The following is a 69,302-nucleotide window of genomic DNA, read 5'->3' on the forward strand; positions in this document are numbered from 1 at the left end:
TTCATGGAAAATTGGCACCTATATTAGGGAAGGAAGTGTTCAGAGGATAGGTCTGTGTGGTGATACACCACTAGCCTACTGCAGGGGGCGATCTCTGTACCTGCAAGAAGATGACCAGAGGACAGACCACACCTGGCTGGCTGTCAATCAGCCAACCTGAATAGACCTAACTCCACCCGGCCAGCTGTCAATCAACCACTCAAGATATAATCCTGAGCTGGCCCCTCCCGAGCAGTTACCCTGGAGTTACCAGTACAGCTACCCCCGTAGCTGGCATAATGTATAACTAGGACTGTTGGCAGGCCTTTAAACTAAATAGTAGGGGCATGGATTCAACAGATTGGAGAAGGATGAATGAAGTAAAAGAGAAGAGGGTGGAAAAAGTAAAAGGAAAAGTTAAAAAAGAGAAAAACTAAAGGCAAAAGAGGTAAAGATGACCAGTATTTAAAAGCACTGTGAGTACAAGGGCACATTATCTGAATGCCAGGAGTATTCAAAACAAGGCCAGTGAACTTGTGGCACAAATAGAACAAAGGGGTATGATTTAGTGGCCATTATAGAAATGTGGCTGCAGGGTAAAGAGGATTGGGAATCAAATATCCAAGGTAATAAGGAAGGACAGGCAAAAAGATAAAGGAGATGGTGTAGTGCTCTTAGTTAAGGATGAGAGCAGAGCAATAGTGAGAGATGATATAAGATCTCAGGAGTAAAATATTGAGTCCATTTGGGTAGAGATTAGAAATGGTAAAGGGAGACTCACCTAATAATAAGATTTCAGTGACATAGGCAATAAACCAAGAAATGTCAGAGGCAGGTAAGGATGGAACAGCAGTTAGTTTGGGGGACTTTAACATACATATAGATTTGGCAATTCAGGTTGATCGAGGCAACCTTGAGGAGGACTTCGTAGAATGCATATGGGATGGCTTTCTTGAACAGCATGTTACTGAACCTGTAGGGAACATGCTATCTTGGATCTGGTCCTGTGGAATGAGACAGGTAAAATTAGTTCGGCATCCTCTTGGAAAGAGTGATCATCGTATGATTGAGTTTATTGTACAAATGGAGGGTGCAATAGTTTGGTCTAAAACAAGCGTGTTATGTCTAAACAAGGGAAAATACAAGGGGATGAGGGGGGAGTTGGCCACGGTAGGCTGGGAATGCAGACTATATGGACAGACGGTTGAGGAACAATGGAAGACTTTCAAAGAGATTTTTCAGTTGCCAACAAAAGCATATTCCAGTTAAAAGCAAGGATGGGGGAAGCAGCCTTAGATAATTAAGGAGATCAAGGAGGGCATCAAAATGAAAGCTCATGCATTCAAAGTTGCAAAGAGTAGTGAGAAGCCAGAAGATCTGGAAACCTTTAAGAAACAACAAAGAACCACGAAGTAAGCAATAAAGAAAAGGAATGTAGTCTATGATAAAAGATTAGCACAAAATATAAAAATAGATAATAAATACTTTTATAATTATATAAAGTGCAAAAGGGTTCCTAAAGTGAAGGTTGGACCTTTGGAGAAGAGAGAATTGATATTGGGTAATGAGGAAATGGCTGAGGCTTTGAATGACTGTTTTGTGTCGTTTTTGACAGTGGAGGATACTTCGAACATGCCAAGTACAGATGTTATGGATGTGATGGGTGGTGAGCACCTGGATGTAATAGCTATTGGTAAAGAGGTCATACTCAGAAAATGAGAGTCTAAAGATAGATAAATTGCCTGGTCCTGATGGAATGCATCCCATGGTACTGAAAGAAATGACAAAAGTTATAGTCAAGGCATTTGTGATAATTTACCAAAATTCTCTAGACTCTGTGCAGGTCTTGGAGGATTGTAAGACAGTGAATGTACCCCCTATTTGAAAAAGGATATAGGCAAAGGCAGGGAACTATAAGCCAGTTAGTTTAACATCTGTAGTTGGGAAAATGCTTAAAGAAGAAATAGCAAGGCATCTGGAGCAAAATGGATTGATCATGAATCCTTCTGGAGAAATGGATTCTGCAAAGGCAGGTCCTGTTGGACAAATTCACTGGAGCTCTCGAGTATATATGGAGTTTGATAGATAGAGGGAAGCAGGTGGACATCATTTACCTGGATTTCCAGAAGGTGTTTGATCAGGTGCAGCATAGAAGATAAGGATGCATGGAATTAGCATGAATAGAGGGTTGGTTAACAGGGAGTTGGGGTACAGGGATGTTTTTCTGGTTGGCAATGGGTGGTTAATGGGGTGCTGCAGGGATCAGTGCTGGGCCCATAACTGTTCATGATATGCATAAATGATCTGGAAGAGGGGACCGAGTATAGTGTGCCTAGGTTTGCTAAAGATGCTAAATTGAGTGGAAATGCAAATCGTGCAGAGGATATGGTGAGTCTGCAGAGATATATGGATAGGTTAAGTGAATGAGCAAGGGTCTGGCAGATGAAGTACAATGTTGGCAAATGAGGTTATCCAGTTTGGAAGGAAAAATGGAAGATCAGAATATAATTTAAATGGCAAGCGATTGTAGCATGCTGGTGTGCAGAAGGACTTGGTGTGCTTGTGTGTGAATCACAAAAGGTTGGTTTACAGGTGCAGCAGGCTATTAAAAAGGCAAATGGAATGTTGGCCTTCATTGCCAGAAGGATTGAATTAAAGAGCAGGGAGGTTATGGTGCAACTGTACAGGGGACTGGTGAGACCGCATCTGAAGTACTGCGTGCAGTTCTGGTCTCCCTTCTTGGGGAAAAATGCACTGGCTTTGGAGGTTCACCAGGTTGATCCAGGGCTGAAGAGGTTGGCCTATGAGAAGAGATTGAGTTATCTCGGACTGTTCTCACTGGAGTTTAGAAGAATGAGAGGGAATCTTATAAAAACATGTAAAGTCATGAGGTAGGCAAGTTATCTCCATTGGCAGCAGAGACTAGAACTAGGGGATAGAGCTGAAGTAGATTTAGGACAGAGATGAGGAGGAACTGCTTTTCCGAAAGGGTGGTGAACCTATGGAATTCACTGTCCATTGAAACAGTGGAGGCTACCTTTTCTAAGACAGGTTGAATAGATTTTGACATAGCAAGGGAATTAAGGGATCTGGGGAAAAGGCAGGTAGATGGAGCAGATCAGCCATGGAAAGGCAGAGCAGGTTCAATGAGCCAAATGGCCTACTCTTGCTCCTATTTCTTGTGTTCTTAATTGGGCACTGTAAATTACCCCAAGTGTGTAGGTTTGTGGTTGAATCTGTGGGGAGTTGATGGACATATAGAGAGATTTAAAAATGGGATTAATCTAGGATTATTAGAAATTAGTGCTTTGTTGTCAGTATGGACTCACTGGGCTAAAGGAACTGACTCTTATGTTGTCAGATATGTTGTTGTGGTGCATTTTGAAGATGGCATACACTCTTGCCCTGATGAGTCAGTGGAGGAGGGAATGAACGTTTATGAGGGTAAGTGGGCAAAACCCACCATTTGATTTTTAGACAAAGTAGCATTCTTGAGTCCTCACCTAAGCAATTTTAAAGTATCCTATCAAGTTCATGACTCGTACTGCGGGTGGAGGAGGGGGGTGGGGGTACTTTGATGCATGTACTGGGCCATGCATCACAGTTCAAATTTATTGGCATGTTGTATGAGGCAAGATTAGCAGAGCTGGGATTTTTTTCTCTTTGGAGCATAAAAGGACGAGAGGAGGTTTGATAGAGGTCTACAAGATTATGAGAGGCATAGATTGGGTAGACAGCCAGCACTTATTTCCCAGGGCAGGATCAGCAAACACCAGAAGACATATGTACAAATTTAAGGGAGGGAAGTTTAGGGGAGACATCAGAGGTAAGTTTTTTTTTACACAGAGTTGTGGGTTCCTCTAATGCATTGCCAGGGATGGTGGTGGAAACTGAAACACTGGGGCCATTTAAGAGACTCTTAGACAGATACATGAATGAAAGAAAAAATAGAGGTTATGGGGTAGGGAGGTTTTAGTACCTTTTTTAAGAAGGAATATGTGGGTTGGCACAACCCACATATTGTTTTATGTTAATATATACTGTTCATGACCTCACATACAATCCTGTAAACTGTAAACAAACTTTGCAAATGTGAATGTAGATATACAGTAATAAACATTGAGCATATGAATCCTTGTATGAATCTCTAAATGAGTATAGTCATCCCCTATTGCTCACGAGTATGATAGTTGAAGCGTTGTAGCTTTTCCTGATATGGTATGAGTTCTGTGGCACTTGAACCTCTTCTGATGGCTGTGAGAATAGAATATAACCTGAGTGATCCAGATCCTTAATAATTGATGCTGCTTTGTGACGACAACATTCCATATAGATATGCTTAATGGTGGGGAGAGTTTTGACTGTGATGTACTGGGCAGAGTCCACTACCTTTTGCAGGATTCTCCACTCAGGGGTATTGATGCACCCATACCAGGCAGTGATGCAGCCAGTGAGCGCACTTTTCACCACACATCTGCAGAAGTTTGCCAAGGTTTCCAATGGCATACCAAACCTCCACCGATTCTGGAGGAAGTAAAGGGGCTGTCGTGCTTTCTTTGCTATAACATTTATATGATGGGTCCAGAACAGGTCCTCCAAGATAATGACACCCAAGAATGATAAACCTAGCCTCTGTTTTGCTCTTGAGCCCATGCAACCTTTGTTGTCAGCTCATTTCTCCACAATAGTGTTCCTCACAATAGAGAATCTGGAGAATGGCTGCGAACCTTGTGAAGGAGCTGTACAGTGGGAGTATTAGTTGTCACTTATTTATCCAAGCAAGCTTATTCTCCAGATCTTGGTGCATGTAGGCTTGGGGTCTGTGTTTTACAAGCACAGAGTGTACCTTAGCAACATTTTAAGTGGGAAGTACTGGCACAGCATAGTTATTGGCACTGCTAGTCAGTGTCATGCAGCAAGGAAGCAGGATCTTTTGTCTTAGGAAAACGCAAGAGACTGCAGCTGCTGGAATCTAGAGCCATATCAATCCACTGGAGGAGCTCAGCAGATCAAGCAATATCAGAGGAAGAAAAAGAACTGTCGACGTTTCAAGTCGGAACTCTTCATTTGGACTTTAATCTACCAGCTCCATGGTGACCACCATTCACCCACTGACACTAATTCCATTTTATTCCCCTCACATTCCCATCGCACTCGGAGCAACTTAAAATTGTCACATCGTTGATCATTTTTTAATATAAACTGCAAGCACTAGAAACATGACCACCAAGAGGAACCCCATATACTATTCAGCTGTTTTGACAGTGTAATTTAGATAGAAGTATATGACCAAATTTTCACAGAAATGACAGGGAAGTTCCCAGAACCTTTCCATTAAGAAGGAAATTCAATCAAGAGGGTCGAATCTTCCACTTACGGCCCACAGATTCAAATGGCTTCTGCTCCAGGAAGCACCACTCACAGGTCAACTGTACTGTGCCAGGGTTTCCTCAAGGAATTCCAGGGGCTGAAAGAGCTAATCAATTTCTTCACCTTTCAGGAAATTTAATGCAAAGAACCAGCTACCCACACATAGCTTTCATTCAGAGATTTGTGGAACTCCTTGCCACACTAGGTTATTGAGGCCAGTTCATTAGATGTATTCAAAGGGATTTGGAGGTGGCCCTTCTGGCTAATGGGATCAAGGGGTATGGAGAGAAAGCAGGAATAGTGTACTAAGGTCACATGATCAGTCCTGATCATTTTGAATGGTGGAGCAGGCATGAAGGAGGCCTTCTCCACTTATTTTCTACATTAAATTTAAACATACAGCACGGTAACAGACCATTTCAGCCCACGAGTCCATGCTGCCCAATTTACACCCCGGTACGTTTTTGAACAGTGGGAGGAAACCAGAGAATCTGTGGGAAACCCACACAAACACAGAGAGAATGTACAGACTCTTTACAGACAGCGCAGGATTCAAACCCTGGTCCTGATCGCTGATGCTGTAAGAGCATTGCGCTAATCACTATGTCAACCGTGTCTCTAGAAGAAGACTACCTGATTTGATCTCATTCAGCCAATTTAAATTCACTTATTGACATATCTTTGAGTGTGTTTTAATATCACAATTTTCAAATGAGGAACTTATTTTGTTTTTTAAAATGTATTTCTGTGGTGCATTGTTAGCCAGAATCAGACACACACGAGGTAAAGACTGTATAACAGGCTTTAATCCACAAAGACTTCCACAGAGCCAGGCTGGCTGTAGCTGCAGCAACTCTGAGTGAGGCCTCGGGAGGCCGGCACAAGCTTATAGCCCAGAGGGTAATTGACACCTGACTGGGTGGGGCTTGATCCATTCAGGCTGACTGATTGACAGCCAGCCAGGTGTTGACCTGTCCCCTTACACTCCTGCAGGTACAGAGGTTTCCCCCTGCAGTAGGCTGGTGGTGTACCATCACAATTTCTTTATCAATAATTCCCTAGCATTGTTGGATGTTTGTAAAGACTCTATCTCATTGACAGATTTGACAACAGTGAACCCAGGGTGAGGGCCAAATGCATCCTGGGCCTTGTCTGCTCCAATTATTCTTGCTAAAATACCAAACACTTACAGCAATAACCAACAGTCCCATTCTGCTGTTCCTTATTGCAGGCAGTTTCTTCTGCTGCCCCAAATAATTTCATGTATTCCTTACCAGTGGTTAATGTAACTTGTAACTGATAAAGCATTCAATCTTCCAAGTCGAGCAATCTTTTGCTCTTTCTGTTTGCTATCCCCACAACTGTGGTATGGACCTACTGAGGTGATTTAAAAAGGTAGAAAAGTTCATTCATTCACACCACCTAATAGACAGCCACAGAAGACCTTGTGAAGTCTGTCACCCATAGCAAGCTTCCATAAACTGCAATCCATTTCTAAGAGTTAATGTTAGAAAAATCATTGACCAATGCATATGGGAGATTTCATTTAACTTTCTCTTTTATTTAAAAAAAATGCAGAGCATCTTTTATATTAATTTGAAAGGCATAGCTTCTGAAGGAATGCAATGCTCCCTCATTTCTGCACTGAAAATAAACCTGGATTATCTGCTGAATTGGGACTAGAACCCATAATCTGCAAAATTCAGATTTATGACTTCACATACAACCCTGAGATTCTTCTTCCTGTTGACCAGGCAGAATTTCTACTTACTGGTAATACAATAGAAACTGTACTCCAGAAAAGATATATATACAAAACCAAGAATTGTAAACAAAATGTGGAATGGAGAAAATAAATATTCAATAATAAATAAAGAGCAAAGTTAGAGTCATTAAATGAGTCTCTGATTGAGTTTGTTTAGAAGTCTAATGGTGGAGGGGTAGCAAATGTTCCTGAACCTTGAGGTGCAAGTCGTGTGGCACCCATACCTTTCCTGATGGCACGGAGCTTTCTGACTGAGAAGTGGAAGTATCACAACTGAAATCAAAAAGGCATTTAGACAATTGCTTTGTAACTTTCTACCCGCCAAGGGAGATTGAGTTAAGTGCTCTGTAAAATATTGAACCGGTATAATTGCTATTCTGCTACTCATTCACTGTTAATGTATAACCTAGTTCTACAGCTTATGGCTGAGGTTGCAGGGTCATGGAGTGAGGCTATTTGGAAATCACAGGCTGAAGGTTGTAACAATGGCTTCTTTTTGAGCTCTTGAGAATTACATAAAATCTGATGGGCTTGTGAGCAAAAACCCTTTGAAATGTTGAGCATCAGGATAAAAATAGAAATTAAACAGAAACCATATCAAAAACATTGGATCAGAAATGGGATGCCTGACATGCCAACATGGATAGAATGGTAGACTCGAATTTCTCTTATTTTTCAACTTCAGAACATTCAAAGTTCAACATTCAAGGTTCCTTTGTAGTCACGTATTAGTACAGGATATGTAATCTGACATTGAATTGCCTTCTGCCTACTGTGAAGCAGACAGAGAGTTGCCATTAGTGCCCCTTACAGTAAGGGAGAAAGAAAAGCAAAAGAGGGTTCCTTCAGAGTCATTGAGTGTCTGTGGATTTTCCTCCAGCACTCCTGCAGCCTCTGTAACCACACACACCCCATCTGATCCATCGGCAACCGGAGCACCAGATTCAAATCTCCAACACGATTAGGAAGCCTTCAGCACTCTGATACCTGGGTCTCATGCACCAGTCTCCAGCAGCCCACAGCCCAGAAGTCATCTGCAGCCTTTGTGGATCCCTCAGCCACTGAGCTCCTTGCTGGTACATTGCCATGGTCACCATCCTGTAGAATTGTCTCCTCCTCTTTTCCTTCACAATGGATGGGGGGGGGGGGGTGGCAATGGGATGTTCTCCCTGCTTTTGGTTTCGTGTGCCAGTCCTCTGCTCCTCCGGAACCTGCAACCCCTTGAGGTTGTTGCCGAGCACAGGAACCCCCTTCTTGTGCATAGACCTCTGCAATTTCAGGATTTCAATTAAAAACATAATTGGCTCCTTTAACAGGCCGTTTGAAACTTGTACAGGGGCGTCAGCATTAGGACCACACTTGAACCCTTCAGAATAGCGCTGTGTTTCCGCTTTCTGGTCATCTGGGTCTGCACCAATGGCATTGCTGCTGTTACAGCAGCTCTGGCAGTGCCACCATTTTTGAGTTTTGTCTGGGCACTCTACAACCTGATGGCATTAACGATGTTCCAGTTGCTTTGTTTTGCAGCCAATAAAATTCCTTTCCAAATGTAACAAATTTTGTATTACAACATGTGAGCCAAAGGGCCCCTGCTGTGCTATACTGTTCCATCTTCCATGCATGTGAGGGATTTCAGCAGATTAAACACACTGCCATCAGCAGTGCGATAATGGCCAGCAAACCTGTTCCTATGGAGTTGACTCAGGGCTAAATATTATCTAGGCTACCAACAAAAATTTCCTGGGTCTCATTAGGCAGGTACATGAGTCACAACTTCAATGGTTTGTTTGACCAAATATAATTCAGAGGTAGAAAAGATACTCTTTTACATATATATATATATATATATATATATATATAAAAACCACAGCTTGGGATAGTTTTTAATTCAAATTTGTCCTTTGACTTTTTGTAGATTGATGCAATCTATAGTAAAGCCTCTCGTATCCAGCACCTACGGCGATTGATAGATTCCGGATAAGTGAATTTTCCAGCTACTTGAGATTGTGTGATTGGGGCACCAATTCTCAACTTTTGTATTTTTTACCCATTTATTTTCCGCAAAAATTTGAATTCCATATTAAGAACATTTTACCTTAACAAGTTTTGACTGTCTACTTGTATATCTCCAAGATACTTTTGAAGTAGAATGTGAAGGTTCCATTCTTGTCACTTAATACTACATTGAGAACATAATATGGATGAAATTCTTTAACTTTTGTCTACCGTAAGGCTGACAGAGAGTCACCACTTTGTCCAGTGCCCCTCACAGAAACCTACAGCCCCTGTACTGACCAGGCCTGAGCCTACTTAGCTTCTAAGATCAGACAATCTCAGGCATATTCAGGCTATTAGGCTTTATCATCTCATTTTCAAGTCTGATGATTACCTCCCTTTACTAGCACGAATTACGTCCAATTTGCCTGGTTAATAAAATCAAGGCTCACAACCAGCTGACTAAGTGTATCCTGTACCTATTAAGTATCCTTAGATTTTGGAATATGTTTCCCCCCGCCCCCATCCCCCCATAAAGCTGAGGGAGATTAGTACTTCTGATAATATGAGGTCAAAAGAGAAAGCAGGATTGAAAATCCCAGTGAGAATCCTGCTTTTCATTCCAATGTATAGCAGCATCTATCTGAAGAAAGCATCTGTCCTGTGTTAATTTTAGCCTCAAGTGTGTTTTTGTTCATGAAATTATAAATTATGCTCGGATACATTCATCCGTATGTGTTTGTGTGCAAGAGCTATCCCATTAGTTCCATCATCCTGGTCTATCACCATCACTCTGAAAACCCCCTTCCTTTGAAAATTAATTATAGAATCTGCTTCCTAGCAAACATCAGGAGACCATTTGATCCATTGGGTACACACTAGCTCCCTGCAGAACAAATCCATCAATTCCACTTCCCCTCATCAAATTCCTTTGTAGTCTTGCAATTCATTCCCTTGCACATGCCCACCAACTTTCCCATGTGACTCTTTTGCCACTGCAAAGTAATTTGCAGTAGACAATCAATCTTCCAGCATGGTAGTGGAGGAAACCAGAATAGCTGTGTCACAGCGATAATATACAAACTTTACACAGGCAAATCCTGAGATCAGGATTTAGCTGGGGCCTTGAAGCTGTGAGACAATAACACTAACCAATATTTCTGGTAAACCACTGTTATGCCATGAATCACATACCATCCTCACTTAGAAACTTATTTCCATTCCTTGATTATTTGGGCCAACATTGTACAACTTCCTGCCTGACAGTATTGTGGTAGTAACTTCACAACAAAGAGTGCCCAGCTGAGAAGATAGCTCACTTTCACCTATAGTTAGGAATGGGCACTAGAAGTTTGTATCAATGTCTCTGAGATAAGTGTCATGAGCTGCAAGGCAGTGATACATTAACTAATTGAATATTCAGGCTCATGTTCAATTTCACTGGATTGTTTATTGTTCATGAGAGTTCTTAGTTAACCTTTAGATTCAAGATTCAATTTATTGTTATTATAATAAAACAGGGTCATATTACATAAATACTTTTGCCTGCTGTAAGGCAGACAGATTTTCCATTGGCAGAAATTACAATCAGAGAAAGAGAAGCAAAAGAGTGTCTCTTCCCACCCCCCACCCTCCCCCGAGTCACTGAGTGTCCATATATTCACCTCCAGCGCTTCCATAACCTCCATAGCCACACAGTCCAGTCCAAACCATTGGCAACCTGAGCCTCCAGATCTGAACCTCCGACACGGTCAGGAACCCTTCTGCACCCCCTCTCAACCCAGTTCCAATACCTGGTACCCCTTCGGCAGGTTTCCAGCAGTCTGCAGCAGCCCACAGACTCCATAGGTTCCTCGCCTCAAGTCGCCAGCAGCCCGCCGCGTGTGTAGTCTTCCAGCCATAGAGTTCCATTACTGGTCTGCCGCCGTGGTCACCATCCCATGGGTTGTCTATCCTGCTTCTCCTTCTCAGACAGTGGATAGTCTCCCTATTTTCTGATGCCCTGATCCAGTCCTCCACTCCCCTGGAGTCTGAAACCACTCGTGAGTGTTGCTGATCAAAGGAACCACCATCTTGGGTGCAGGCCTAGCGGTCGCAGGATTTTAAATAAAACTGCCATGGTAGAATAATAAAATTTGCATAGTACAGCAAATAGTACAAAAATAAAAATGTTGAGTTGTAATAAAACAAAAGTACAGAGCACAGTGTCACATAAGGTACAAGTGCAGGTACAGTATTAAAGAGAAAATTACAATTAAACAGTGCAAGGCAAATCATCTTGCACTAATGGAAGGTCTTTCAAGAATCTGATAACAGCAGGAAAGAAATTGTCCTTGTATTTTCAGGTTCTTGTTTTCAAACTCTTGCATCTTCTAACCAACAGGAGGGGGTAGATGAGACTGTGACCTTCATTCTGTTGACTCCTTTCCTGAGGTAGCATGAGGTGAAGATAGCATTAGCGGAGGGGAGATTGGTTTGTGTGATGCCTTGAGCTACATTCCCAACTATCTGTAGGTTCTTGTGGTCTTGGGCAGAGCAGTTCCCATACCAAAGTGTGATGCATCCAGACAGTTTCTATGGTGCATCTATAAAAAGTAGTAAGGGACACTGGGAACTGACCAAAATCTGAACGGCGTCTGAGGGACGTGATGTACGTTCTTGGCCATCAGGTCAATGTGGTTGAATCAGGACAGGATATTGGCGATATTTACTTTAAAACCATGAAGCTCTCTACCATCTCGACTTCAGCAGCATTCATACAGGTGTGTGCTCTACCCCACATGCTACCGTTTATCAGATGATGATGAATTAATTGTCATATATATAGTATAATGTACACATGTATCAAAATTCTTGTTGCATCAAAACAGGTATTTGCAGAAAAAAACTGAAAGTAAAATAATTGAATTTAAAGACAGTAAATACATAAAGATAAATTGGACGGAATGGTTGGTGTAGTGGTTGGTGCAAGTGATCAGGACTGGGGTTCGAATCCCGTGCTGTCTGTAAGGAGTTTGTAAGTTCTCCCCATGTCTGCGTGGATTTTCCCCAGTGTTCTGGTTTCCTCCCACCATTTGAAATGTACTGGGGTTGGGGTTGTAGGTTAATTGGGTGGCACAGACTCATGGGCCGAAATGGCCTGTGATATTGTTTCCAGGGTTTTTGCTCTACCATATTCTTTTAACTCCCCAGTTGTTAGCCTCTGTAATTGTGTGTGTGTGTGTGTGTGTGTGTGTGTGTGTGTGTGTGTGTGTGTGTGTGTGTGTGTGTGTGTGTGTGTGTGTGTGTGTGTGGATCCTTGCATGTCCTTCCTTACTCCAATCCTGGAATGTCTTTTAACTAAACTCTGTCATCTTTGTGCTCCTGACCTCCCAGGCATTGCGAATGACATCCCATATTTATTGGCCTTTACCTTTCAATGCCATTAGCTCTGGTATTCCCTTCCTAAACCTCTTTATCTCCCTCCCACCTCATTTCAAAAGCATTAGTAATGGGGTTAGGGGTTTCTTTAGAAACCCTTTAAACAAAGCCTTCTGATCGCCTGTCCAAACTATTCCTTCTGAGGCTCAGTATCAAACATAATATTCACACTCCTGTAATTACAGGGCAGAGAATTTTTTTTTTTAAGTGCGTGCTATTGAGAAATAAAGGGTGGGTGGAAATAAGGGGCAGCCACTGTAAGCATCCAGCAGTGAAAAATGGCTCTATGCACCATTACCAGTGTTCAAGTCAAAAGCCAGATTTATTTTTAGTTGCTTCTGACAGAGCATTTCAAAACATAAACCCCCCCCGTCAAAATTCCATTTTTTTTTCTGCCTGACCTGACAAGACAAATCAAGCAAGTATGAGTGATTTAATGGAGCAATCAACCTTATGACAAATCTGATTGATGCTATACTTCAGGAGTCCGACAGATGATTTTATCCAAGCCATCCAGACAAATATCCCCAGCAATGTACCTGCCAATGCTGCAGCCTCTCAGGAAGATTATTCCAGGCATTGCTTCTTTTCGTCCTTGACCCAAAGTATTTTTTTTACTTGATGCCTTTCTTTTCTTGTGAAGAAAAGATTGTCACCTTCAACAATAAAGTCTGGATTTAGTCCTGGATTGTGTTCTGGTGGCTATTGAGTGAAATTGCTATGTAATAAAGGGATGATGTCATCACTATTCCATCATTAAGCTTTCTATTCTACTTGATGGAAAATATTTCTCTTTGATTTAATCTGCAGATATAATTGGTATTTGTGCATGCCAGTGTACTGGTTAATGTGCATGCATTTGCTTTCCCCATATCTTATTATGTATATGCCCATGGGCATTAACTTTAGTGCTTAATGAGGTAAAGCCATGTAAATGACATTAGTTAAACAAATAAACATAGAAAATAGGAGCAAGAAAAGGCCATTCAGCCTTTCAAGCCTGCTCCACCATTTATAATGCAATCATGGCTGCTCATGCAATTTAAGTCCCCTTTTTGTGCCTTGAGACCCCTTCTAAGATTAAAGCCCATATCTTTTGGTTATAGTTGATCCAGACTCTTGGTTAACAGGAAACCTACAACAAAAATTAGTTTTTTTGGTTAATATAGGAAAAACGGGGTAGATACAACCAATCCTTGGCAGTGCTTATCTTCCATTCAAGCCTTCAGTACTCATCGGTCCCTATCAGCACAAACCTATCCCTGATGTACTTACTTTGGGTATCTATCCAGTTAATTTTACCCACTCCTTGTGAATAGAGAATTCACGTTCTCATCTATTTGGAGTAAAGAAGTTTCAGCTCCTCATGGATTTGATGGTGATGATCTTACATTGATAACCTCCAGCTATGCTCATCTTTCTATATCCATTTTATCATAAATTCTAGAGGCCTTTGTTAGGTCACCACTCAGCCTCTTACACTCAAGATGATAGAAACCCAGTCTGTTTAGACCAGGGGTGGTCAACCTTTTTTTAAAATTTAGACATAAAGCTCAGTGATTGGTAAGGGATTGCTTAAGGTGGTATGTGAAAGGGAAGGGAAGGTTGAGAATCACTGCTCTAGACCCAATTGTTACTGAAATGTTTTGCTTGAGAAAAATTGTTATTGGCCCATTTCCTTTGGAGTTATGAAACCATGCACATAACAAGTCAATTAGGTACAATTAAAACAGTGGTTTCCGATCTTTTTCTTTCCACCCACATACCACCTTAATAACAGAGCACCTATGGCATAGGAATATGGAATAAGGTGGAATGTGAGGGGTTTTTTTAAAAAAAAAGGTTCCCCACCCCTGGGTTAGTCTCCTGATTCTTGCTCTTTTTGTATCATCCTTATAAATCTTCTTTTTACTCTCTCTACTTCCTCTACTGTCTCTTCGTAATATGGTATCAAGAATTATATAGGGTACTTTAAATTTCTACACAAGATTGATAGAAATGTAACACTGCTTTTCTAATCATCTATCCTATCCTTTCCCATTTAAACTGTTTGGATTTACAGTAAAATCCACGTTATCTGGAATTCAAGCAACCAGCAAAAAAATTGTGGAAAATAAATAGGTAAAAATTATGAACATGTGGCGGCCTGCTGCGGTGGTGATCGAGCTGGCACTCTGGGTGGTGAGTGCAACCAAAGGCCAGCAGCCCGTGCAGTGGCACTGGCCCCAACAAGTGAACTGGCAGGTAAATGGAAAGGGCAGCTTAAAGGCCAGTGACCCCTAAATGGTACTGACCTTGCTGCCCAGCCAACAGACAGGGACAGCGTGCGGGGAAGAAGGGCATTGTTATGTAGGAAAGTACCCGCGCACAGAAACCCACTTTTGTTATGCATGTTGTGACGTCAGTCAAGGGTGTCACGGTGAGAACAGTGCAAGTATGAAAGTTGAACCTGAGCCCTAATAAAACTCAGAGCTTAACCTGACTACATTCCATGTGTCTATCTTCGTTCAAGTAGCACGCAGCTACAAACGTTTAAAACTTGCAGTCCTAGTGATTAGTTCGCCAATCACACAACATGCAATCTCAAGCAACTGCCAAATATACTTATCCAGCATCTACAAATCCCTTTGGGTGCTGGATACCAGGTGTTTTATTGTAGTTATTTTTGGCCTTGCTTTCATGTAGCATAACTTTTAGTTTCAATTTGGGAACAAAGATAAGTAAACCTTTCAACCTTTTGATGACCCTCATCAAAAGTCGTGGTATCACCGACATAGGTAAAGTAAGGGATGAGGTACTGAAGAGAGAATAGAGGGAGAAAGAAGCTGAAAGACAGGGCCTCAAGAGTAATCATCTCAGGATTTCTGCCTGTGCCACGCACCAATGAGGGTAAGAATAGCATGATATGGTAGATGAATGCGTAGCTGAAGATTTGATGCAGGAGACAGGAGATCAGATTTATGGAACATTGGGATCTCTTCTAGGAAAGTCTGACCTGTACAAAAAGAATGGGTTCCCTTGAACTGGAAGAGTACCAATAACCTGGAGGAGAGATTTGATTGAGCTGTTGGGGAGGGTTTAAACTAGTTTGGCAGAGAGATGGGAACCAGAATGATAGGGCAGAGAATAGAGCAGATGGTGGAAAGTTTGAGTCAATATGTAGCAAGATGGTGAGGAAGGACAGGCAGTGGAGGGAAAATAAATGCAATAGTTGGAGGGTTTGAAATGTATTCATTTTAACATTTGAAGTATTAAGAATAAAGATATGAACAGAGCATGGATCAGTAGATGGAAGAAGGATGTTGTGGTCATTACAGAAACTTGGCTAACACTAGAACAGGATTGACTAATGCAAAAACCAGGATTTAGATGGTTCAAAAGAGATAGAAGGGAGGTAAATGAATGGGTGGGGAGTAGTATTACTAATCAGGGATAGTATCTCTGCTGAAGAAAGGGAGGAAAATGTGGATGGATTGTCTACTGATTTACTGTGGGTGGAAGTCAGAAACAGGAAGGGAGGGATCACTGTTCTTGGAGTAAAAACACAAAGCTGGAGAACCTCAGCAGGTCAAACTGTGTATACCTTGATGAAGGGCACAAACCTGAGATGTTGGTTATGTATCTTTATCTTTGCAATAATAAAGTACACTGTTTGACCTGCTGAGTTTCTCCAGCATGGTGTTTTTACTCCAACTCCATTGTCTATAGACTCATGTTTTACTACTGTGTTGGGAGTAGTCTATAGGTCCCAAAATAGCCTTAGGGACAGTGAGGACTGTCACTGAGCAGACAAATAGGCAGATTGTGGAAAAATAACAGGCTTGTTGTTATACAAGACTTCAGCCTCCCTAATATTGACTGACACTTCCTTATTGCAAGAGGGATAGATGGGGCAGAATTTGTCAAGAGTATCCAAGAAGGATTCCTGACACAGTATGTGGACAAACTGACTCATGGAGAGGCCATTCTGGATCTAGTACTGTGTAATGAACCTGATCAGGTGACAGACCTCTTGGTGGGGGAGCATTTCAGAGACAGTGACCACAACTCCCTGCAGCTATGGTCAGAGATAGGAGTCGGCAGATGGTAAAGTTTTGGGGAAGGGCTAGTTATGATGGGATTAGGCAGGAACTGAGGAGAGTACATTGGGAACAGATATTCTTGGCGAAAAGCACAGAAGTAATGTGGAGGATGTTTAGGGACCATTTGCATGGGGTTCTGGATAGGTTCATTCCACTGAAACAGGGAAAAGATGGTAGGATAAGGGAACTGTGGTTGATGAAAGAGGTAAGACAATTAGTTAAGAGGAAGAAGGAAGCATACATAAGGTTAAGGAAGCAAAAGACAGAAAGGACTCATGAGAATTATATGGTAACCAGGAAAGAACTGAAGAAAGGATTTAGGGGAGATAGAATTGAGCCAAGAAATCCTTGGCAAGCAAGATTAAGGAAATCCCAAAGGTGTTCTATGATACGTAAAGAACAGAAGGATGACTAGAGTGAAGGTAGGGCCATTTAAGGATAAAGGATGCCATGTACACCTGGAGGTGGATGAGGAGAGGAATTCCAAAATTAATACTTTGTTTCAGTATTCACCAGAGAAAGGGACCATGGACAATGTGGTCATTTTCAAACAAGTTTATGTGCTGGAGCAAGTTGACAATTTGCAAGTTCTTCTTAAAAGCATTAAGATTCATAAACCCCAAGACCAGATGAAATACACCCCAGGTTATTATAGGAAGCAAGGGATGAGGTTTCTGGGTCATTGACAATGATTGTTGTGTCCTCTCTGGCCAGAGGATTGGAAAATGGAGGATTGTAGTCCCCTTTTTTAAAAAGGTAATGGGGAGAATACAGGGAATTATAGACCAGTGAGTCTTACGACAGTGGTGGGCAAACTACTGGAGAGAATTCTTAGAGATAAGAATTGCATGCATTTAGCGAAACATAATCTGCTCAGGAATAGTCAGCATGGCTTTGTGAAAGGCAGTTCTTTCCTCATGAGTTTCATGAGGAAGTAACAAAAGAGATTGATGAAGGTAGGGTGGAAGATGTGGAGTATTAGATTTTTAGTAAGGCATTTGACAAGGTCCCCCATGATAGATTCACTTAGAAAGTCATGAGGCATAGGATCCATGGAACCTTGGCTTTGTGGATTCAGAAATAGCTCGCCTGTCGCCTGCAGAAAGTAGTATGGAACATATTCTGGTTGCAGATCAGTAACAAGGGGTGTTCTTCAGAGATCTAGAGATCTGTTCTGGGACCCCTCCCCTGTTCTCTGTGATTTTTATAAATGACCTGGACGAAGAATTGGAAGAATAGGTCAAGAAGTTTGCAGATAACATGAAGGTTGGAGATGTTGTGGTTAGAGTAGAAGGTTGTTGAAGATTATAACGTGATTTAGACAGGATGCAGAGTTGGGCAGAGAAGTAGCAGATGGAGTTCAATCTGGATAAATATGAAGTGATGCATTTTGGAACGTTAACCTGAAGGTGGAGTGCCTGATTAATGGCACGATTAATAGTGCAGAAGAACAAAGGGACCTTGGGGTCCAAATCCACACATCTCTTAAGGTGTCCATACAGGTTGATAGGGTAGTTAAGAAGGCTTTTGGTAGGCTGGCCATCAATAGTAGGGGGATTGAGTTCAAGAATTGAGAGGTAATATTGCAGCTCTATAAAATTCTGGTTAGTCTACACTTGGAATATTGTGTTTAGTTCTGGTCACCTCATTACCGGAAGGATGTGAAAACCTCAGAGGGGGTGCAGAGGAGATTTATCAGTAGGTTGCCTTGATTGGAGAATGTGTCTTATGAGGCAAGGTTAACTGAGCTAGGGTTTATTTCTTTGGATTGAAGATGACTTAATAGAGGTCTGTGAGATTATCAGAGGCCTAGATAGGATGAATAGCCAGTACCTTTTTCCTAGCGTGACAGTAGCAAATACCAGAGGACATCTGTATAGATGAGGGGAGGAACATTTAAGGGAGATGTCAGGGGTAAGTTTTTACACAGAGTAGTGGGTGCCCGAAATGCATTGCCAGGGATGGTGGTGGAGGCTCGTACAATAGGGACATTTAAAATACTCTTGGACAGGCACATGGATGCAAGAAAATTAGAGGGTTATAGGTGTGAACTATGGAAGGTTCTGGTTGTTGAGTAGGTTTATATAGATCGGCATAACATTGTGGACCGAAGGACCTGTACTGTGCTGTCATGTTTTATCTATAGGGCTGACTGTCACCGTGGAACACTGATACCAAAGTTGATTAATTGTGGCTTTTGCCTTTATCAATTGACCCCAGCCAAAACAGATGTTTTGGACAGGTTAGTCTATATTTTCAATGGCCTTTCAGAGAATAATACTTGCTATAGTTAAGCAGTATGACTACCTGAAGAGCCCATAAATGCCACAGGCCCACACTTTGGTGAATCACATGTCACAATATCAATAAGCCTACTACTGTGTGCATGGTGGATGTCCTCCAGAGATAAACAGAGCATGTTGATCAAGTAGACCATGGCCTGATACATTGCCAAACCAAGGCCACCCATAAATTGGAGGAGCAACACCTAATATTGTCCAACTGAATGGCATTATCATCGACTTCTCCGGTTTCCATTAGGCCCTCCCCTATCTCCTTCTCTTTCCCATCCCTCTGTCTCCTTTCCTCCAGTTTTCCACCACCTTCCCTCTCCATTCACAGAGCTATCCCCTATCACATCTCAGCTTTTTTTCTCTTGTGTCCTTCCTCCCATATCCACCTATGACATCTTGGCTGTGGGCACGTGCTCCTCCCCCTCCCTGCCTTCATTTTATTCAGGGCCCTCTGTATTTTGCTCATATTTTGATGTTGGTTATTACCTTTATCTTTGCTACATAGAAAGCTGTGTGACTTTCTGAGTTTCTCCAACAATTTTGTATGAACTGCATTCATAGCATCTATAGACTTTCTTGTTTAATATATAGATCAGTGCTGAGTTGACACCAGCACTTTCATTCTGAAGCACAACAGTCCAGATTTAAGATTTCAGATTTATTTTCAGTACATACATGACATCACATACAACCCTGAGATTCTTTTTTCCTGCAGATGCGGTAGATTTACCACTAATTGGTTGTGCAAAATTTAACTGCACGCAGTGTGAACATGCAAACAATCAAAAGAACTGTAAACAGGTAACAAATGTAAACAAACTGACTGTTCATTACAGAGAGAGCAAAGAAATTCAATAAAGTGCACAAGTAAGAGTCCTTAAATGAGTCTCTGATTGAGTTTGTTGTTGAGGAGTCTGATGGTGGAGGGTAGCAGCTGTTCATGAACCTGGTGTGCGAGTCTTGTGGCACTTCTACCTCTTTCCTGATGGTAGCAGCGAGAACAGAGTGTATGCTGGGTGGTGAGGGTCTTTGATGATTGCTACTGCTCTCAGATGGCAAGGTTCCTTGTAGATGCACTCAATAGTGGGGAGGGTTTTGCCTATAATGTCCTGGGCTGTGTCCACTACCTTTTGGAGGGCTTTACGCGCAAGGCTGTTGATGTTCCCACACTAGACCATGGTGCAGCCGGTCAGCACACTTTCCACCACACATTTATAGAAATTTTCCAGGGTTTCTAATCATCATACCAAACCTCTGCAAACTCCTGAGGAAGTAGAAGTGCTGATATGCTTTCTTCATGATGCCATTGGTGTGTTGGGTCCAGAAAAGATCCTCCAAGATAGTGACTCCCAAGAACCTAAACGTGCTCACCCTCTCCACCTCTGATTCCCCCAATCATCACTGGATTGTACACCTCTGTCTCTCCCTTCCTGAAGTCAACAATCAGCTCCTTAGTTTAATGACATTGAGTGCAAGGTTGTTGTTGACCATTCAGTCATGTTTTCAGTCTCCATCCTGTATGCAGACTTATCCCATTCCTTTATACAACCCACTACCATGATATCATTGAAAAATTTGCAGATGGTGTTATTGTCGTACCAAGCTACATAGTCGTAGGTGTAAAGTGAGTAGAGCAGGGGCGAAGAACATAGCCCTGAGGTGCTCTGGTACTGATGGATATTGTGGAGAAGTTCTTACCAATCCTCACTGATTGTGGTCTGGAGGTGAGGAAATCCAGGATCCAGTTACATAGTGGGGTGTTAACTCCCAGGTCTTGGAGTTTGCTGATCAGTTTTGAGGGGATGATGGTGTTAAAATGCCGAAGTGTAGTTGATAAAGAGCATCCTGATGAATGTTGTGCAGTGCACAGACATGCCAGAGAAACTCAGCAGTTCACGAGTTTCTCCTGTACTTTTATATTAATAATATTTAAAGTTCATTGTTTGAAGTTTTCTTACAGCTATTATTATAATTCTACAACTAACATTGACTTTTGTTGGTTATTTCAAATGATACAAGTCAGAATTGATAGCTGTTAATTAGGTTACTCAAGTGGATGCAATTCAGGCCTTCACACAAACAAATTTCCCCTCCAATGCCTCTGCCCATACCTCCTGCAGTCTGAGGAAAACTTGGAACATATTAAAGGGTTCATGTCACCATGGCCACACTCTCTTCTCCCCTTCTTCCATTTGGCTTCAAAACCCTATCCTCCAGAACTGCCTTGGTGTGCAACAGACACTCAGAACAGGGCAAAGTGGCTCTCCAGATAACCATAGCAATGGACTTTTATTTGCCAGTATCTTTGCAGGTTGGATCTGGAGAATACTTGCAGTATCTTGCAGTCTGCTGTCCATTGATGAACACAGAACACTGTAGATCTCAATTCAAAGTATGGTGCTAGTACATGCATATTATTTTCCTAGCACTTCACACATCAATTTTGTCCCATAAAGATACTAAATCCATTAATATTCAACTGACATTCAATCTTGCTCATTGTATAATTTTATCAGTGTTCAATATCATGGCAAAGCTCACAATGCTGTGGTCATCTGCTAATTCTGGATAGTCAATTAAGAGGTGAAGCTGGTGCTTAACCAGTATGGCCATGTAAGCAATGGTACAGGAAATTTGAAGTCCATTCATGAAGTGAAAGAATGCTTCCACCATCTGCACTTTTCTGAGACATCAGTAATGCTCAGCAGAGCAGGTGCCATGATACATTACCCTTGAAATCCTTCACTGGGATGTGCCTCTTGCCACCAATCAGGTTTCAAATAACTGAGGAGGAAGAGCACAAGGGAATGGGAGGGAAAGGAAACGTTGACAACATCTTCCTGCTCAGGCTATCAATGACGAAGATCTTATTCGTCTATATCACCAAAAACCCTGTTCCTGATTCCCCATTCACTGAGAACTTCACATTCATTTCTTTACCCATTGACCATCACTCAGTCCACAGTGCCATCATTTCAGCTAGAATTCATCAATAAATGTGTGATTTAAAACATGAAAAGGTCACTGAACCTCCCAGCAGATTAGTTTCATTTCTGTTTTCTAAATTGCCTTGCCTTTGCTAAACCAATGACCATTTTGGTCTCCATGAAAGACAACTGAGGACACCACCTCCCCCATTCCTGTCCCACCCCACCCCCCCCCCCAACGACCACACCCCAACCCATCATACCTCAACCATATGAAAGCTATAACTGTTAACATTGAAATTGTTCTGAATATGAAGCATCTCTTAGTTCTGGGAGGTAACTATGTACTGTGACTACAGAAGGAGCATCAGTGGTGTGATCCTGAGAATCTTTTGTGACCAACAGTCACTGTTTTTTTTTAAAAATCCAATCGTTCTCCATCTAACCATTTACCATGTTGGCCTTTCGAGTCCACACCGGTTCACTGTGGAAGAATCAGCCACTTTGGTGGATGTGCTGCAGAAGATGTGTGTGTGTGTGTGTGTGTGTGTGTGTGTGTGTGTGTGTGTGTGTGTGTGTGTGTGTGTGTGTGTGTGTGTGTGTGTGTGTGTGTGTGTGTGTGTGTATAAGCATACTTGTACCTGCTCACACATCGATTTATACAAATAGATAGATAGACAGATAATATTAGTTGAAAATTTCCCAAACTAAATCCATATATTCTGAAAGACAATAATTCTGTTTTGTTTAACTGATATTTTTCTTCCAACTCTTTATGCACTCAAAGTGAAACAGAATATACATTACAAGACAGTGTAATCAATTTTTTGGCTATGAAATATGCTAAAAAGCTATTTGACTTTTCACAGACCAGGCAAACTGTTGATGCAAAATCTGCAGGATTCATAATTAACAACTAGATAAAGGAAAGAATTTAGACATTTTACTTGATTCTACATTTGAACACATCACAGGAACACATATGACCAGCATAGATTTTATATTGCATCCAAATTCTTTTTTTTTAAATTAAATTCTTCAACCAGAAAATTCCTCAGATAACTACCTAATTCTCCTCGTATTTCATTCTCTTCTCTCTTGACCCAATATTTCTCTGGCAGAACATTCCAGCTATTCCAAAGTTACATCTAATCTGTCAGGCTTTGTTAAATCCTTAAACATCCTGTCAGAATCTTGAATGTTGCAACAATCTCTCCCCAACTCCTCTGAAATAATTCTGAGTTTGAAAGGTTTGATGGAATAAATATGAAGAAACTGCTTCCAGTGGCAAGATGGTCGATATGAGCCAAAGCACAGAACCAGAGGAGAGACGAGAGAACTTTTTTTTTATCTGTAAGTTGTTATGACTTGGAAGGCGGTGCCTGAAATGATACTTGTAGAATATTCAACAACTAGTTTCCCAGGGGCATTCGATTTCGACTTGAAAATGAATAGATTTGCAACACTATGGGAAAAGAGTACAGAAGTATAATAATAGTAAATTTCTTTCAAAGAATGGACTGTATCTGCTCTCAAGAACAACAAGATTCTACACTCTCAATGTGTTTTCTCCACTGCTCTGAATGCCCATTTGTTGCTTGTTTTGATCATAAAATGGCAGTGTCCACTTAGAGCACGATTCCTAAGACTTGTCTAATTAGATAGCACAGTGGAAGAATGATGTCAATCCACATGCAATCTTGATTTCATGTAATACCTGCCCAATCAATGAGCTGACTCCATGTATTGATCAGCATGAGGAAACCTGGTGCTTGGCAGCAGGAAGAACATTTCACCTCATGCTAACCCTTTCATTGCAAAACATTTCACATTTGAAGAACAAGCACGTTAACTGCATTTCAACAATAAAGAAAGCAATTAGTTAGCAGTTAAGAAGGAACCGAGTTTTTCCCTATTTCAGAGTAAACTAGGATATGACACAAGAGAGTCCTTGAACATGATGGAAGGAATTTGATGGAGGGCACACACTTGAAGGGGAGACCCACAGTGAGGTGACCAATGCAAGGAAATCATACTACAATGAGAAATTCAAGACCAGCATCCTTCCCCTTAGAATTGTTCACTTGTGAACCTGAGCAAAAACCAATGGTGCTTGAGGAAGCATAAAGAATATGAGAAAAAGGTCCAGAGTATGAGAATGCTTATTAGAAGAGATGAAAAAAATGGTGCAGCCACAACCACAGAAAGATCAGAGTGGATTTGTTGGGTTAAATAGCTGTCACTTTTGAGTCATAGTTATGGAAGTCATCTGGCACACCATCCTCAATCAGACAGTTTTACTCTCCAAGCATGAATGTAAAATCATGAATTCACAAGCAAACAAGCCAATTTCTCTTCTTCCAGAACTTTATCTGCTCTGCCACCTACCCCCTCCCCCACCTGACTTCACTGCAGGAGTGACATCTTTGTGCCCACATCTCCTCCCTCACCACTATTCGGGGCAGCAAACAATCCTTCCAAGTGAAGTAACACTTCATGTGAATCTGGGGGAGTCCTCTCCTGCACCTAGTGCTCACGTTGTGACCTTCGCTACATCGGAGAGACTGGATGCAGACTGGGAAATTGCTTCACTGAGCACTTTTGCTCTGTCCACATCAATGACATGGATCTCCCAGTGGCCAACTCTTTCAATTCTGTGGCCAACTCCCCTGATAGGTCTTTCCATGGCCTCATGCACTGCCAAACCAAGGCCACCCCTAAAATGGAGGAGCAACACCTAATATTCTGTCTGGGTACTCCAACCAAATGGCATTAACATTGACTTCTCTGGTTTCTGCAAGATAACTCCCTCCTCTCCCTCTCTTTCACATCCCTTTGTCTCCTTTCCTTCAGATCTACACCCCTTTCCCTCTCCTGTTTTCTCTTATGCCCTCCCTCCCTTATCCACCTATTACCTCTTGGCTGTAGGCCTGTGTTCCTCCCTCTGCCCCCCCCCCACCATTTTACTCAGGTGTCTGCTTATATGTTGCTCACACCTGATGAAGGGCTCAAGCTGAAATATTGGTTATGTATCTTTGTTTTTGCAATATAAAATAGACTGTTTGACCTGTTGAGTTTCTCCACCATTGTGTTTTTACTCCATCTTTCCAATGTACTTTACCTCTCCTCAGTCCATCTATCATCAGCTGGCCCACCTCACCCCTCCTCCAATTTGCATTTTGCTCCAAATTGCATGATCTGCAATCTCTCATGCCTCTATTCTCTGATTGACTCATTATTCTATTACCCACTGTTCTTTTTGATTAGATGGTACAAAGGCCTCTAGGACTAAATGGCTTCTTCTGCTCCTATTGTCACTGTCTCACCCTTGATGAGCGGCACTCTTTGCTGTGTAGATAGCCAGCATTTGGATCAGCAGATGCTCTATTCATGCTCCCCAGCACATCGCTCAATCTCTCAGAGAAACCTTTCTCAGCTGCAATCAGGTGATAATTCTAAAACCCTCTTTCAACCCTTCTCTGAGCCAGCACGTCCTTTATTTGGCAACTTACAGCCACTCTTTGAAAAGCTTGTTGTGCATCATTTTATCCCTTACAGTAAAACCAAAGGAGTTTTAGATAAAAATTTCACAATGGGATATCACCCAATGTCAGCTGTACATGATATCAACAAGTTGGACCAAGATCAGAAGATATACCTTCAGGTGATTTCTGGAGAAATTGCAGAGCAGACAAGTTCATTTGTTCAAAGCCCTGCTGTGATGCTCTATCTGGATTTTTTTTTAAATTTTCTTAGAAACATCCTACCTTTGAAAATCCTCCCAATTCATACATCATTGAAAACTTGGTGCAGGGCAGAGAATGCTTCATTTAAAATGATTTTATCTGTTTGTGAAACTAGGCAATTTAACTATTCCACCCCCACCGCTCCAGTCACTCAATGTGCACACACCACAGGCTAGTGGACAAAAGAGTCTTGAAAAGCTTCCTGATTGAACACATCGAGGAACAGGCCAAGAGGATAAGTCCCAGTATAGATGTCTACACTAAAAATGCATTCAAAAGAAAACTGAGCTGGATTGCCTGACAAAGACATCTTGTACACGAGGCATACATTTAAGTGAGTCATTACTTTTTCAGATCTCATCCCTTGCATGGGGGTTTTCAGATTACAAACAGCCTGTGATCTGTAAGGTCATCTTTTCATAATGGAGTTTATAAGAGTTTCTTGTTGTATATATTTGCACAATGTGCAAGTGCTCCAAAATTCTGACTTGCTGTAGCCACGCAAGCACACAGCGACAGTAGTACAATTTAAATTGTCACAATGAGCCATGAGACAAGAAATCAACAACTAAGAACTAAAGACAAGGTACAAAATGCACCTTCCCAAAATTTGGAAAGAGAAGGACATAACCAGAACTTGTGATACAGTGTACCTTCTTCAGTTATACATGTATCACATTTAGAAGAAAGATTAGAATAGAATTTCTCTAACTGGACTTTGGAAAAGTTGGCCCAGTGCATTACCTTAAATGGTATTAATGAGCATCAAGTGCAAAGAGAAGATGAATATACTCACTTCAAAATAGAGTCCCATGTAGTTTCAGAAATTAACTTAAAAATCTTCTTCCCATAGCTTTTTAATTCTGTCCAGGGAACTATCCCTAGATCTTAAAGGTAGTTCATAAAGGACTGAAAACAACAACTGAATTCTGCAGAGGAGCTTAATACTACCAAACAAGCTTTGCCATTGTGCTTATTGTCTCAGAGGTCCAGCAATCACTTTCCCAAATACTGAGGTACAAGCCCATATGTGTTCAATGAAGCAGGAAGGACAGCACATCATCTATCCTGAAATGGTAATGTAGTGACTACTTTTCGTTATAGTCACTTGGAGGTTAAAAGAATGTTGTTGTCGTCAAGTCAAGTTGAGTTTTCCAAAGTTTATTAAATGATATTAAGCATTGCTAACATTATTATAAGTTGCTAAACATTGTTATTAGCTTTAAAAAAAAACGATGTTAGGCAGTCAATAGGAAATGTCGGAATATCCTCTGGATCCTCCATTTTTCAGAACAAAACTAAAAATCTTTTCTCTCAAACAAGTTGTATGACAGCATAGGAGACCGCTAGGAAACAGCATAAAAATATGTTAAACAAAACCACAAACAAACTGCTTACGAGCATGAAATAAATTTTAACCCTTGCAATTTTGGACCCTAATTATTATGTTTTTTTTTAAATTGACATAATAAAGAAAAAAATCAAACATGGTAGTAATTTTAAAAGAAAATCAAGTCAGTTGTCAAAGCTTTCTGCCTCTTGTAAAAGACAGATTTTGGTAATTGGTCTGTTCAGAAAGCCAGTTTTAGTTTTGATCCAAACTTTTTATATAAGCCCCCTTTTGTCCTGAATGGTATCTATAATCTTCCCCATCAACCATGAATTTTGAAGTGCTGAATTGTCCAAAATGATCATGACATCCCTAGGCAAGAAGTTGTGTCTGATCTTAGACCATTTAGGGGAAGATATTCTTTGGTCACCCATCTTTTCCAGAACAACTCCGATATAAATTGCACCTGCGGCAAGCATGTATGTCTTTCTGAAACTGCTCCAGTGTCAACGAAGTCTTAGTCTTAACAATCAAAAGGTGGTTTGGGGTAAGTACCTCAAAATCATGTTGATCTGTAGAAGTCTTATTAATTGAACGACTGTTGAGGATACCTTTAGCTTCACAAAAAAACTGTGCGAAAACCCTCCTCATTCAGATTCTATCCATCTAGGATGGAATTGACAACCTTTTGCACCTCCATGGGGCAAATCAGCAAGGGGATGGAAGATCCTATTGATTCCTTTCTGGAGCAGTTCATTATGAATCTGATCTTGATTCCAGTCCATGAGCGCTTTCTTCAATTGAGCCCCTATAAAGTTAGTACCATTGTTCTTTTACCTGACAACCCTTGGCAATAAAATGTCAAAGGACTTTGTGTCAAATAATGATGCCACTTTGATGTTTATTGCTCTTCTGGCTAAACATGTGAAAATAACATCATAGCATTTAATGACCCTCCTTCCATGCTTTACTCCAAAGGGTCCAAAATCATTGACTCCAACTTCTGTGAATGGAGATTCATCGGAAGAGACTGTGTCCAGGAGAAAATCAGGCATCTGCTGTTGTCCAGGAGGAGTATTTACATGCCGGCAAACAGCACATTGCAACATAAATTTTCTAATTGACCCACTGGCACCAGGAATCCAATATTTTTGGTGTAGATTGGAATATATATACTTATGACCAGTTTGGCCTACCTCTTCACAAATATGCTGAAGAATAAAATCAGAGATGTAAAGATTCTTGGCCAGTATGACAGAATGTTTCATCACTTCTGACTTTTCTGCTCTGCTAAGTGTCTCTCCCTCCCAATCTTAATGCACCATTCTCCAGAATGGGGTTGAGTTAACAAATGTGGATTGTCCTTTTAATATTCATTCCCTTTCTCAGATTTCAAATTTAATCTGCAAATTTCTACCTCTGGCAAAAGCAGATCATCTCCATCTCAGCACTCACCAGTTCTTCCTCTCTGAGACCTCTGTTCTCTTGAGTCTCAGGATTTCCTGTCTCTTTCAGTGGTCGATTTCTTTGTTGGATGTTATCTGATTGAAAATTAGCAGGAACATCACTTGTTAAATTTTCTGCTATAATTTAGAAGCAGTCTTTTAAGTCTGAGCAACCATGCTGTTGCCTTTTTCAAATGATTCCAGGATGAGAAGCAATGGATTAAGTGGGTAACTGAATCCACTTGTTCAGACATTACCTGAACAGCATTTGCAGTCTTACTCCTGATTTCAGGGTCTTCTGGTAAAATTTTAAAACATTTATCAGGATTTTGAGGCCACTCTTCCTGAGGCTATTAGAAGAAATCCACGCATATTTCTTCCTGGTCACCCACATTTCTTCCTTCAGAAAAGACTGGACTTTCAAACCTCGGGAAGCCAGACCAGATGGATTGTTAACTGTGTTAACATTTTCCAATGCATTGGATGTGAGACTTTATCAATTTCTGTGATTCTATTGGCCGCCAAAGTTCAAAACCTTGTGATTTTATTGTTGATGTATTTGAGCATTAAAGATGCTATCGGTTCAAAATATGGAGTCTGTCAGTTCCATCTTCAACTCTCTTTTTCAACATTGTGTCCATTCTGCTCTCCATGGTAGCAGCCATCAACTCCATTTGAGGGATAGTGGCTGGTTTTAATGGAGTCACTCTGGCTTTTCCCATTGCAAATCCACAATGTACCTGATCCTGGTTATCATGCAGTTAACAAGTGGCCAACAGTTCTGTAACCGTCCTCACACATCAGCAAAATGATGCAATTGAGCAGATGTCACTGTTCCAAAATTTGTGGGTTTGAAGCATCTGCCAATCTTGAAGACTTCCAACATTCGAAGATCCTGAATCCCACATGTTCATTCTTGTACAACCAATTCTTTTCCTACACAAATCTTGCAGGATTTTCTTGGCTCTCAGATGTACTGGAGCTAATATTCCTAGAAGATCATATGTCGACCTGACTGTTGATAGAATCCCCCTTCTTGTGAGAGGTGAGCCCTTCAAAATAATTTTGAACTTAATAATGTCATACTGAACACACCATTGTACCCCTAACTCCCTCTCCACAGGAATGATGTCATGGTCTAAGTCCACATTATTCATTTCTTTTTGCCCTTTTTCAGGTATGATGACCGTTATTTAACAATTTGATAAGAAGAAAGCCTCCCTTGAAACAGATCACTTGCTCATGATAAAGAGCTCTTGTGTTTTTTTTCTGTAGCTACATAACATGTGAACAGTCATCAACATAAAATTTATTCCTGGTGGTGATTATAGCTTGAGGGCTTAACTGTTTCATATTGTCCTCAGCACACTCCCTAAGGGCAAAATTGGTGATGAAGTTGCTCCAAATAGATGCCCTGTCATTCTGTGTTCTACCATGTTCTGACTCTTAGTCTCCATCAGACCATCAAAGGAATCATAACAAGTCATAGTCTTCTTTCAGTACTTTCATCTGATGGAACATTGCTTCAGTGTCTGCAGTGATGACAACAGGTTCTTTACGGAATCTAGTTAAGACTCCTATGAATGTACTGGTCAAGTCTGGATCCTGTAAGAGCTTGGAATTTAGTGAAATCCCCTGAAAAGTTGCTTCACAGTCAAACACCACTCAGTTGTTCCTTTTGTAGATGCACAACCACATGGTGTGATAAGTAGTATTTTTTGCCATCACTACATTCCAAGACATCATCTAGTATTTTCTCTGTATAACCTTTAAATATCATGTCAGAAACACAGTTGGTGCAGTCTGAATGAAAGGAAGGATCTTGCTTGAATCTTCTCTTTAAATTCAATGTACGTTGTTCGACAACACTTCTATTATCAAGCATGCATATTTCTCTTTTCTTTAAAGGTAATCCAATGCAATAATGATCATTAACCAGCTTGGCAGATTTTGACACCAAATCCAAGAACTGCTGGTCATCCCTGAGGCACTGAGAAAAGTCATTTCTGAACTGCTGCTCCCAAACTCATCAAGTTTGACAATTGATATCTTGTTGACACTTACAGCTGACTGGTCCTGAACCTCATTTCCCCCTCCTAATGGTCCATTAATCGTCTAACCAAGCATAGTTTTGACAACGTAAGATCCATTTCCCACACTCCTTATCATATCTAGTGGTTCCAGAGCTTTTGATACATCTGAACCAATCAGCAACTCAATCTCAGAGTTGATTTCATGTCAACAAACATTTTTTATTATGTGTCCATGGTTCAATGTAATTTTGATGTGGAATGTTTTCTCTATCCACAGGCATAGTTTTCTGAGTGTATACGCCTGGGAGTTCACAAAAATCGTTACTATCCAGTCCAGCGATCTCTAGGTCCAAAACAACATTGGTTTTAATGATTCTTAACTTAACCTATAGTTCTCCATAGAATTTTTGACCTTCTTCCTTGAAGATTTAGCCCCATAGTGCAAAATGACCTTGACTTGGACAGGTACAGTGGAACCCTACTATAACACAATAATTGGGGTCCCAAAAATTGCAATGTGAATAAAGCCGGGTCGTACTAAATCGGGGTTTCACTACTATGTACAATATATACCCTACACACATCAATTGCGGTAGCTACTCCACCAGGCTCCTCTGTTCGCGGCAGCAATCACCCCGCCATTCACAGCAGCACTCACCCCACCCCGTTTGCGACAGCACTCACCCCCCACCCCGTTCTCAGCAACGCATTTGTTTGTCCTTTGTTCTTCTTTTCCTGGATTGAACATTGGCTGAAAGGGAGAGGCCAGAGAGTGGTAGTGGATAATTGTCTGTCAGGTTGGAGTCCGGTGACCAGTGGTGTGCCTCAAGGATCTGTATTGGGCCCATTGTTGTTTGTTATATACATTAATGATCTAGATGATGGGGTGGTGAATTGGATTAGTAAATATGCAGACGATACTAAGATAGGTGGAATAATGGATAATGAAGAAGGTTTTCAAGGATTGCAGAGGGATTTGGGCTGCTTAGAAAAGTGGGCTGAAAAATGGCAGATGGAATTTAATGCTGATAAGTGTGAGGTGCTTCATTTTGGTAAGAAGAATCAGAATAGGACATATGTGGTAAATGGGAGAGCATTGAGGAATACAAAAGAGCAGAAAGATTTAGGAGTAACGGTACATCGTTCCCTGAAGGTAGAAACTCACGTGAATAGGGTGGTGAAGAAGGCTTTTAGTATGCTGGCCTTTATCAATCATTGCATGGAATATAGGAATTGGGAGGTGATGTTGAGATTGTATAAGACGTTGGTGCGGCCTAATTTTGGAGTTCTGTGTGCAGTTCTGGTCGCCTAATTATAGGAAGGATATAAACAGAGTGGAGAGAGTGCAGAGAAGGTTTACCAGAATGTTACCTGGGTTTAAGCATCTAGAGTATAGGGAGAGATTGGACAGATTAGGTCTTTATTCTTTGGAGCGTAGAAGGTTGAGAGGGGATTTGATAGAAGTATTTAAGATTATGAAAGGGATAGACAGAGTGGATGTGGATAGACTATTTCCGTTAGAGGAGGAAAGATTAAAACAAGAGGACATGAGTTAAGAATTAAGGGGCAGAGGTTTAGAGGTAACATGAGGGGGAACTTCTTTACTCAGAGAGTGGTAGCCGTGTGAAATGAGCTTCCGGGAGAAATAGTGGCGGCGGAGTCAATTGTATTATTTAAGAAAAGGTTGGACAGGTATATGGATGAGAAGAAGATGGAGGGTTATGGGCATTGTGCAGGGAGGTGGGACTAGAAAGGGGTGTTTGGTTCGGTGAGGACTAGAAGGGCCTAATGGCCTGTTTCCGTGCTGTAATTGTTATGTTATGTTATATATGTACCATTTTCGGATGCTTTTGATTGCATGTGTCACAGCTGAGTCATTTTTTTTGCAGTTGTTGCTGATGTTCCCTTTACACAGACAGCCAAGCATACTCTGTTTTCCTTCAAAAAAGCGACTTTCTCACTATGCGTCTTTTTTTCCAACTGTGCACACTTTTCCAAAGCATGTTTATCATTACAGAACAAATATTTTTTTCACAATAGGCAAACTTTCCCTTTCCTTAATTTTTTTTTTTATCTGTAACAGCCAGGGAGGTGACAAATATACTTTTTTTATTATTTTGGTTGAGGATATGATTTGGACCTCTCAACTTCTTTGCTTACTGTCTGAGTGCCTTTGATATTTCCATATTCTGGATCTGTGATAATATCCACAATGAACTCTGCCAAATCCATAAAAGTAGATGTTTTATCATATCTTTTCTGGTATTCAGTAACAGAACTTCTCCATAGTTCTCTCATCCAGTATGGTAATTTATTTAAACTGATTAGTAGACATGTCAAGCTCTTGTAGATGGCTGATCTCCATCATGGCATTGCAACATCCTTTTGAAAGAGGTGTGTTGGATTTTATTTTATTTTGTATATAGATATATTTTTGGAGGAGATAGATTGTGGGGATAGTGTAGGTCACAAACAAACACTTCACAAAACAGATCTTATTTAAAATGCAAGAGCTTTGCTCAAACCCAGACACTCCAGGCCCAGGGCCTTTGTAAAGACAATCAAAACTGCTTTGCTAAAGGTTTTCATAAGGAGGTGCAAATAGAAGAACCTGAGCTCAAGAGACTTCACAAGTAGGTGTTAATTGGACATGCTGAGGAGTAATAGATTATTGTTTTGAAAGCGATAGTTGAACAGCTCAGAAGTTTGGGTCCAGTGCTGCAATCTGTCTGGTTGTAGTTTGCTGTTCTAGGAAAATCATATGGTTTTGCAAGCAGAGAGAGAAGACCAAATAAGAGAGAGACAGAGAGAGAATTAGTTCTGCAGTGGCTTTTGGAAGCTGCAGCATGACAAGCTGGCAGCTCGTTTAAACCCCATTTTGAAGTTCTGAGTTCAGCCTGTTGAAAACCCTTGTGGTTCATTCAAGAGGAAATGGATGGCTAGAGTGTTTCACCTGAAATAAGAGAAACAAAAGGAACTCTGCGGTGACCTGCAGAAGAAGAGGAAAACTGATGGGGCAAATTTATTCGGCAAGACACTGAAGTGGCTGATTGGAAGGAATCAATTTGTGTGTGTCCAACGAGCAATGATTCTCTCAAACCAACAGAACCCTTCCTGAGAGGTAACCAATTACCTTTAAGCCCCAGAGCTTAGTGAAAATTTATAAATGTTAAATTCTGTGCACAGTATAAGAATTGCTTGATACAGGTGAACTTGGAGGAGTGAGAAGTGAGATTGGACTGTGAATCAAAGAACTTTTTTGAACTTAAACACATTACAAACCTGTATGCTTAGAATTAGAAGGGGGTTAAGTTAGGTTAAGTTAATAGTAACAAGTTAAAGTTTGATCCTGTTTTTATGTTCAAAGAAAATTTAAAAATGACTTTTGTTTAAGTAACTATTTATCTTGGTCAATTTCTATTGCTGCTGGGTTTTGGGGTCCTTTAGGCCCGTAACAGAGGGTGTTAACTTGTAGAACTTTTGTGACATCCTGTTTTATTGATGACCATGAAAGAGCCTTCTGTATATAAGCTGTAGCAATTTTATTCTTGTTGTCAAAATGCTTCTTGAGTAAAGTCATTTTGAATCCTTCGTTCGTGGGCATGTGATGGCAACTTCTTACAAGTTTTTGTGGTTCTCCGTTCATGAACTGTTTCAAATAATATAGACAATCCTCTGAGTTTTGGCTCTTACTTTCAATACTGCATTCAAAGTTTCTCAAGAAACCTGGGAACTTAAGTGGGTCACCATTTAAAAACTTGACTCTCTCTCTTGGGGAGAGACTGTAACTGGATTAACGATGCAACCATTTCATCTTGCCTTCTCATGCCTGCGTGTATTTTGCTTTGTTCACCCAGATTTCTGTTGCCTGATGGGAGCATCAAGTATTCTGCCACGTAAGATGGAATTTGGCTCACATCTCTGTCCACTGGGGTCATTGTTGGGGTTTGAGGTTTGGCACCACCGTGCCTTAACCTGATTTGTTCAGAAACATACACATCTCACAGCCGTGGCACTGGCTCTGTCTTCATATTAAATATTTTCTTTCTTTGTTGCCTTTCCTCAAAATGTGACTCCTTAACATTAAACCCTTTAGATAATTTACTATGAACACCAGATACCTCCTGAGCCTCCTAGTACCCTCAATTTGGCCTTATTACCAGCAATTTTTGTATCCAGTGCCAGACGATCATTTTGCATCTTTAACTGTACCTCTCCCCTTCTTAGCTGCTCCTCTTGCAGCTAATTTTCCATCCATAGCTGCTCCTGTTTCGGTTCCTCTTCTCTCCTCTGCCATCTTGATGCAAGCAAGTGCACAAGTGGATGATTGCTCTATTTGGAAAACCAGGTCCAAATAAAGAATGATATGTACTGTACCACTCAATCTCTCTGCCATCCTTTGCCCAGTTGTTCTCACCTGTTGTGACATTGAATTCACCATACCCATTTGTGATATCAGCCCTGTTTATTTCTTACTCCTTCAATGTCAGGTTTTGACAGAAGGCTTGCATTCCCTTCTGGAGGAGCCCCGGACAATTAGTGCATATCTTGCTACGATGGGATATCCAGCCTTTCAATCATAATTTTTAACTCAGATTAAGAAGAATGGCCTTAACTTATTGGAAGTAGGTGCAAATCATGGACATCCTCCAGATGCACCTATTTATACTCCTCAATCCTTTGATGCAATTACTTTACTGAAGTGAATGAATCCTGGATCACTGGCTCCTTATTAGCTATCCCAATACAGGACAAGTCCAGACATTGCCAGACTGTGGCTTCCCGGATAAGGTTTGCTTTGTTATCTTTTAACTTACTGGGGCCTTGGTTCCTGCACTCCCATTAAAATAACAGGGACTATGGTTCCCAGGCTCACTTTAAGTTAAATAGTTCACTGGAGAATTTATTATAATTTAACATTTAATAAAAGGAAACTGTGTTGGGGTAAAGATAGGAATAGCATCCAGTAGTCCAGAAAACTGGTGTGCGGGGCTCCACCAAAGTCCCAGGTGTGCCGGTATAGACAGTAGGTGCTGGAGTAGGCCAATTGGCCTGTCAAGCCAGCACCTCTGTTTTTTAGATCATGGCTGATCATTCACTATCAGCATCCATTCCCCGCTTTATCCCCACAAGAGCCTTATCTAACTCCCTTTTGAACATATCCAGCGAATCTGCCCCCACCGCCCTCTGCAGCAAAGCATTCTACAGATCCACACTTCTCTGGGTAAAAAAAAAATTCTCCTCATCTCTGTCCTAAAGGGCCTTCCCTGTATTCTTAAGCTATGCCCTCTAATCTTAGTGTCTCCCAACACTGGGTGCATATCATCTCATTTCACCCTGTCTAGCCCCTTGATAATCTTGTATACCTCAATCATGTCTCCCCTCATCCTTCTCCTGTTCTACTAGTCTGATTGCTATTCCCAATAAAAATTAAGTTGTATCTCTGCATCATCTCAACCCATTGCAAATAAAATATTTAGGGTCCTCGTGCTACCTTTGAATTTGGGTTTTCAGCTGGGTCATTTTTTTTAAAAATTTGCTACAGACAAGTATTAAAATACTGATAATCATTTATCAGCCTGAAAATCCTTGGGATGTGGGACTAAACAGGACCACCCTGGGGAGGAAAGGTTGGGGTGGAATAGGAATTGACATGGTCACAGGGAGAATTGCCATACAGATCTAGAGGTCAAGAATGAACCAGATTATTGGAGCTGTGGGTCATCAGCGCTACCTGCCGCACACAGCTCATTGGTTTTGCGAATCCAGTGGTAAAATACTGACTCTTGGTCATGGCCGGTAGATACTGCGTCTGCCATAAAGGTGATAAGAAAGAGAGAACATTTATTTCTCTTGTGCCTTGTCTAACCTCAGGGCTTTCGGAAGTTCTCTGCAGCTGATGAAGTTCAGGTTGATAAGCTGTCATTGTAATACAGAGACATTAAACCATTCCGGACCACTTTACAATTAGTGCAGGAGTGTCTGATGTTTAAATGCAACTCAACAGTGACATTACAGCACAGTGACCCAGTTTACTGATCCAATAACAGCAATACTCAAAAACACATGATGATAGGAAGGAAAATGCAATCTATCGACAGAAGCCATGTAGTTCGTTTTTTTTTATTTCATGATAAACTATGAGAAAGAACTACATAAAATGTCACAGACTTCACAACACAAGAATTAGTTACTTGACCCAAAATGGAGTTTATGTTCCTCCCACATTCCTTCATCTCATTCTATCAGTATGTCTTTGTTACTTTCTCCCTTGTATATTGGAGATCTCCTCATTCTAATCACTATCTGGTTGAACATTGTGCATTTAAAATCCAGGCAGCTCCCAACATTATGTTGCCCAAAGCAACCCACTGTGGTTGGCTAAAATTGATTAGGGTATGTTTCTCACTTGGAAGTCCTGACATCTAATATCTAAATCTAACATGTCAAAATGTTGGATAATTGGACTCAACCAAATAATATTTGCTTATTGTGACAGCTCTCTGATTCATCCTGCTTCTGTCAGCACAGTCCAGGCCCTTTGGCCCATGATGTTGTACTGACTGACCGAAACTGACTCAACAAATTAAACCTTCCCTTCTTCTGGTATCTATACCTCTATTCTTCTAGTATCTATGTACCTAAGAGTCTTTTAAATGTCCCTCTTTTACCAACCACCACAACCACTGAAATTCAAGCACCCATTACTCTGTGTGTAAAACCTATCCCTGATGTCTCCCCTAAACTTTCCTCCACACACCTTGTATAGATGTCCTCCAATATTTGCTCTTCCAGCTCTAGGAAAAAGGTTCATCCAGTTTATCTATGCCTCTCATAATCTCAAAGATTATTACATCACCTCCCTTCCTTCTTTACTCCAAAAAGGAAAGCCCTGGCTCTGTTAGCCTTGCCTCTTAAGACACATTCTCCAAACCAGACATAATCCTCATAAATCTCCTCTTCACCCTCTCTATGGCTTCCACATCCTTCCTGTAATGAGGCGACCAGAACTGAACACAATATTCCCAAGTGTGATCTAATGAGAATTTTATAGAGTGGCAACATTACCTCACAACTCTTGAACTCATTCCACCAATTAATGAAGACTACATACCATAAGCCTTCTTAACTACCCTATCAACCTGCACAGCAACTTTGCTTGAGAGATCTGTGGATTTGGATTCCAAGGTCCCTCTGTTCTTCCACACTGTTAAGTATCCTACTATTAACCATATACTCTGCCTTCAAGTTTGACCTTCCACATTTATCCAGTTTGAACTCCATTTGCCACTACTCTGCCCAACTCTGCATTGCAGTATATATCCTGTTGTAACCTACAACAACCTTCCACAATATTCACAACCCCTCCAACCTTTGTGTTATCTGTAGACTTACTGATCCATCCCTGAACTTTTGTCCAGGTCGTCTATAGAAATCACAAAGAGCAGGAGACCAGAACAGATCTGTGCAGAACCACTAACTACCGGCCTCCAGGCTATTTTCTTCAGATAAACTCATTCTGAATCCACACAGAAAAGGTTCCATGGATCCCATGCCTCATGACTTTGTGAATGTGTCTACTATGTGGGATCTTGTCAAATGCCTTACTAAAATCTATGTGCATCACATCTACTGCCCTACCTTCTTCAATATCTTTTGTTCCTTCCTCTGTTTTGCCTCACCAGCAGCAATTGAGAGATGCCTAAACAGATGGGTTAAGTTTAACTCAAAATTTATTAACAATTATTAAATAATAGAATTAACTCAATAAACTTATCACCTGAAATAAGTCTTTATGGCAACTATATACAAACAGCAGATTATTTATAAGGTGCATGGGGTGGGAGATGGGGGGAAACCCAGACAATTACAGTCCAAGCCCAAAATGAAAACTCCCAAAACAAAACCTCAAGGCAGTCACGTCAAGTCCATCAGTCAAAAAGGAACAGCTCACAGAGTCTGGTCTCCAGGCTTGGGATTCTTAGTTTAGTTGCCCACTGGTTTTTTAGTTGGACGTGAAGACAGATGGCCAAAATCAATGTAGACATGACTTTCCTGAGTTGCGAATGTGGCAGTGACCACCTTTAATTTCCTCACATGGGAATCTTCACCCAATGACCGCCTAGTCACTACACGAGGTTCATGCCCATGAAGCCCACTTTAGGGCTAACAAGTGACCTTCTGTCACACAAGTCTTCCCCTCTAAACACCCTGTCTTGGGTTGTCAAGTGACTCCTGTCACACAATCTTCCTCTTGGAAGGGGACTGGGATAGTTTAGGTCGGACACGCACTCTGGGTATCAGCGTGGCACAAACTGCTGTCAGGACAACCGTGCTGGCACCTGCAGACAAAGTAGCTCAGTCTCCTTTCTCTCACTGAAACTACTAGGTGAACACACTGTCAGTTACAGACAGCAGTGCTAGCACCCGTGAACAAAGCAACTTAGCCTCTCGTTTGCTGAAGCTGCTGGGTGAGCACGCACACACAGACCGACTGTCTGACTGACTGCCCTCCGACCAACCTGTTAAAAACTCAGCACGCTGGGCTCTTCAACTGCCTCAGTGCGTGCCTTCAGCTTTCCCAATTGGTAGAGGGAGGTTGACATGAGCAGGCGCGCTCTCTCTGCAAGCCCAATGGCTTCCAGCACGTGGCTCTTGTGCTTCTGACAGCTGTAATTTCTCCCAGTGCTGTTTCAGTAATTCCCACGCAGCTGTCAGTTTTCCCAGCGCTACTTCAGCGCTTCCCAGCAGCGCACAATCCTCTCTCTCCCGCCTTAGGTTCAGTCCTGTCCCTGGTGGGAAAATAAAATGATCAGAGGTCCATAACATGTCAAAAAACTTAATTATGCTCTTGAAGGAGGACCTACCCTCACAAAGCCATGCTGACTATTCCTGAGAAGACTATACTTCTCTCAATGCTTGTAAATCCTGTCCCTAAAAATTATCTCCAACATCAGATTCCTGGTTTATAATTCCCAGAATTCTCCCCATTACCGTTTTTAAACAATAGGATGACATTTGCTATCCTCTGGTACCTCTCCTGTAGCCCAGGAGTCTGCAAAGATCATGGCCAAAGCCCCAGCAATCTCTTCCTTTGCTTCCTGGAGTAAGCTGGGGTATATCTTGTCCAGTCACAGGGTCTATCAATCCTAAGGTTTTTAAGAAGATCCAGCTATGCTGAAGGTCAGCCATCTAGTTCAACAGTTTCACTTTCACTGAAATGCTCCCCCACTGAACGGTCTGCCATTGATCAGGTTCATTACCCAGTACTTGATGCAGTATGGCCTCTCCTCTGGTAAGCTTGTTGACATACTGTATCAGGAATCCTATTTTGACACACCTGATAAATTTTGTCCCATCTATCCCTCATGCAGTAAGGAGGTTCCAGTCAATATTTGGGACATTGAAGTCTCCCTTAACAAAAACCCTGTTATTTTTACACCATTCCAAAATCTGCCTACTTCACTGCTCCTCAGTGGCCCTAGGGCTATTTGGGGGGCCTACAGACTACTCCCAATGCAGTGATCTCCCCCTTCCTATTTCTGACTTCCACCCACTCTGATTTAGTGAACAGACAATCCCTCAGTGGTGATACTATCCCTGATTAGAATGCTACTGCCGCCCTCCCCCCCACCCCCACCCCCGTATTTTCACTTCATCCTACACCAAGTTTGCAGATGATCTGAAGGTAGATGGAGGGGCAGGTAGTGTTGAGTAAACAAGGAAGCTGCAGAAGATTCAGACAAACAGAGTCGGAGGTAAAGAAGGCAAATACAATGCTAGCACTCATTTCAAGAGCAAGGATGCGATGTTGAGGCTTTATAAGGCATTGATGAGACCTCATGGAGTATTGTGAGCAATTTTGGACTTGTCATTTAAGAAAGGATGTGCTGACATTGGAGTGGGTACAGAGGAGGTTCAAAGGGTAATTCTGGCATTAAAGATTATCATATGAGGAGCATTTGACAGTTCTTGGCCTGTACACGTTTAAATTTAGGAGCATGAAAGGGGATCTCATTGAAATATTTCAAATGCTGAAAGGCATTGTCAGAGTAGATGTAGATAGGTTGTTTCCCATGGTGGGAGAGGGTAGGACAACAGGGCACAACTTCAGGATTGAAGGGTGTCCTTTTAGAACAGAGATGTGGAGAAATTTCTTCAGCCAGAGGGTGGTAAATCCGTGAAATTTGATGCCACAGACCATTGTAAACCACCATTGGGTATATTTAAGGAAGAGATTGATAGGTTCTTAATTTGGCATCATAGGATATGGGGAGGCCACGCAGTAATGCTGAGTGGGAAAATCAATCAGCTAATGATTAAATGGCAGGGTAGCCTATTTCTGCTTCTATGTCTTGTGGTCTTATTGTAAACCTCACTAACTGCATCAGTCAATCTTTTTACATTAGGCAAATCTTTAACAGCCACAGCATCGTATTTCCGCTTACTGATCCATGCTCTGTTTATCTCAGATAGCAATCCTGATATAACAACCCTGGAGAACCTGCCCTTTAACATAGCACCTAACTCATCATCGTTCTTCCTACCCACATCAATAGCCATGAGATATCTCAGACCTGGGTAGCTGGGACAACATACCATTCAGGATCTTCATCTCTTCCATAGAACCTCCTATCTGTTCTCCTAACTATGGAATCCCCTATCACTGCAGCTCACCTCTAGTCTTCTCTCTGGCTTTTCCCTGGTAGGTGATCTCCCTCAATAGTACCTAAAATGGTATACGTGTTATTGAGGGGAACTGCCTGTTCCATTTCCTTCTCCTGACTGATGCCCAGTTACATTCCTCCTGGCTCCTAGGTGTGATTGTGTTTCTGGGACTCTTGTCTATCACCCTCTTGGCCTCCCGAATGATCCAGAGTCATTCAACTCCAGCTCCAATTCCCAAACATGGTTTGTAAGGAGCTGCAGCTGGATGCACCTCTCACAGATGAAGTCATCAGGGATACTGTTGGTTTCCCAAACTATCCACATTCTGTAAGAGGAGCATGTCCCTGCCCTTACTGGCATTCCCATTGTCTATTAAGAGAGAGAAAGAAATAAGAAAAAAAAACCTGCCCTTGCCTGTACCTTCATGCTGAACACTTTTGTTTCTCAATAGAGTTATCCATACCTCATCTCTTTCACCATCAACTCAGCCTCTTCTCACTGAAGTCTCAATCCCCACTCTAACTCTGGCCCACTCACACATTGGCCTCTCCCATGATGGCTGCTCTGCTTATACCTCTCACCTATTTAAACAAGCCTGCTCTCATACTCTCTCACTCCAACTCTCACTCGCTGGAAAATTTGGCATTGTGATATACAGGCAGCCCCCAGGTTACAAATAAGATCCATGCATAAGTTTGTCTTTAAGTCGAATTGGTAGGTCAGTTTGAACAGGCACATACAGTTCTTATTTAGCGTCAGTTACTCAAATGTTTGTCTTAGTATATAGTATATTTTACCTTTCTATGCATATAAAACTACAGGATTCGATTTCTTGAAATAGGCACATTCAACACAGCATTAATGGCAAACAGCATTCTCCTTACTTGAGCCGATACACGGGAATCTGTGCATAGTCTGTAAGAACAAGTTGTCTGTAAGTCAGGGACTGCCTGTATTCTCAATTCATTCTGTCTCCAGATAATTGCATAATACTATGATTAGATTTCAATATTGGCAGGAGATACACCATAGGAGGGTGGCCATTTTTATGACAATTTTGCAATATTTGATTAATAATGTTGGCATATGTTGCGTAGTCTCAGAAATAATAATCTTTTGAACAAAAACATAAAATCACTTATAACTCCCTTACTGTGCACCTGACATCGTAATTTGTCAAACAAAAAATGGGTGAAGTGCCCACTTGCCACTGAAACCACAAGACGGCCAAAGAAAGTGCAGTTTCTTTACAGTTGATGAAGACTGGCAGTCACTTTCAATGCACTAAGAAGCAAAGTTAAGGCAAGCTTGTTCATCCAGCCTACCCAATAAGTACAATGTACAGATTCACTAAAATTTGAACTTGCGGCAGCCAAGCAGGTGCATATGATACACGAGCCCCTTTCAAATTGCAGCACCTGGGTCACCCTCCTGGGACCCAGGTGCGATTACTGGGGCAAAGGTGCTGGGAGCACCTATCAAATTGCAGGGTGGTGGACCCATTAAATCACCAACCAGGCGATTTAAGGAGGATCTTTCCCCCACATTGATGTGTCATGCACTCACCAGAAGTACTGCCAGATGTTTAGATGCTAGCTGCCTGGTGACGCATCACCAGAATAAGCTGGTCGGCCATTTTCCTGTTCAAATTGCCTGTGGATGTGACCTGGGTAAGTTTAACTGGGTTTCCTGACTACCTCTGAGGTAGGTTAGGGACCCAGTTAGATTCCGATGGGGTTGACTGGGTCGGACCCTTTCTAACTGTTGCGTAACTGGGGCACTAAATGGGCAAATTGTCCAGTTAACCCCATTTTACATGGCAATTTGAAAGGGCTTAGTAACTACAGTGGCATAAATTAATTTCCACAATACACCAAGACAGGAAAAGAGCTAATAAATATGAAAGAACGGATAAATAAATATTGCATGCATTAACTCTTCCTTTTTGCATCAATGTGCCCAGAGTGGCTGAGTGCCTCCAGCATTTTTTACTTGAGCTCGATTTTGGAATGCATTCTGATGATGAAGCTGCAGTCCAGACACATGACATTATTATTATTATTATTTGTGTTTAAACAGTGCAATTTAAAAAAGTACTTAAATCTTCATCATTACACTTTGTAAATTCTTCCTTGATTAAGACTTTTCAGCCAAAAGCAATTAGTGCAGAATTACATTTGGTTCTGGACACAGAGTTTTTATCTGCTAGGTACTGAGTTAATACTGATTAGGCTCATAGTCCTCCGATTCTTACAATTACTGTGAAAGGAACGCATCATTGCAATCCAACTGCCTGACATTCTAACCCCCTTGAACCAGGGTTGAAAGAAGAGCGTGTTAATTCAGTTCTCAAAACAACATGCCTAAGTATTTTGTCTTTAACTCTGAAAATCAGCCCTGGGCATTTGTTCGATCAGGTCGCTTTCCCATAATGCATTGATAGTCCCATCACATGCATTTGATGACTAGGAGTGCATTTTCTATGCAAAATACATGTGTTTAGTGCAGGATTACATCCATAAATCTGATAACTGCATGCTGATCTGTCAGGATGTGATGGTTTTCTGTCACTAAGGTCGTATTGCCCACTCCTGGTAGTTAGAATAGAGCACCTGAATTGAAGAAATTTCTGCAAAGCCTCTAATTTGGCTCCATGACCAAACTAAAGCCATAAAATATTCCATAAATTATTCCATTTTATTTTGATGCAGTAGCGCAGCTAGTAGAGTTGCTGCCTCACAGCTCGAGTGACCTCGGTTCAAGGCTAACCTCCAGTGCTGACTGTATAGAGCTTGACCTCCCTGAGACCACACAGGTTTCGCCTGAGTACTTCAGTTTCCTCCCACAAATCAAAGCAGTATTGAAAATTGTCCCTAATCTGTCCATGAGGGGAAGAGTCCGGGGGAAGTTGATGGGAATGTGGGGAGAATAAAATGGGATTAGTGTCAGATTATTGTAAATGGGTGGTTGATGGTCATAGCAGACTTGGACCATTTCTCTATTTTCTCCCTTACTACAACTCTTAATAAGCTAGAATTCATCCAAAACTCCCCTGCTCATAATTTAATAAGTCCCGACCACCATCTTCGTTATGGTCACTGACAAACATTGGTGATACTGCGATCCTATTCACTTGTATAAATCCCTTTGTGTCCTCACCTCTCTCCAGCTTCATAGCCTAATCCAGCCTAAGATTTTGGTGTGGTCTGGGCCTCACTTATCCCTGATTTTAATTCCTCTGCTTTGGAGTGAATGTGGGTCTCAAATCATTCCACCTCGTTTCTTTTTCTGAGGAGCTTTCTCCTTGGCTGCAGTGTGATAGAGAGATGGAGTACAGAAACAGGCCCTTTGACCCATTTACACATTCCAGTGCTGATCTCATTGTGATTTGCCCCACATACTCATAATCTGTCCCCTGATTCGACCACTCATTTAAACACCAAGGCCAATTTACAATGGCCAATTGATTGACCAACCTGCACATCTTTGGGATGGGTGGGAGGAGGAATGAAGGAAACCCAGTAGTTGAAAGCATCTCCCACTGCAGACCAGGGACAGTCTCAGCTAAGGCACTCAGCTGCTCTCCTACAAAGGGTCTCCACCCCAAATCACAATTATTCATTTTCCTCCATGGATGCTGCCTGATCATTTGTGTTTTTCCAGCCTTTCATTGTTTGCACTCTTGCAATAGTCATCACAGCTAGTAAGACCTGATCCTCGAAGCATACTGACCTTCGACCTTCAAAAACAGTCCAGTGACTCATTGAGCTAAAGGTTTAATTCTAGAGGTAAGTGGCCCTTCTGGCCCATTGCATTCCACACAAATAAACCAATTAACCTATAAACCCCATACTTTTTTTGGAGTGTGGTTGGAAACTCGAGCACCTGGAAGAAACCCACACAGATATAGGGAGAATGTACAAACTCCTTACAGACAATGCTGGATCAGGTAGCTGGTGCTATAATAATATTGCTCTAACTGCTACACTAACCATACAAAGTTTTATAAGCTTCTTTTATAATGAATGCACTGAAAATGTACCAAAAGGCTGCTCTTCCATCAGCAACTCTTGCCTCCCATTCACTTTAATAACCACTGCTGTTTATGGGTCAGGTGTTATCATTGCAGCCTCAGGGTCAGGGTTCCCAGCCTATGATCTGGCAGGTCTGCAATGCCCAGGTAGAAATGGGTCTTCTGTGAAGAAATGCACAAGTCCTGGCCACAATATTTCAGACCAATATCATGCCAGTCATTAAGCACTGTAAATAATGGGAGAAATCTTCATGGGGTCATCCCCTTAGTGTCTTTCTCCCTGATAAACCTTCCTGTTATTGGTAACAAGGAGACTAGATTTTTCACTGACTCAATGTTCAATGTGAGTTTATTCTCACACGGATGATGGTGGTCCAGTACGGCTGCAGCAGCTTCTCCAGACCATGATGCTACCGAAATGGTCTAAGCAGAGTGCCGTGCTCAATTTTTAAAGGATGAAGATCAGACAGTGGCTCAGTGGAGACGGGAATCTGAGAAGAACCGTGAACTAAGGTAAAGGTGTGGAATAAGCGGCATGGCCTGGTCTGCTGTGGTTGAGCCTCTGTGGTGGGGACAAAGCTTCCAGATGTCAGATGCTGCCAGTGACCGAGGAGGAGACGCCATGGCAGGTCTGTGGAGCTGCATCTGTAGAACTGTGTTGGGCAGTCCAAAGAGGGCGGCTCTTTCCTGGCTGGCTGTTCTGCGGAGGTGTCTGGGAGCCTGGAGTGGCCATATCATGTGCCTAGTTTGGGAGGCTGTGTCATCTCAGAGCATGGATTCGGAGGGGAGGCCATGGGGGTGGGGGGGGCGGGGCCTCTCCACCATTACTGTGCTGAAGCTGACGGGCCTGTCTGGACTTGTGAGCTGTGTGGTAGTTCTTCTTTTCAAGCCACTGGACTTTCTAAATTCTAAGTCTCTGAAATGTGATTATCTCCACTGTCCCTATTGTCTAGTTTTTCATCTTTTACTGTTTTTTTTTTAACTCATTATGTAGGTTTGTGTAGGTGTGTTTTAGCCTTGAGTAGTTTTCATCTTTTGTCTGGAGCAGAAATGGCATCTTGTGTTGTCTGATGTGTAATCGCAGTTCTGTGGGTAGCATTGTGGTTTCTGGAGGATGTAATTTTGTTTTTAATAACAATGAAGGCTACTACTACTAATGTACAGATGCACCAAAATTCTTACTTGCAGCAGCCAAATAAGAGGAAATTGGACAAATTTTAATTATCACAGATGCGAGGCAGAAAAATCTAATATATATTTGTATATGTATGTCTGTTTCTTTGTCTGTTCTCTATGCAAATCAATGCAGAGCACCCTTGAAATGTCCAAGGGGGTTCAGTAGGGGTAACATTTCATGCTGAATGTCATGACCACATTGAATTTAACCTTTTAAGGTCATATGTAGTTCAAAATATTTTGTATTTACACCAGGGACACCTCAATTCGTTACAATGCTGTGCATCAATGTACATTTAGAATACAAATAAGTGGCCAAACCCAGTTCAATATGGGCCCAAAAAAGCAAAGTATCATTGGTAGTAGCTCTTCACAAGCCCAGAGACAGCAGAGGAACATCAGTCTTGCCTCACTGTTGATGCTTCCAGACATGCAAGGAGCAGGCAGCAGGAAACAGAACAGTAGCGATACGCCCGTCTCAGTGCTCGGGCTTCCAGACAAACAAGGAGCAGGTAGCAGGAAACTCAGGAACCATGCCAAGCCCACCTCACTGCTGATGCAGCCAGGCATTCCATGTTTCAACATGTAGTCATCAACAGGGTGTTTTATTTCCTGGGCAATGCCAGGTATCCTGCTCGTAGATAATACATATCAAGGATAGATAAATTAATATTCACATTTGCACTTTGTGCAAAAAGAAAAGAGACATTTCAATGATGCAGACAGATGTTTGGGTGGTTCTGCAGTAGACTATGTTTAGGATTAGGGTAGTACAGGGAGGTTGAAGACCCTGATGCTGTTGGATAAAAACTGTTCTTGAACTTGGAAGTGCTGGACATCAAGCTTTCATATCTTCTGCCTGAAGCGAATAGCGAGAAGAGGTTGTGACCCAGGTGGATGACTCCTTGGAAATGTCCTTTTCCAAGGACATCGAAGAGAGCCAATCATCTTAAAGATGAAAACTTGCTCAAAACTAAGTGCGAGTTGAGCACAAGTGAATTATGCAATCACGTGGCCATCCCCTCCTGTCGGGCAGCATCTGTGGAAGGATATTGGCAGTCAGTGACGGATTGACGTCTTTCACCTGGAAAAAGAAAAGAAGGGGGATAGCCAGTGGAAGAGGTGACAGGGAGGGGTGGGAAGGAACTGGCAAACAATGTGGATCAAAGGGCAGGAGAGCTGTAGAAATCGCAGAGGGGATTCAAGATTCCTTTATTGTCTTGTACACCATTTTTCCTTTGATTGCCCTGCAAAAGCGCACCAAGACATGCCACTAGTCCAGCGCCATTGTCAAGATGAGAAAGAGAAGCAAATGAAAGACACTTCAGAGACACCAAGTGCCTGTGGATCCTGCCCCCTCCTCTAATGTCGCCACCTCCTGTGGCTCCTAACCTGTAATTGCATGGTCTCCTGTTCAATCCAGTGGTAAAACCCAGCTCAAGGTACCCAAGTCACCCTGCTTGGACCCTGGTTCTGAACCCCTGATATGGATAAGCCTGAGGCCCTTCAGGACCCATGCCCACCATTGGTACCCTCATGAATCCCAGACTCGATATCTGGTTCCTAGATGTTGATTGTTCAGGACCTGGTGTGAGTCTTCGTCCATTGAGCCCCATGCTGGTCTGCTGCGGTAGTCTCCCACCCTGTAGGGTCCTCTCCTAGGTTTCTCCTTCTCAGCAGGGGAGACATTCTTCTGCTCTGGCACTCTGTTCCCTCAGCGCCCACAAGCCTTGTGGTCTTACTCTGGAGCTGCCATCTTGAACAAGGACCCCTATTGATGTAAATAAATCACCATCTCCCCCATTTTATGGACAGTTTAACCTGCACAAGTTTACTGTTCAGTAGGCTGGGCAGTAGAACCCTATGCAGGAGGCACATCTCTGCTCTCATTTGGGCAGCGACAAGAGGTCCAGTGAAAACGAGGAAGAAAAGTTCTTCATTTAAGAGACTTCACAGTAGAGCAGTGAGACTGAGACAAAAAAAAACTGCAGCTGCTGGAATTGGGAGCAAAAATTGAGCTGCTGGAGGAACTCAGCAGGACAAGCACATCTGTGGAAAAATGGCACAGTTGTTAGAAGATCAAACCAGCAACCACAAAGAAGACATATCACACAGGGGTAAAGATGAACAATTACTTTACTTATATCTTTGAACCTTCTTCCACTCCACAACACCACCCAGTGGTGGTTTCTCATCATTTAGATTTTAGATCATTTTCTGCACATGCTCAGTCTGTTTCCCACTCTCTCAGCAGTCCACCTTCACCGTGGCTCTCTAAGGCAAACTATCACTTTTTAACATAAAACTACACAATACATAGGCCAATACACAACATAGAACTCTGTAATACCTCCACTTCTTAAAAAAAATTAGTCCACAAGAACAAATTTTTAACAATTAATGGGAGTATTACATAAATAAAATAAACACTCCATTGTTTTTACAATAAGTATATATGATTAGATTCATATCTACCCAGATTAACATCTTGACAAACAATCTGCTATTTCATTATCCATCCCCTTTATGTGTGTAATAATTAAATCATACTCTTGTAATTTTAAGCTCCAGTTCAATAACCGCCTGTTCTTATTTTTCATTTTAGACAGAAAAACTAATGGATTATGATCAGTAGATATCATTAACAGTTTTTGAGCAGTACAAATATACACATCAAAATTTTGCAATGCTAAAACAAGCGCTAATAACTCCTCAATGGTCGAGTAATTTTGTTGATGGTCGTTAAACTTTTTTGAGAAGTACGAAATAGGATGTTCTTCTCCATCACCATCCTTCTGTAACAGTATAGCACCAACCACTTCATCACTGGTGTCCACGGCTAAAAAGAATGGCTTTTCAAAGTTAGGGGACAAAAGTACAGGCTGATGGCATAAAATGGCCTGCATGCATCTGACCAGATAAATGTTTCTTTCTTTCCAAATAGTTTTGTTAATGGGAGAGCAATTTCTCCAATGTTTTTACAAAATCTACAATAGTAGCCAATCATACCTAGAAATCTCTGAAGAGCTTTCTTATTACCGGGGATAGGGAAAACAGTGATAGCCAATACTTTAGCTCCAACCGGTGCCACCTGTCCCTGTCCTACTACATAACCCAGATAAATTACAGTGGCATGTCCAAACTCACTCTTGTGCAAATTCACTGTGAGGTCTGTTTCCACCAGTCTCTGAAATAACTGCTCTAATTCAAGCAAGTGTTCTTCCCATGTATCCGTACTAAATACTAAATCATCGATATAGGCTCCTGTGTGATCTAAACCCTGAATTACTGCATTAATCATTCTCTGAAATGTGCCAGGTGCATTTTTCATCCTGAAAGGCATAACATTATACTCATACAATCCCGAAGGTGTAACAAATGCAGAAATCTCCCTGCCTTTCTCTGTCAAATGAACACACCAGTATCCTTTTAAGAGATCAATCTTCGTAAGAAACTTAGCCTTCCCACCTTATCTATACAATCATCTATTCTGGGAATAGGGAACACATCAGTCTTTGTCACCATATTTACCTTTCAATAATCTGTACAAAACCTAATTGAGCCATTTGGCTTAGGCACCAGAACACAGGGTAAACTCCAATTTGAACTTGATTTTTGGATGATGTCATTTTTGAGCATATAATCCACCTCTTGATCCAACAATCTCCTCTTTTCCTGATTAACTCGATAAGGATGCTACTTTATAGGCTTAGCATCACTGACCTCCACATCATGACAAGCCACAGTAGTTCTTCTTGGAACCTCTGGGAATATATCCTTAAATTTCATAAGTAATGTCTTCATTTCTTCCCTTTCTGATTTAGTCAAATGCATTAACTTGGTGTCTAAGTTTTGCAAAACTATGGAATTTTCCAGCCTGGGGCTTATCACTTTCTGTGCTCCATGACCTTCCACGAAACTTATCTCCTCCTTACTTTCCTCTATAACTAGCACCTTGGTTGGAATCCTAGTCTCCTCCTCAGTCATTTTCTCAAAGTAAGGTTTAAACATGTTCATGTGGCAGACCTATGTCTCTCTTCGACAATCAGGCATCTCATTGACATAGGTGACTTGGTTAATTTTTGATTTCTGCTTATATGGTCCTGAAAACTGAGCTCTCAAAGGGTTTGACTGCCAAATCAATACTTTGTCACCAGGTTTAATGTCCCTAATTTTTGCTTTTTGATCATACAAAATTTTCATTTTTCCCCTGAACAGTTTTTAAATTTTTCCTTGCCATCTCACAAGCCTGATGTAATCTGTTTTTAAATTTGAAAACATAATCCAACAGATTTGATTGTATATCATTATGTACCCACTGTTCCTTCAACAATAGTAATGGACCCCAGACTTCATGACTAAACACCAACCACTAAAGCCAAGAGACTCCTGAGTTGCCTCTCTAACAGCAAACAATAACAAATGGATTATTTCATCCCAATCCTTATTATTTTCCATGCAATAAGCCTTCATCATATTTTTCGCAGTTAAATGGAACCTTTCCAAGGCCCCTTGACTTTCAGGATGATAGGCAGACGGCACAATTTGATGGGCTCCCAATTCATACACCAACTGTTGAAATATTCCAGACATAAAATTACTCCCTTGGTCCGATCGAATTTCCCTTGGGAGGCCAAACAGTGTGAAAAATTTTAGCATAGCCTTCACAATCGTCTTCGCTTTAATATTTCTCAGGAGAATAGCCTCTGGAAACCTTGAAGCTGTGCACATGAGTGTTAACAAATATTCATTTCCCGCTTTGGTTTTTGCCAATGGGCCAACACAATCCACTATCATTTTTGAGAAGGGCTCCCCGAAAGCAGGGATTGGTTGTAAAGGTGCCACTGGTGGTCCTTGATTAGGCTTGCCCATCTGTTGACAAGTGTGACAGGATCTACAAAAGTTCACAACATCCTTTCTTAAATTCGGCCAATAAAACTGTTTCCTTATCTTTTCTACCATCTCTTCACTCCAAGATGACCTCCTAAAGGTGTACTATGAGTCAACTTTAATATTTCATTCCTGTAAGTTTTGGGAATTATAACTTATTACCACCCAGTTTTCACTGGCAGGTATGACTTGTGGTCTCCACTTTCTCATCAATATTCCATCTTGAACAAAGTAACTTACTGGCACAGTTTCAATTTCCTGGTTAGACAGAATCTTATCTCTTATCCCAGCAAGATCAGGATCATACTTTTGTCCAGCTATTAATTCTTCTCTTGACAACAGCAAAGTTGGATCCTTAGGTTTGTCCTCAATGCTTGCCTCCACTACAGGATCATCACAGACTTTCTCTACTTCTACCTCTACCTCTTTTCTAGACATGGCTCTAGTAACGGCACACACAAGGTAGATTTCCAAATCCTTTTTGGACTCCTAAACCAATGGCTTACTTGTGAGTTTCACTGCAGGTATGACTTTACCCTCTGCTAAATCATTTCCTAACAGCAGACTTCGGCAGACTTGATCTTATCCCTATCATAACTGGTCAATTAACTAAGTCTGATTTTATCACTATTCTATGCAAAGGTATAGGCTCTGCTTCACTACCAATGCCTTTAATTAAATTCACATCTCCAGTATCGGTCTCCTCACTAAAATTCAAAATGTTGCTTAATACAAGTGATTGGGCTGCTCCAGTATCCTGCAGGATTTTAACTGGCACTTGATTGGATCCTTCTTTAACTGAAATGAAACCTTCAGTCATGAATGGTTTAAAAATATCCCTAACTTTCTCACTCTGAACACAGACAGTTGGTACCACCCCTTTCTCTTTCTTCCTTTTCAGTACAGAACAATTTGCTATTATGTGCTCTGGCTTCTTACAATAGTGGCAAATAACACTCGAAAATTTTTCCTTCTCCCATTTCTCTTCCTTTAGCTTCACTTCTAGATTTTCTTTCTACTCTACTTGGATTATCAGCAGTATTCCTTTGAAATATTTTCCATGGTGTCCACTTAGGCTTGTGGGTTAAAGCATATTCCTCTGCGAATTTAGCCAATTCTTGCCAAGCTTTTATATTTTTCTCTGCCAAGTACACTTGAATATTGTCAGGAACACAATTTTTAATCTCCTCAATCAGAATGATTTCCCTCAATAAATCAAAGTTATTTTCTACTTTCATTGCAGCACACCACCGATCAAAACACACAACCTTCCTATAAGTAAATTCCAGGTAAGATTGGGTTGCTGGTTTTTTTTAAACTCCTGAAGTTTTGTCTATAAGCCTCTGGGACTAGTTCATAAGATCGGAGTATAACCTGCTTTACGAATTCGTAATCAGCTGCTTGTTGAACCGTGAGACACGAATACACCTGTTAGGCTTTCCCTCTAAGAACATTTTGTAGCAGGAGTGACCACTGGTCTGGTGGCCATTTTAAATTTACAGCTACTTTCTCAAAATGCTGAAAATACTGGTCTATTTCAGCTTCTTCAAATGAAGGAACTAACCTCACTTCTCTACCTACCAGAAACTTCTCCTCCTGACCAGAAAGTGGGTTTTGGGCTTCTCCCTCTCCTTGCATTAGGCTCATCTTTAATTTAGCTAGTTTAAGCTCATGCTCTCTCCTCCATTTCTGTCTGCCTTACTGCTTCCCATTCGGCTTTCCTTCCTGCCTCTCTTTTTTCCTCTAACTCTAGTTTTCTCAAAGCCAACTTTACTTCCTCTGATGTTTTCTCCTTTGGAAACTGTTCTAATGCAGCTTCTTCAAATACCCCCTTTCCTACATAGTGCTTAACAATCTTTCGGGCAATTTCCTTTTTTTTCATCCCAGTTCTTACTGTAAGAAGTTTTAACATGCTAACTATAACCATCAGTTCTGAATTTTTAGCCATTTTTAAATTAACCACTGAAGGGTTAGCTATGAACTGGTCAATATTCATAGTTGTTGGTTTTTCTGCTGGTGATTTATACACTCACATTTATTTTTAATTTCAAGCTGGAGGTTGAGTCAAACTCAGACGACTGATAACTAAGCACAAGTCAATCGCCCCTAAAGCTTCCAAATTGGTTTGATCCCAGGTGATATCCCCAAATTATGTTACAAGATCAAACCAGCAACCACAAAGAAGGGATATCACACAGGGGTAAAGGTGAACAATTACTTTATTAACAAAAAAAATTCACCTTCAAACTTTAATTCAAAATCCCCCCTTTTATAACAATGTCCACTGGTTACTATGTAAATCTCTATAACAGTGTAAAACTCATAAATACCCCAGCCTAAATATAACATATGTAATCAAAGTCCAAGTTATATTTCCAACCAGCCCACAGAAAAACTTAGACACAAAACAAACACAAAACACACAAGACTCACAAAACTTCGATCGCAACTCCATCAAAGATCATAAACAAAATTTAGTTTGTTTAGTAAACTGAAGCCAAAAGATCTTTTTGAGAGAGAGAGAGAGAGACCACAAAATTCAAAGTTGTCTTCTTATGTTGCTTGCAGAGAAAGGAATAACTGGCTTGGTCTGGATCCTTCTGGCTGCCTTTAGAATGTTCATCCTTTTTGAAATCCCAACATTCTAAACTTTCCTCCAGACCATGACTCATGCTCTGGGCCTTCTTCCACTCCACAGCACCACCCAGTGGTGGTTTATCATCCAAGTCCAGATTTTTTTTTCATTTTCTCCACATGCTCAGTCCATCTCCCACTTTCTCAGCAGTCCACCTTCACCTTGGCTCTCTAAGGCAAATTGTCACTTTTTAACATAAAACCACACAACACATAGGCTAATACACAACACAGAACTCTGTAACACAGTCAACTTTCAAAGATACATAGCATCTTTTGATGAAATAATATTTGAACAAAGTTATTTATAGAGATATAATGATTACAAAAAAAGAAAAAGCTTGGTTGGTGAGAATTTTTGAGGAACCACACTCCTGGATAATGTCATCATACACAAGGCTCGGAAAAAGCCTCACGAATGGTGCAAAAATCATCTACTCAGACCTTTTTCCACAATGTGCTGTCAAGTCATAAAACATGACAATAGCCAATGTTTACAAACCTCCATCACATCGACAGCTAACCATGGAATTACTTCTCGAGGTGTAAAACTGTGGTGATACAACCACTACACTGGCTGCATTCCTACCAGCCTACTGCAGGGGGAAACCACTGTATCTGCAGGTAGGCAACCTGGGAGGATGGCCTCACCTGCCTGCTATCAATCATCAGCCCGTATAAAGATTTGAGCCGGCCCCTTTAGTAGTCAGTCGAGCACATGGAGCCAGGAAGGTACAGAGACCATGTGTTAAGCTGATTAAAGCCTGTTGTATAGTCTACAAACTTTGTGTCTGAATTCTTCACACAGCAGTGCTGACAAAAACCACATCTCTTGTGCTCAATTTACAAGTCTATCATGAAAATGTATTATCTGCAAAGCGATTTGAGAAACAAGGAAATTAGGCAATCCCTACAAGGCAGCACAAGAGGATTTTTTTTGTCTTTTCTTGAGAAGCTGTGGGCATGACAGACTAAGCCAAAGTTTATTGCCTGTACCTAGTTCACGGTGGAATGCTTGCTCACTTGAAAGAATAGTTGAGAGTGAAGTGCATTGCCACGGGTCTGGATTGAGGAAAGGCCTTTGATTTTCTTCTCCCAAGTTTTTATAACAGTGCTGCAAACAAGTGGTTGCCATTAATAAAACTAGTTTGTTATTCTAGAGTTCTTAATTAATGGATTTTATATTTCACAGCTGTCTATGGACATTGATTCCAGCCTTTTGATCCATTAAAATAGTTGCAACATGTTGTATGTCTGGATTTTCAAAAGGCATTCAGTTTGGTTGTTACTCAAAGTAGGGGCTCAAGGGGTTTTAAATAACCTATGAATATGGCGGAAAGTCTGATTAATGGACAGAAGTCAGAGAATTTAAAAATAAGTGGGTATTTTCCAGTTGGTACAGGCTACCATTGGGATCTCGGCTATTTACAAGTTGTATTAAAGATGTCGAAGAAGGGACAAAGTATCAGATATTGAGGGCTGCCGAAGAAACAAAGCTGTGAAAGTAACACATGAGACTGCTGATCAAGTAAGTGGGCAAGAAGGTGGCAGACAGGCTTGTGTGAGTATTCCAAGGTAGAACCAATAACAAAATGTACTTCTGGAAACAGTGAGGAAATATCATCATGAGGGAAACCATTTGCTGCAGGAACTCAGTGGGTCGAGTGGGATCAGATTTGAAGAAGGGTTCCTGTCCAAAGTGTCACCATCTTTTTTTCTCCCACTAATGCTGCCTGACCCACTGAGTTCCTCCAGTAGATTGTGTTTGGATTTCAGTGTCTGCAGCTCCTGTGTTTCTTTATGGTGAGGAATCTGGAAATTAATCTTAACTATCCACCGAACTTCCTTGTGCTTAAAAATAGGTTTACAGGCAATACATTTACACAATACCGTTAGATAGTAGATGCTTTGCAGTTTATAAATATTTGTGTTAGAAGTAAAAGTGATGTATATTTAACCCTGTGGTTAAAATTCTAGCGCAACATTTTAGCTCATGATCATTTAAGATCATTTGTGCTCCTCCCTCAATGTCTTCTTCAGATCATTATGCAAATTACTGCTGTAAATTTTATAATGTGACATTTGTATGAACATAAAGACTCATCTCCATCTTTTCTGAGCATGCAGTTTTTTTTTTAGTATGAAATATATCTCTATGCCAGCTTTTGCTTCAGTGTAGATCTAAATTTCTATCTTTTGGTTGGTATAAATAAAGGTCAACAGAGATTTCTATTTGAGAACATCACTGTTGTAAGCTCTAAATCAAAGCTTCTGTTCAGTGGGCTGTTGGCTTCATAAGGTGTCTTGTGGACCTTGTGGAATAGCAATGTTACAGTGAACTGTGCTTTGTTCAATATTATCATCTTTGTTAACTATTTACTCTAAGTGCTGTTTGCTTATTTTCTGTTTGGTGTCTTAGTTTTCACAGCTTACACTTGCTATTGTATCTATAGAACAGATAGAAATGATAACAATTCACCACCTGGAGCCTTGGCGTTACAATATTCATGACTGACGAGAAGCTATCAGTGCCAATTTGATGCCCCTCTTCCTACCCTGTCCAAATTCCACTTCATAAGAGGAGGTGGTGCTTGGGTATGGGGGTATTACCACATCTGCCTTACTGTAGTTGCCAACACCATCCAAAATGGCCTGATTATAATTCTGTACTCCTCCCCTCACTTCTTTAAACTTTTAATCTTCCATACCTCCTGATGTACGACCCTGGTCTGTGCAAAATGTAATCTTTTTACAACCGCAGTATCATTGTGGTGGATCTATGTTTCAATCCTTCCAGATGGGGCAAATTTGATGGGCGCAAATTAACCTACCAAACTTGTCCACTCCTATATCTTATGGTCTTACGGTTTTATGGTCTATGGTCTTATGGACCAAGATACTGACACTGAATCTTTAAATTTGGTACAATGGTGATAGGTCACTGTTTTTCTGCAGATTTAGGATGGTGGACGTAAACCAGGTTGAATTAGAATCAGAATCAAAATTCATCGTCATGAACAAATCATGAAATTCGGGGTTTAGCAGCAGCATCACAGTGTAAACATTCATATTATAACCATCTTACATCTTTACTTTAAAAAAACTAATAGTACACGAAAAGTCAGGCAGTGTCTTTGGTTCATTGATTATTCAGGAATCTAATGGCAGTGGGGAAGAAGCTGTCCTTGTGCCACTGAGTGCTCGTCTTCAGGCTCCTGTCCCTTTTACCTGATGGTAGCAAAGTGAAGAGGGCATGGCCTGGATGGTTGGGGTCTTTGAGGATAGAGGTTGCTTTTATAAGACACCACCTCATGTAGATGTCCTCAATGGGGTGAAGTCTGGTGCCTGTGATGTTGCAGGCTGAGAGTTAACAACCCTCTGGAGTTTATTCTTGTCCTGAGAGTTGGCGCCTCCATACCAGGCAGTGATGCAACCAGCCAGAATGCTCTCCACTGTACACCTGTAGAAGTTTTTACACTTCAATCAGTATTCTTGTTGAGCCACAGAAAGTCAATTTGTAAAGTAACTTTGGCTTTCTTACAGTCTTCCACATAGACTAAGGTAATCTAAAAACACTGACAGTGATTTATGTGTTTGCTATTTTTTTAAGAAAGGAGGTTGCAGAAATACTCAGCCTCTTGTTGACAGGAATTGAAACTAGTTCTCTCTGCTCTATAATTGGATCTGTTGCATATATATCCTTCATTTTGGAGTTTTCTTCCTTTTAGCAGCTCTGCTAATATCTTCTAGATGAACTCCTCATACTGTTAATTCTCATTGTAACAGAATCTGATTTTAAAAAATCAGATAGGAATTTGTCTTAATGTGTATCTGAATTTATCATATCAAAAACTGTACTAAAGATTGAAAATTGCACCATTAACATCTTGACAAAATTGATCTTACTAGAGGTTCAATTTATAGAAATAGACTAAAGTACAATTTGTAGGTAAAATTATTAAATTTTGTTTGGAAAAATACTCTTGAAGTCACTTATAAAATCCCTTGGATTTTGAGGCATTTTAATAAATCTGATACCTAAGACCACTCCCCTGGCAAATGTGAATGATGTGGCTCCTCCTAAGGGGTGACCCAGCCTCATTTGTTCAATTGCAAATCAACTTTGGCTCAGATTTGAGCAAATACTAAACTGCGGGTGGAACTCAGCAGGTCAGGCAGCATTCACGGGTAGGAAGAGTCAGTCAACGCTTTGGGACAGGACCCTTTATTGAGCCTGGTTTCTCCCCTTAGATGCTGCCTGGCCTGCTGAACATCTCAAGGTTCTTGCATCTGCAGCTTTTGTATTTCTCTTTGCTCAGATTTAGTTCAGCTTAGATGAACTTGTTCAGAGTTGTTGGGTGTTGTTGAGTAGATCACAGTTGCATTTTTTTTCAAGACATGACTGTAAATTGTATTGACACCACTTAAGAGATATTTCTGACGTGGATGGACTGTTTCTTACTTCATGATAATGGAAACTCCAAATACAAAAAAACTCAACAATCTTTCAGGTCCAGTGCCTGGACTCACCAATCTCTCACCAGTGTAAAGGCATCCTATTGGAAGGTGAGGAATGGGAGAAGTATAAAATGGTCGATAAAGATCATTGTGATTTTGGAAGGGAGAATTAGGATTTTTCTCAGAATCTGTGGGGGTAATGAAACCTGGAAAATGGGATTGTGAGGCAGTGAATTTTAAGCACTACATTTTTAAGGGAGGCAGTGGATTTTGGACAGAAAAGTAGGGTTTAGTACAGGAATTTTTGGAAAGAGCAAAAGGAATTTGGGCAGAAGCAATGTGACTTTAAGAGACAGCAATGGGAATTGGGAAAGACTCTGAAGAAGGACTATTTAAGTAAATGATGCCCAATAAGTAAAAGGATAGAAGTGAACCTGATTAATTACAGTGATTCATTTCATTATCAGAACAATTACAAACAATGTATCTACTTGAATTTTTGTTTAATAGTTTTGTAAAAAGACCTTGCATCATTGGTTTATTTTAAATTCTAAACATATACAGTAAAACCCCTGGAATCCAGCACATATGGGGATTGGTAGATACAGATAAATTAATTTTCCGGTTACTTGAGATTGTGTCTTTCATTATTGGCAACCCAACGGTGAGGCAAACCAATTTTAAACCTGTATTTTTGACCTATTTATTTTTTGTATTTTTCACTGTGTGCTTGAGGCTGCCGGTTGCTTGAATTGCAGATCACATGGGTTTTACTGTATATTTTTTTTAAATTAACAATACAGCACAGTAGAATCCAATCCAGCAATTGAAACTACAGTTGCACACAATTAACCTACCAAACTTGTCCACTTCTGGCAAGTGGGAGCACCCATGGAAAATCCATGCAAATCACAGGGAGAATGTACAAACTCCTTACAGATAGTGCCAGATTCAAACCCGGGTCACTGGCGTTCTAATAGCATTGCGCTAACCACTCTGCTTACCCATGCCCTTTCTGGGGTGTGAACAAGTTGTTTCCTGTAATGACATAACCCTAATTTAATGAAATTTGTGTTTCCACTCTTACTGGGAGGATTGACCTCATTTGAGATTAACGGATAGAACTTAAGGGAAAGTATTCAACAGCCTAATAGTTGGCTCAAAAAAGTTGTTGATGCCCTACAATCCTTCATAGGTGTTAATCTCACATTTGAAATAAAGTTTGTGGGTTGTGGCTGATAATTCCCAAGGTTATAAATCCCAGCTGACTCTTGGAGTTAAAGTATGTTAGAAACCATCCTTTAGGTGAGATTGTAAACCAAGGACTTTTTTGGCCTTTGTAATTTAAAGTTTTAAAAAAACTCATGATGTTATTTTGAATGGAAATTGCATTTTTGGAGGAGCCTTACCCAGTATTTATTCCTCACTCACCATTCCTATTAAAGGATATAATTTGGCCATTATTGCAATGTAGTTTGTGGACAGTGCAATAGCAAATTGACTGACATGTCTCTTTATTTAATAAGAGTTAATATCATTGATGAGCTTAATTGGTTGAAAAAGTGCTACAGGATATCCTGAGATTGTTAAAGATATGACAGAACTGAAAAAAAACCTTTTTTTGTACATAGTTGTCTGCTGAGAAATAAAATTAATCAAAAGATATCATTTGGAACTAGAGCACAACTAGTGCCAGCATTGTGATTTTTGTCGTGGTATGTGACACGATCCTGAATAATTTGTCTTCCATGTTGAGCACTCCAAATATATAGGTTGCACTCAGTGATGTGTTTCTGGATTAATTAGTTCCATTAAAGAAAATTGCTAAAACATGACTAACAACCCCTAACTTAAAAGTTAATTCAAAAGAACATTCACAATCTCTGAGTATATTTATTTCTTTTTGATAAGCATTAGTATTACCAGAGAATAATGATTCCAGGTTCTTTGTATTATTTCTTCATAATTGGCATATTTTTATGGATTACCTTCAGTGGCATTTTGCCAGACATCATTGTCTGAGCAGAGATGGTGACAAGAAGGATTGTTGTGAATATTTTTCAGCATTATTATTGAATTGAATTATTTTCATTCACATACCCAGATGTGAAAGGCTGTCAATCTCTTGAACGGACATCATTCACAGCGATACAGCTTCAATTGCTGTGAATTTTATAATAGGACCAGCATATTTTCATGAGAATTATTACTATTTCAAACATTAAAAATCCTGACTTCCTTACTTAATGAGCTTGGTTAACTAGAAGAACTTTAAAATTGAAACTGTTAATTCTGTGAAAATATATATCTCCTGGGTCTATATGCTCTTATTATGATGTAAATCCCCATAAGAATTAAAACAGTACGATGATCTTATGGTGCAAATTAGTAGTTCCTCTGTGATTTGTTTCACTTTAAACATATAATCAAATGGATATTAATTGCATTATTGATATAAAGTGGTAGATATTATTTTACCTATAATTTCAAGTAAATAAAGGTAAAGGTTACATTATTGTCATGTAATGCTACATATGGAACATACATGAAATTCTTTAACTTTTGTCTACTGTAAGGCAGACAGAGAGTCACCACTTTGTCCAGTGCCCATCACAGAAACCTACAGCACCTGGTGTTCCTCGATGGTCTCCCTCCAAATACTGACTAGTCCTGACCCTGCTTAGCTTCCAAGATCAGACAATCTCAGGAATATTCAGGCTATTGGGCTTCTTCATTTATTGGTAGACCAAATACTGTATAACATGTTTTTTTCCTACAAGAATAAATTGGGCCAGCGCTGCAGGTTTTCCTATCCTTACAGATGTTAATTTGGTTCTGACTTTGGTGAGGAATTCATGCATGCAATTTTAGTGGGCAATGCCCCTCTTAGCAAATTGATGCAGTGTTTCATGCCATTGGAGAATATAAATCAGTATTAACTAATTAATGAGAGGGTGCCAAACCTGTGAAAGTGGCCACAATGATCCAATCACATGTTAAACATACTCAGAAACCTGGCATTTAACTGTCACTATCACTTGTTCTCAACCACTAAAGCAGATAAAGAATTGCTGGAGGAACTCAGCAGGTCAGACAGAAATTGATGCTATCTCACCTGCTGTTCAGGGGTCAGGGTTTCAGATCTGGACCCTTTAGTGGGAAGGGAATGATATCAAGGGGTTAACTGACCATTTCTGCTCATGAATGCTATCTGACCTGCTGAATTCCTCCAGCAATTCTTTGGTCAAGATTTCAGCATCTGCTGCTATTATGGTTCAGCACTGAGTAAAACAACTGCAGGGTGAAATCTCTGCACCTTTCAGACAAAATGCTATTGCCTGGGCTCCAGTCTTGTTCATCACTACAGCGCAGCAAGTGTTGTTCCCTCCATTATAGCTTGTTATATCCTGAACATCCTGTCAATCAAACTAACTTGATGGCACTACCTGAGTAGGAAGGGGGAGAGGAAGGTAGAGGTGGGGCTAACATGAAGGACTCTGAGATACATCCAGCAAGAGCTAACCTGTGCTGATTAGCTGGATCTAACATTAATGTCATGCGAGTTCCAGCCAATGATCCTCTCCAGGAGGAGAGGATCTCTTTGCCCTTCTCTGCTGCATGAAGAATAACTGTTGATGATGTGTCTGCCATTTCTATGGCAGTTATGAAATGTTTGTGAGATGGACTATTAGTAGGTGCATGTATTCTGGATGAAAATTTTGACTGATGGATTATTTGGTGAATGATGGGGTTTGTAACATGGACCATGAGGTGAAGTTTCTACTGCAGTGGCCTGGAGATGGCCTTGATCATACACGGGCAGCCATTGATTATTTTGCAGCACTAAATTCATTCATTTGCTGCTTCACATTGACACCCTGTCCAATTTCCACCCACTGCCACTTAAACATCTGTTTGAATGGCCTCAGAATAGGGTTGTCACTCCAAACTGTCGAAGCCTTTGCAAATAACTTGCGCCAGAGTTTCAGACACTGGACACCTGCTGCTTAATTTGCATATGTATGTCTTCAGCTGTAAGCTGTGTCAGATGCTAACACGTATGACTGCAATTCTTTTGTGCCTATTTTCACTATTGAGCAGAAATTGATGCTATCTCACTAATGCAAGAAACGACATGGTTAGTTTTGGTTACTTGCCACAAGGTGGGCACTTGGTCTGTCTGCAGCCTGCGCAATTGTACATTTTAATCCCAGCCTGAAACCATTTCTGTATAAACTATTGGAGAGGATTCTTAAGGACAGGATTTACCAGAATTTAGAGCAGTACAGTCTTCTCAGCGATAGTCGGCATGGCTTTGTAAGGGGAAGGAGGTTACAAAAGACATTTATGAAGGTAGATATGGTGGTTATGGATTTTACTAAGGCATTTCATAAGGTCTCCCATGGGAAATTCATCCAGAAAGTCATGAGGCATGGGATATATGGAAACATGGCTGTGTAGATTCAGAATTGGCTTGCCTGTAGAAAGCAGAGAATAGTAGTTGTTGGAAAGTATTCTGCCAGGGGGTCAGTGATTAGCAGAGGCAGGGATCTGTTCTGGGACTCCTGTTCTTTGTAATTTTTACAAATCACCTGGATGAAAAATTAAAGGGATGGGCCAGTAAGTTTGCAAATGATATGAAGATTAGAGGTGTTGTGGATAGTGTTGTTGTCGATTACGTCAGGATATGGACAAGATGCAGAGTTGGGTAGAAAAGTGGCAGATGGAGTTCAATCTGGATAAGTGTGAGGTGATCCCTTTTGGAAGCTCATACCCGAAGGCTGAATACAGGGTTAATGGTAGGATACTTAACAGTGTGGAAGAACAGAGGGACTTTGGGGTTCAAATCCATACATCTCTCAAGGTTGTCACTCAGGTTGATAGGAGAGTTAAGGCCTCTGGTTTGCTGGGCTTCATTAGTTGGGGATTGAGTTCAGGATTCATGAGTTAATGTTGCAGCTCTATAAACCTCTGGTGAGACCACAATTAGAATATTGTGTTCAGTTCTGGTCACCTGATTAAAGGAAGGATTTTTTTTTAATTTAGATATACAGCACTCAAGTCCATGCTGTCCAATTACACTCAATTGACCTACAACCTCGGGTATGTTTCAAACAGTGGGAGGAATCTAGAGGCCCTGGAGAAAACCCACACAGTCAAGGGGAGAACATACAAACTCCTTACAGACAGCATAGAATTTTAATCCTGGTCTCAATCGCTGGCGCTGTAAAGGCGTTGCGCTAACTGCTATGCCAACCATGCCACCCAAATGGATGTGGAAGCTATGGAGAGGGTGAAGAGAAGATTTACTAGGATGTTGCCTGGATTTGAAAATATGTCTTAGGAGGCAAGATTAAAAGAGTAAAGAAGGATGAGAGGTGGTTTAATAGATGTCTACAAGATTCTGAGAGGCATAGGTAAGGAAGACAGCCAGCACCTTTTTCCCAAGGCAGGAGTAGCAAACAGAGGGCATCTGTATAAAGTTTAGGGGAGACATTAGGGGTAAGTTTTTTACACAAAGTTATGAGCTGGTGGTGAAGGCTGTAATATTAGGAGCATTTAAGAGATTCTTAGACATGCACATGATGAAAGAAAAATAGAGGGTTAAAAGGTGGTGTGTGTGCGTGTGTTTCAATAATGAGGAGGATATTTTGTTTGTTCTGGGGTAATTTATATTTAGGGTTCAGGTGGATTGGGAGGTTTAAAAGCCTGATAACTGTTGGAGAAAACTGTTCTTGAACTTGGAGGGGCTGGGTGCCAGGTTTCTGTTTCTTCTACTTGAAGGAGCAACGAGAAGAGGTATTACGAGGGTTATGGGGATCCTTTGTGATTTCAGCTGCCTTCTTGAGGCAGCACCTCAATGAACAGGAGGTTAGTGCCCATGATTAATTTGGCTAGTTTTGTCACTTTCTGCAGCCATCTGTGCTCCTGAGCACTTGAGTTTCCAAATGAGGCCATGGAGCAACTTAACATGAAGCAATTCATGCAGCATATGGATTAGAGTATATGGGTACTTGATGCTTGACGTGGATATGGTGCATAAAAGGGTCTTTTTCTGAGTTATGTGTCTCTAATAGCCTCAAAATCACTTGTGCATAAAACTGAGGCACCAACCATATGTCATGCCTCAAATCACTCATCCACTTCATTCTAAAACAAACCTGAATAAAATCTACCTGCCTGTAAGTAAGATAAATGGAAGAACCACACCAATACTCTTCACCTGAGTTCTGGTATCAAGGTGTGGTCATATTCTGTGCTTCTTTGTCAGCTGGGTAGTGGAGGAACTTGCACTGGGTATGTTGCATCATAGACCAGCTGCAATAGAAATTCACCGAGACAATGGTATCTTCAAATCAATAATTTTTATTAATAACTATTAATAATATAACATTTCTTACTCAACTCTAAATTTAACCCCACTATGTGCAAGTATGTGTGTGTGGGTGGGGGGGGGGGGGGGGCAGATCCCAAACCATTACAGTTCAAACATGATTCTGAAAAGTCAATTTCAAAGTTATAGCCTTATAAACCTTTTGTGTGGAAACTCAGAATCTGTTGTTCATAAGTATGGAGTAGGTGAGGCACAACGTTGTCAAATTTCTCAAAATTCACAAATTCTGTGGAGCTGCTTTCAGAAAAAATTTTCTTTATATGAATTATATTTTTCACAGTTCCCCTCTCCTGTGTGGATGTTACAGAACTTGTGATTTCAACGAAGACTTTACAAACCCAGGCAAGGTTTTTAGACAAAATGACCATTACAATGACCACAGTAGGACTGCTCTCTCTTAACAAAGAGAGACAGTCGAAGTAGCCATCTTTTCTGAAGCCACTTTGATCCTGTGTTCCTCCCTTGACAAGAAGAACACAATGGCAGTCCTTTCTCACAGAATGTTACTGCTTTTCTGGCTTCAGATGAAACTGGTTCATTATATTAAAGATACTTTCTTGAAGAGTCGTAATCACATGACATGACATCACTACTGGCTCTGTTTGAAGTTTAATTTCTCCAGAAAGTACTTCATGAAGTTTGAACAATGACTTTGTGAGTAAATATTCATTGTCTTCAGCATTTCTATGGAACAATCAACTCTAGTTTTATGGTCTCCAGCTTCAAACAGTCTCCAATATGTGTTTTATCTATGTTAGTGTGTCCCTGTCCATCCCACACAGTAACATTACTCTATAAACCTAAAGATTAATAATAACATAAGTCTGTAACAGATATCAATGGGGAGAACGGCAGTCTCCAAGCAGCTTTTGAGTTTTTTTTCATTCACTTGCCCAGACATCTACCATTTTTAAAAATTAAGCATCTTCTTTACCAATATTTGTAAGATGTTCAATAAATAAGGAAACAGTGTGACATGAAGAAAAACATTTTTTTACAGTGAGTGCTCAGAGTCTGGAATCTACGACTTGGAAGTCGATTCAACTATTGTGCTGAGGAGAGGTATCAGGTAATTCAGTCTAGACAGATTAATATAATGTAGGAAAGCTGTAATTAACAAACACATACTTGAATCAAACTCTATCATCTGAAAAGATGCAGTACTATTTGTGAGTTATTTTGACAATTGCTTTTAGCAGTGATTGTTCCACCAAGATACAAAGAATCATGCAAATTAGTATTTGTTACAGGAATATATTGAATACATTTAAATTGATTAGAACTCTTTGTTTTCCGCAGAGCTGCAAAATAATACTGTGTACATCACTGCAGATATAGCGCTTTGAGAGTGCAATGAAAAGTTATCATTAAAATAACCAATGAGACTTACTATTCTTTTATCAATCAGTAGAAGTCTCTGATCTCATCAGAGTTGATAAGTCTAGAGCAGTGGTTTTCAACCTTTTTCTTTCCACTCACATTCCACCGTAAGCAATCCCTATGCCATAGGTGCTCTGTAATTAGTAAGGGGTTGCTTACAGTGGTATGTGAGTGAAGAGAAAAAGTTTGAAAACCACTGTTTTAATTGTACCTAATTGATTCGTTATGTGCACAGTTTCATAACTCCAAAGGAAATGAGCAAATGACAGTTTTTCTCAAGCAAATATTTCAGTAACAGTGGGTCTAGGGTAATGATTCTCAACCTTCCCTTCCCACTCATATACCACCGTAAGCAACCCCTTACTAATCACAGAGGACCTATGGCATAGGGATTACTTAAGGTGGTACATGAGTGGAAAGAAAAGGTTTGACAACTATGGCTCTAGAGTGTTACTTCAGTGAATGTATTACATGGGCTAATAAAGAGTGTAAGGTGTCTACCTTTGGGATTTATTTGTTTCCTTTCATTTTGAGGGGAAATATGTTTTTTTTCCCACCGTCTAAGTTTATATTCCAAAATTACATTCATATTCGTCATATCTTCTGATTGGGAAGATGAAATGGAGGGAAGCAGGGTTATGCAATGCATTAAATAGAGGAACTTGCACTTATTTAGTGACTTTTGACATTTGAAGCTCCCGAAGACTTTTTTTTAAAGTTTCACTATTGTTGCATTTTGTGGGAAAGGAGGAAAACCCTTCGACTTCATCAGCAACTGGGGACCCATCACTGATGCAGAACTTGCCTTGTTTCAGCCATTTGAATTTGATGAGTAGGATAGTGTGTGATCTCAGGAACAGTTGGATGATTCCCAACAAGTTACCTCTGTGTGCACAGAAGGTGAAGGTTTCTCCCCATATTATACCTGTAGTATCCTCTACTGTGTATGGGGAAAGTGTAATGAAGCTGGAATGGATGCAGAAAATATTTTTGAGAATGTTTCTGAGACCAGTGGGCTTGAATTAGAAGGAGAGGCTGGATAAGCAGGGACTTTTCTCCTTGGTGCATAGAAGGCTGAAAGGGGATCTTCATAGAGGTTCATAAACATCCCGAGAAGCATAAATAAAGTTAATAGTCGTAGTCTTTTTCCCAAATGTTCACGTACCCCCTAAGATTCTTCCGTGTCCGCTCAGAGACATCCTTGATCTTGGTACCTGAGGAGTAAAACAACATCCTTGTGAAAAAGAGAAATAGAAAGGCTGCAGGTGCTGGGATCTAGATCTACAATGATCGACTAGAGGACACTGTGAGTCAGGCAGTATCAATGATTCCTCCAGCTTCTCATTGTTGGTACAGCATTCCTGGTGGTTGATGCTCTAACTACAGAGTCCCCTGTCATTACCACTCTTTGACTCCACCCTTACCTACCAAGCTTCAGGATCTGTTATGTTACTGACCCAGCTGCTGCAGCTGCCCCTTGAAAAGTAATTTCCCCGATAGCATCCAAAGCGGTGTACTTGTTGCTGAGGGCTATGGTCACAGGTGAACCCTGTACTGTCTGCCTGCTCCTTTTGCCTTAACTACCTATAGCCTGGGCCTTAGATGTGACCACTTCACTATAATTGCTACCAGTATCTATGACCCTCTGCACTTTGCAGTTTATACTAAATTCATTCAGTTCTTTAACAAAGTCAGTCAAAAGCTGCAGCTGGACATATTTCCCATTGGTGTAGACATTAAGGAGCATGAGGTTTCCCTGATGCCCACATCCTGTGAGGAGCTCACCTCTGTCCAATCTGCTATCCCAACTGCACTGTCTGAAAAGACCTTACCTGTCCTTAACGGTACCTCTGCTCAGCCCTCTCACTGAAACATCGTGAGTCAAAGCCTCAATCGCAGTACTTTCACCTCAAGCATTGCCAGTGCTGAAGGCCCACTCTGTTCCACCTACCCACTGTTTTGTTTCACAAACAAAGCCTCTGCTCCACCTCCTGACTCCAGAAATTCACTAACTCAGCTGACCCCTTTTAAACTGAGGGGCAACTTTTTCACACAGAGGATGGTGGGTGCATGGAATATACAATGAGTGGAGTGGGTAAAATTGCAATGCTTAAAAGATATTTAGACAGGTACATGGAGAGAAAAGGTTTAGAGGTGTTTGGGCTGAAATGCAAGAAAATGGGAACAGCTTTAGTAGACCACTTGGCAACATGGTCAGGTTTGGCCGAAAAACCTGTTTGTGTGCTGTAAAACTCTACACCCCTCTTCTGTTATTGTAATATTCAGTGATCATGGAATTAATACTACTCTTGGACCCAGTGTGTTGTCCTAGATACTTGAAACTGATCCTCCAGTATAAAGGGAGTTCTACATTTTTAGAGGCAAGTTCTGTAACAAGAGTGCTCTCTATGGTGGAAGTAAACAAGCCCACGGCAGTGTTTTGAGAAGAATTGGGGCTTCTCTCCCTCCATCGACCGGGACGTTAGCTGGACTCAAGAAGTTCTTCTTCTTCTTGCTAAGAGATGTTGCCACCTCTTGGAGAGTCTCAAACTTCAGCAGTGGGACCATGGCTTATATTACCCAAAAGTTGTTTACTTCAGATCTTATCTCTTTGAACAAATGATTTAATTATTTTCAATGTCTCCTGACAGTCTGCATCTCTCGGCCTCATGGTGGAAGTTGGATAACATCTACTGATTCATATGCATCCCTGGGCCCCATGGTGGAATTTAGGTGGGGAGTGACTCACCTCCCCTCTCCTCATCATCTCTCCACCATCTTCAAGGTATGAGTACAATGGAATGCCATCTATTTCTCTGGTTGAGTGCAACTTAAGAAGATCACCATCATTCAGTATAAAGGGGTCCGACCAAAGGTATAGTTAAATCCTTCCTCATCAGTTCACCAGGGCAGTAGTTCGTCCATTCCATGAATTGCATTGTTTTGGAGAACAAAAGTAGCAGGTGTGTGGCAATGCAACTATCTCCATACCCTCTTCAAAATCACACATCATCTTATCATAAAGATTTGGGTGACTCTCACTGCTACCATCAGGCAAGAAGTATAGGTGCCACAAGACTTGTACCAGCAGGTTCAGGAACAGTTATTACCCTTCCAACATTGGACTTCTAATTAATAAACTCAATCAGAGACTAATTTAAGGACTCTTACTTTGCACATTATTTATTTTTTCTGTATTGCATAGTCAGTTTGTTTACATTTCTTTCTTTTATATACATATCTTTCTTCTTGACTACAATTTATAGGTAGCAAGAAGTGGAAA

At 40.9% G+C, this 69,302-nt stretch overlaps 1 long non-coding RNA gene across 1 annotated transcript; it reads right to left on the bottom strand.

Annotated features, from left to right (window-relative positions):
• Nucleotides 1-36,554: 36,554 nt before the first annotated feature.
• LOC138737592 (uncharacterized) lies at nt 36,555-53,739 on the bottom strand. The gene is made up of 3 exons (XR_011341038.1): nt 53,587-53,739; nt 41,852-41,969; nt 36,555-39,178 (listed from the first exon to the last, which is right to left on the bottom strand). It is a non-coding gene; the product is annotated as an uncharacterized lncRNA (long non-coding RNA).
• Between the last annotated feature and the right edge of the window lie 15,563 nt (nt 53,740-69,302).

Source organism: Narcine bancroftii, chromosome 6 (genome assembly GCF_036971445.1).
Source record: "Narcine bancroftii isolate sNarBan1 chromosome 6, sNarBan1.hap1, whole genome shotgun sequence".
Taxonomy (NCBI): Eukaryota; Metazoa; Chordata; class Chondrichthyes; order Torpediniformes; family Narcinidae; genus Narcine; species Narcine bancroftii.